Raw genomic sequence first — 72,089 nt, 5'->3', positions numbered from 1 at the left:
AGAAATAGTTGTGGGTAAGCTTAAGGCTAAGAAGGGAAACATAATTGTGATTGTTGAGCCCAAGGTGAAGGAAAGCTTAAAGAAAAAGATTGTTAAATCCAAGCATACTCCTCCAAGCCAAAATAGACCAAGAATTAGGGCAACAAGTCAAGTCACCTAAGAAGAATGTGTTGGAGACTATTGGATCGAGAAAAGGATCAAACTCATAAAATAGAAAGAAAATAGTAGAAAAGATTGAGCTGAGCCAATAAACTAAGAGACCTAAAAGGGGATTGGAACTTCAAAAGGAAAAATAACATGAAGAAAATATTGACAATGATGACATCAACCAATTGAAAATTTCAATGCACAGGCCTCCAACATGCAATGATGAAATATATGAGAACATAAGGAGCAGTGCAGGTTTGTCAAGTTTCAAGTTTATTAAGTATGATAACCTAGACAAGGTTGATAAGGTTAAGATAATGAAATGGTGATAGATATGAAGACAACTTTCAAAAGTATACCATTAGAAATAATAAATCATATTCCTATGATTTATACAATAAGATTGATGAAAGATGGAAATCCTCCATGATGACTAAAAGAGAAATCAGAGAGGCCAACCTAATCCAAAAAATGCCTGAATTAACAAAGAGGCAAATTACAAAAAAATTTAGAGAGTATAGGAATATATTTGTTGCTAAATATAGATATTTTTTGGTATTGAAGAACAAAATGGAGGATGTTTTTCAACATAGTAAAATGATTTGGAAAAATATAGTTGGCTTGATTCCTACTGGAGAAGAAAAGAAAGATGAAGACACATGTGTATAAGTAGAGTTAGATAATAAGGAATATATCAATGATGAATATGAGAATCTTGAAGAGGCCATAAGGAAAAAGTTGTAAGAAAGTGAGAAGAAATGGATATTTATAGTTAAGAATGTACTAGAAGAGACAAGAAAATAATATATATAGTTACAAGAGAGGAAGGAGGATTAAGACATCATGTAGATCTCTCTCGAAGTGATTATGACTACCTCCCCTCATCCTAAAGACATGCCAAGCAAAGAAAACACACACACACATATATAAGGCACAATGGGTTAGCTAGGTTAGCATGAAACCAAATAATCATATTATTATAAATAAGGTAGTAAAATCATAACAATGAATTTAAAATATTAGACAATTCAAATGTTTACCTAATCTCCTAAAGACATTGTATAGACCATGCAAAACAATATCTAACATCATAAGCAAGAAGGGATGTATATGAATAAGTATAGAAATGTTTCTAAACATATAATAACATAAGTTCCTAGTTGATTACCAATTTTAGACTATATAGATAGCATTCTTTTGTGTTAAGAACATTGGATGTATATCTTATAGTTTCACCTATGCATGCATTTGTCAAGTTGTTAAATCAAGGAGTACCAGAAGTAACCTTATCTCCCAACCTAGTCCAAGTGTACTTATACTATCTTCAAAACTCTACTAATGTTAGGATAAGAGGGTTATTACATTTCATTTGTATTAGATTGTACATTATACAATCAAAACTAATAATTTTTCTTGCATTTATCTATATTTTTTAAAGCATGCATGTGTATTAAAGTTTGTGTATTCTCTTCCTTATGATTATATCTTTATCAATCCCTCTTTATACAAACTTGATCTGCTATATAAGAATTAATTTCACTAAGAAAGATAAGTATTCTTGGCTCACTAGAAATTATGGAAATGTTTACTCCAATAATACCAAGTGATATATTTTTATTATTCATATCCAAATCATAAAGTGAGTTGGCTCTAATACCATGTTATAGTTTGATCAGATTTAGGTTTAGGAAACTTTAATTCTAATTGTTGTCTCCTAGATACATAATATTATGCTTTCCACTTAAGATGATGTGATATATCTCTGTTATAACTTGTAATAACACTTATTGATTTATATGTGTTTCAAGTTATTCTTTTAATGAATATTTATATGATATAAAAGACATGTTTCCCATAAAAAAAAGTCTCTTGTTAATATCTTAACTCACATTAGTTATTTCTTTAACATATGCCACAAATAATATTTTCTCAATTATTATCATGATTATAATATAAATATATATATACACACACACACAGACATACATACATACATTATATATTTATGTATTATATATGTTGGTGTAAATAAGTATTTACTATTTACACTTTACTTAAGTTTACTTAGGTTAATGCATATACATATTAGTTGTCATGTAGACACCTAGGAGTTTTCATATTCATATGAGTTGTCATGTAGACAACATAGTAGTTTGCAGTCCAATTGAACACATGTTGTCTACTACATCTCTTTACGAGATACACCTTTGTACTCTTATCCTCTCATTGTTGCACATACATTCATGCACAATGGAGGATAATCCACTCTTGGTGGACATGTGCTTAGTTGTTATGCTTTTCTCCTGTATGACTCCTAGACATATCAGTTGCCTTTATATACAAGGTACTTCTATGATGTAATCATATAATTATTTGATTAATCCATTCTCACTCAATCATTTCTTGGCTATCTTGTACTATCTCTTGAGCTTCTAAATCTTGGCATTTCATTCTTGCCTTCGGCCAATTCTTACATTGTATAAGAACTTGAAGCAGATTCTTACATGGTATCAGAGCTATACCAAATTCTTACATAGTATCAAAGTCATAGGAATTTCATTGCATAGCCATTGGAGAGTTTTTTTGGCAGATCAAAGTTTGGAGCTTGTTGGTGCAAATCAAATGTTGGCATCACATTCAGAAGGTCAAAAACCCCCCAAGTTGACTTTTGTCTCATCAAAATTAGACATCTAAGGCGAAATCTAGAGTCATTTGATTTTTGGAGGTGTGGTGGCGAAAATTTAGAAAAAATTATTATAGAGGTGATTTTCAAATAGCGATATCTCCCTCATATGGACTCCTTTTTTCGAGAGTTTTTTTGTTTTGGGGTATAATTTTGTGATCTACACATTGGTGCAAGTTGTTTGTGATCTTTGTTCCTAAAGTTTTTGGCAAATAGAAAATCCCAATTTTTACAACTTTAGAGGCTTCATTTGGGCTCATATGGACACATATTCAGGTGCTATGTTTTTTGAAATTGCATAATCTTTTCTCTACTTTCTAGATCTAGTGTTAGTTTGGAGTAATTTTGAGTAGACAGTACTTTCAACATTTGGTCATTTTTGGCCTATTCTGGCACTTGTAATTAATTAGATCCTTTAGAGATCTTGTGTCTTATCTTTATGAGTCATTTATAGCTTCATATTTGTTGTTGTAACCATCAAAATCAAAATTCTCCTTTGGTTTATTTTGAAAAGTGATCAATTGTACATGTACAAAATATAAAGTGCCAAAAGCATCTATTTTGTTGGGGTTGCATTGATTTGTACATCATGGATGAGGATAATTTGATTACCTTGACAACACAAAACTATAAGCAATGGAGTGACTTAGTTCTCACTTATCATAGTGAGCATAATGCATTGTCATATGTGAAAAGACTTTCATAGAATGGTGACACTATTACAATCATTTCGCGTGCACTCTATATACATATGGATATGGAGGTGATGGATTCACTTGATGACATGAAGTAAACTGACTTTTATGTTATTCGGATCTATCTTTGGGAGATGTATGGAGATCCACATGTTCCTCCATTCCCAAAAGATATTTTATCTCTAGTTGTAGCTACATCCTTTCTATTTGAGATCACTGCATCAATTGTTTCTATGGTGATGCTCGTATTCACACAATTGTGGATTCACATGATTTAGTGTAGCAAGATATTCATTGTCTTCTAGACTTAGTTCCTTGGGATGACTTCTTGACAGACATTGCAAGTTTGTTTGTGGAGTTCTACATTGAGGATATGGGAGACACTATTGATGATAGAAATCTTCTCTTTATTGAGGATGATCCTTCTATAGTTGTTGTGAGGGAACACTTTGACCCTCATGATTCTCCACTTAATCTTTCTTTCAAGTTTGACATGATTGTGGATACTTTCTTACAACATTTGCAGGAGTTCCCTTTCACTTTAGAGAAGACATGTGATTCTTTGGACATTGCTTTACATGAATCTCAAACTTTACTTGAGATGTCAGATTGCATGGTTGATCATACTCATGTGGTGTAGATTCCTATGCAGTTTCCAAAGAAAAATTACATTTTGAGAGTTCTTCCTATTGATTGGGGAGGATTCTTTTGTACAACCATGACATAATTTCTTCCTCAAGGGAGAAATTGATCTAGGTGCGTATTTCATGGGTGTAAATTTTACATTGAGGGAGGGCTTCTTTGTTTCTCTTCCTACTTATTTTGAGGAGGCATCTTGGTCTTTGGAGTTTGATCCACATTCCTATACAAAGAAATTGTCATTGATACCTTGTCTATCATTCTATTGGACTTGGTTTTGATTGGTTCATGACATAGTCATTATTTAAGGACATGGTGACACATCTTCAGACTTTAGAGACAATATACTTCATATAGATTCCCCTTCCATCTTCCTATCCACAATGGGAAGCCTTCTTGCATTTGTATTTGGTGTATCTTCTTCCTAAAGGGAGAAATGTTGTTTGTAGGCATTGGATTCTCTTTTTTCTTCAAGCACTCATCATTCTTGTAGGAGATCATTCACAATAGAGGGATTATCTATTGTATATGCATTATGTGTGCCATAATAGGGGGGTCCTAATTACTCATCCATACATGCATCTTACTTTATTTTTCTTCTCTCTTTTAGGGGGAGGATTTTTCCCATGTGGTTTTCCCTCTTTGTTCACTTTATGAGAGATTGCATTGCATATCTTTTGCACTTGCATTTTGTACATGGGTACCTAACATGGCCTAGTAGCCAAGACCCATCTTGCATTATTATCTAGCTTTTGTGAGCTTAAGTACATTTCCCTAAGTTGCACTTAAGGGGGGTATTGGTGTAAGTCACTATTTACTATTTACACTTTACTTAAGTTTACTTAGGTTAATGCATATTCATATTAGTTTTCATGTAGACACCTAGGAGTTTTCATATTCATATGAGTTGTCATGTAGACAACAAAATAGTTTGCACTCCAATTGAGCACATGTTGTCTACATCTCTTTAGGAGATACACCTTTGTATTCTTATCCTCTCATTGTTGCATGTACATTCATGCACAATAAAGGATAATTCACTCCTGGTGGACATGTGCTTAGTTGTTATGCATACCTATTTGTTAGTGAACAGATTGTCCTTCAAGAGAATATGTGCAAATCTGACCTTGAATGCCCAAGTGGAAGGACAAGCTAACACCAACAGTTGGATAGGTTATCATGGGATTGATAACCTTCCTCTGAATTTTTATCGGGTACAGCTCCCCGTGTGAAATATTCAATGAATCAAATGTGAATGCTTTTACCAAAAAGCATAAAAGGATAACAAACATCTACCTATAAATACAGTGTAGATGCGGGAAAAACTACACAACTACAAGAAATAAAATGGTAAATGACACAAAGTCCATTCACCTTGACATGCTACAAAAGACAGAATCAAGAAACACATTATCCATCTTCTTGAGAAAGTGCAGAAATGAAGATATGGAGATATAACAGCATATTTCAGAGAAAACCAAAGTGACACAAAGATCACAACTAGTGGAAAGTAGATTGCTCAAACTCAAAGTTTTGACAACAATTAACTCTCAAGTCTCCCTCCTCTGAAAGCATAAAATGCATCACTATTACAATCACCATTAATAAAATATTGAGGTCTTCTTTGCATTTCAAAATAAAACACAACTCTCTTACTCCTGACACACAGTTCAAAAAGAAAGAAAGAAAAACTCGTCTCTGCTCCTCATGACCTTCACAAGAAAAAGGGCTAATGCTGGAAATAATCTGAAAAAGTTTTCCCCTTTGCTGAAGCACAAAGTCTATAGTCTCAGAGAGAAAAATCTATGTAACCCCCTGGCTCAACTCTTCTGTTCTGCAGCATCAAAGTCTCTAGCACCGAAAGAAGTGGAACCCTTGCTTATTTTGTCGCTGGCTTATTTAACTCTTTTTTCTTGTGACTTTTCAGTTTCATAACTGATTCTTGAAACTGTTTCTCTTCACCTTCCTTGATAGATTTTGTTTGATTTTTATGACATTTAGCTTTTAAAGGTTTTTCACTAAATCAAATGTCATTTTAGCATATTTGGACAAGTGGCAAATGAATAAATCAGTCCAAAATAATAATAAAAATCAACTGCTGGGTGGATTTGTTTTGACAGTCAAATGGGTCTTAGTGTAGGGGCAATAACTAATTATTCCACTGTTAGATTTCCTTCATTTTCGGATATGTTGGAGAGATCCTAATTCTGCATAACTTGACTAAAGCGATTGAGAAAATTATGTCTGAGTAAAAAGTTATTGAAGACTGAGCGGAGGTATATAAAACTGCCAAAATAATTGAACCCGTTGAACTTGTTTGAACCATTCGAACTCATTTGAACCTGCAGGATGAACTCTTCTAAACTTGTGATTGCACAATTAGATCTTCTTCACTTTCGAATATGGTGGTGCTAGACTAGTCATTTATGTTCTCACCAGAGCGATTTGTGAAATTATGCTTGGGTGAAAAGTTACAAGTCATTGTTTATCGGTATACAAAACTGTGATTTTGAACTGTCATGCCATCGAACTTGACATTTGAACTTGATCTCTGAATCACTTTGGACCACTTTGAACTTCTGAACCAAGCCACTGAATCATACATGTGAACCTCTCAGAATAGATCATCAAACCTGCATGAGCACATTGAACTGTTTTGAACCGCTTTGAACTGCTTCGAACTTTAGTTCGAAGTGGTTCAAAAACTCTATACTTGAAGTTCAAACTGTTGAACCGTTGAAACATCAAACTCACTGAACCTTTGACTCACTTGAAGATTCACTATGATGTTATTTCATTCTTTGGCTGAGGAACATCTTCACACTATGACGTCTGAATTTCTGCTTTGACCATGAATCATGGGCTGGAGCTAAGCTTTGAACCTTCCTAGATTAACACTTCTGCATTTTGAACCCAAAATCTAAACTTCGCTTGCATTGAACCTGCAACATGAGTCAACTGAACAATTGAACCACTTTGAATTACTTTGAACTGAGGTTCAAAGTGGTTCGAAGCTATGAATTACAAGTTTTTAAAATCATGGTTGTATCGAGTACTAACACTATTGTATGACTCCTAGACATATCAGTTGTCTTTATATACAAGGCACTTCTATGATGTAATCATCCAATTGTTAGATCAATCCATTCCCATTTGATCATTTCTTGTCTCTCTTGTGCTATCTCTTGAGCTTTTAGATCTTGGCATTTCATTCGTGCCTTAGGCCAATTCTTACATTGTATAAGAGCTTGAGGTAGATTCTTACATGATATCAGAGTTATGCCAAATTTTTACAATATATCTCGTATATATAATATATACATTCATACATACATACACATATGTATATAGATAATATATTTATGGATAATATATCTCATATATATAACCCAGTCTTCGAGAGTTAATCCTCATCTAAATGTCATGGAAATGGTTCAATGAAAATCGTCAAATGCAGGTTGGATCAAAATCAGCTTCAATGGAACTTCATAAGGAAACATGCTACCTTTGGGAATAGGTGCAGTAACTAGAAGTGAAGATGGCTACATTTTGGCAATGGTAACAAAAATGGTTGTAGATGAAACCAACAACTAGGTTGAATGCTTAGCAACAGTAGAGTTGCATTATTAGGTCTGAAGCTTGGGGCATGCAAGATTCATCTAGAGGGGGGCTCCCAATTGGTTGTAAATGGTATAGCCAAAGGAGAGATATAAACTTGGTACTTGAATAAGCATATTAGGCAGATTTGATGTTTGTTGAAAGACTCGGATGATTTCAAAATTACACGTGTTGAGGGAGGCAAATGATGTAGTGCTAGGAGAAAATGAGGACAACTTTGTACTTGTTGAAGATTTCAAGGATATCACCCTATGTGATCTTGATCCACCAAGGCATAAGTTTCCTTCAGTACACACCCCATATACAAATGGAGGCGGGCTTGACGGGAAATGAATTTGATTCTGTATCTTTTGCATGTGTGAAATATTTACACTAGTTGGTGCAATGATGGAAGAGATTATTGGAAAATTATCCTTCTTGGGACTTTGGTGCATGGTTTTGAAAACTTCTTTAAACCATTTAACATGCATTATCAAACATAGAGTGATTTGGGTTTAGTACAGAGTGTAGGAGGTTGAAAGATGGAATCCAATTTTTTTGTTCAGTGTGACAAGTCAAATTACATTGTTTGAAGGTTTGATAACAGTGAAAAGGTTGTGAAACGGTTGTAGAAGGTTTTCAAGCTCAATAATGAGCTTTTATAGGAGGCTTTGAAGTTTCTATATGGTGAGGACTACTTGGTTTCAAATTGGAGACCTAGGTCCAATCTAAACATTTCCTCTTTGTTTATGGCACTTGCATTGATGGTAGTCAACTCTAAGTCAGAGGTTTTGAGTGTGGCTAAAGACTATGTAGAGTCAAAATGGGGTGTGGCTCTAGAAAAATGTTGTGAGTAGGGTTGAATTGGAGGTCAATATTCATATGAGGCAACATCCATGGAGGATGATTGGTGGTGGTATGGGTGAGTTACAATCCCTATTGATATGGTCATCCAATGCACCTACATAGGCTCACCTCCCAATAGCATGTATGGGGTGGTGCAAATTGGGTTTTTTCTTCTATCCCTTGGATAGGCATGTGCTTTGGCAAGTGAAGGACTGATGAGGAAGCAAAAAATGGCACCAGTAAAATCTTCAACTCTAGTTGGAGAGGATGGTTGCTCATTGGTTCATTTGTAGATTCCACTAAAATAAAACAAGATGGGTGTTAAAGGAGTCAACAAGTTAGGTTTGGGTAGTGTTGGCATAGCTGAGGGCGTGGGTTTCTCTTTGTAGGCTAAGCAAGGACATGGTGGTGGATTGTTGTGAGGATCTTCTTCTTTGGTTGGGTATGCAGTTATGACAAGGGTCAATATTTCTCTATTAGTTGATCGTGCAAAGGTAACGGGTGCTTTTGTTGAAAGAGATGGTGTGTCTACTTTGATTTTGGGTGGTGAATTCCCCAACTTTAATCTAGAGGTTCAAATGATATGTGGGTCTTGGTGGTTCTAAAATTTTGTGTTAGGGTTTTTGGGTTTTCTATCTATGATCACATTTTGAGTTTGTTTGGGTTGTGATCATGGTGATATATATTAATGAATCTTTCGTATATGGGTATTTTGGTAGGTCAAGGAATTTGATGGTGTGGGTGGGTTTTGTCTAGACTCTAATTAGCAATACAACTCTATATATTTAAAAAATCAATATTAATACAAATATTCATATTACCGATGAAAAAATACATCTCACATACACACACACACACATCTACATATATGTGTGTCTATGTGTGTGTGTGTGTGTGTGTGTATACACACATTTATACACACACACACACACACACATCTACATATATGTGTGTCTATGTGTGTGTGTGTGTGTGTGTGTGTGTGTGTGTGTGTGTGTGTGTGTATACACACATTTATACACACACACACACACACACACACACACATATATATATATATGTATAGGTGTGTATATATATGTATGTGTGTGTATATATATACATATATATACACACATATACATATATATGTATATAAATGTATGTACATATATATACACACATACATATACATATACATATCTATACATCTATATATATAGATACATGTATAGATATGTATATGTATATGTATATGTATATATATATATATGTATATATATATGTATGTATATGTATATATGTATATGTATATATGTATATGTATGTATATATATATGCATATATATCTATACATATACATATCTATACATGTATGTATATGTATATGTATATGTATATGTATATGTATTACAATTATAATTATATATATATATGTATGTATGTATGTATGTATGTATGTATGTATGTATGTACGTGTACGTGTACGTGTACGTGTACGTGTACGTGTATGTGTATGTGTATGTGTATGTATATGTATATGTATATGTGTGTGTGTGTATGTATGTATATGTGTGTACACACACACACACACAATAATTTATTGTCAATAATAATACTCTATGATAATAATAGTGAAGGATATATATCAAATGTTTTAAGGCCGATAAGTCATTCAAACATTTGATTTCATCAATTGGAATCATCTTATCAAAGCTACAATCATTAACACCCCCATCTCATACTGCGGATCTTGTTGAAAATATAGTATAGATGGTTATTTGTTGGTGAAGGAAAAATCACTCTACAATATTTCCATTGTTATGGGTGAGTTGTGCACCGATGTGTGTTACTAGTTCCATTGCTAATTTGTTGTCAATGATCTTCTGTTGACCTTTTTGTAAATATCTTTTGTTTTCTTTGCCTTCAGATTGTGATTTTGTAAGGGACAACACCCTTATTTTTTTTCCTCTATAATAAAAATGTTTAAGTGCAAGCATGTCATGGTTCTATCCTATAAGAGGCCATATAAAATAGTTAATTATGCAAACTAAATGGTATATCAACACAATCAATTAATGTTCCATATAAAGATGATAATAATGATCCAATTCTTAGAGGAGGTGAAGGTTGAAGAAGTGAATAAAATATTACAAGTACTAAGACCAAGTATGTGTACAAAAGAATCACTCTAAAAATCAAATTATAGAAAACAAGCATATTGGACTTTATACCTTGAAAATGTTAGGGAAACTCCAATTAAGAACAAGAACACTTGAATTCTAGTTCCAAGACCTAAAGAAGAGAATGTTATAGGATCCTAATGGGTCTTTAAAAATAATTTAAATAAAAAAGGAGACATGATTTGAAATATGATTGGACTATTGTATAAATGATATGATCAAGTTGAGGGGATTGATTTTGAGGAGACATTTCTTTTGGGGCAAGATGAGAGTAATCAAGATGGTATAACCTTCTCAACATTCAAGAACTTCAAAGTTTATTAGATGGATGTTAAGTCTATATTTTTAATTCAACGAGAAATCAATGATGAAGTTTGCATTGAACAACTGGTTGGGTCCAATGTCCAGAAAAACTTGATTTGAGTAAAAACTAAAGAAAATTCTTAATATAATCAATAAGACCCCTATAGCTTGGTATTCTATATTTTGATAGATATCAATAAAAACATGGTTATGGGAGAGACACTGTAGAAAACAATTTGTCTTTAAAACCAAACAGTTGGTGTTGATGACATTATCTTAGAAGGTATAGATAGGATTTGCAAAGAATTCCAAGAGTTTAAGCAAAAGGAGCTTGAGATGTCAATGCTTGATGAGTAGTCATGTTTCCTTGGTTTACATATATCCTAGTCCAAAGTGACATATTCATGTTTTAGACCAAGTACACCTAAGATATGTTGAGTAAGTTTAAGATGGAAGAATGCAAATTGGTAAGTAGACCTATGGCTACTAAGTGTTGGAAGAATGCAAATTGGTAAGTACACTTATGGCTACTAAGTGTAAACTGACTAAGGATGATGGGCTTGTTTTTCCAAACTCGATCCCATGCAAGTTTATGATTGACAATCTATTTTACATTTTTTTTCTATAATAGACATCTTGTAGGTAGTTGACATGGTTTCAAGAATATAATCGGGACCTAAAGGAACTTATATCAAAGTGATAAAGAGCATATGATGTGACTATATATTTTGGATCGTGTTATCCCAAGACTATAATATTCAAAATAATTACATACAAAGATGTATATTTGGTCAAAAGTATAGATTACCAAAAATCATCAGTGAAGGATCTTTCCTTCTTGGCGATAATCTTATATCTTGGTTAAGAAAAAATTGAAAAAATTGAGATTAAGTATCTTTTTCTTAAATAGAATCAATTGTGGCAGCTTCCAATTACACTTAGGTACTATCAATGAAGAAGAATTGGAAGGAGATGGGAGTAGAGTTGATGAGTCTATTTGCATTCAATGTGATAATGGAAAAGTACTATAAACATTTCAAAGAATTTTGGGGTGCATTCAAGAGAAAAACACATTGCGACTAAGTATCATTTTAAGTGAGAAAAGGTTGCAAACAAAAAAGAGAAGTTGGAATATTTTGAGACCAAGGAGAATCCATTGCAAACATTTTTTAGAAAACCTTTGCCCAAGGAGACCTTTGAGTATCTTAGATAGAAATTGAGAGCGGTTTTTCCTTCCCCTTGAATCAAGAAGTACAAGTTAAGGGAGAGTTGACTTTTTGCAACAAGTAGGCTTGGTGGTCTTGTAGATTGTTTCAAAGCAATACTTGGACAAAAGTAGAGAAATAAAGTGAATTAATGGTATATGAAGTGAAGATGATAGGGGAGCATATCCAGAATGTAAAAGGAAGAGAAAGGAACACAAAATGATGTTGTCATTTTCCATTGATGTCAAAGGGGGAGAAAGGACCTCAAACATATTCAAATTATTAGAAACCTTGTATGTATCAAACAAGGGGAGTTCCTAATGATTAGATTTTTTGTGGTGTGCTCGCAAAACTTCATTGTTTGTCATAAATGACAAATAAGGAGATCATTGAGAATATAATGTTGTTGATGTCAAAGGAGTATAAAACACTCATAATTAATTCAGTCTTGTCATGTCTTTCCTTGAGCATATGATTTCCCCAATTAGTGTGGCTAGCTATTATGTTGAAATCAACTAAATTATTTTGTATCATTATCTTTATATATTCTTGTTAGTGGAGGTGATCTAAAAGAGTGATCTTGGGTATTTGAGATAATTTACCCAAACAGTGAACTATATATGGCAAATTGTTATTGTTCGTACTCCTTCATAATTGATATCTATCACTTTAAGTTTGAAAGGATGGTACATCCACATATTGTATCAGATCCATAGTTTTTGCAATTGATCTTTAGAAAACATTATGTTAGAATTGACACAATGGTCATTATGTAAGTTGGTTGACTAGGTTGTTCTAAATTGATGCACTAAGGGCTTGTAATGTGTTCTCACCAAAGATAGTGCATGGATAACCATTTGGACTAGATAGCCCATCTTGGGCAATGCATCTTGTCCCTTCTTCTGGAATATTGTGTTGGCTATTGGGTGTGGCCAATTACATGTTTGATTGTGGGTGATGTTTTCTGCCAATATGTAGAATGAATAATATTTATATTAGGTTGACAAAGAAATGTAATTGTAATTTTAATATACACACAAATGCTTGCACAGGAGAGAGAGAGAGAGAGAGAGAGAGAGAGAGAGAGAGAGAGAGAGACCTACAACTTTGCAAAAGTAGCTTTTGTTGCCTGAAGAACATACCCTAGATCCATTATCAAATACGATGCATATAACCATTCATAAATTGTTTTCCTCTGAGCTTGTCGGCTCACAATTGAAATTTACCTTGGGAATTGTTCCATCTCATATGTTGTTTTGACTAAAAAGTAACTTCTTCAAGAATCATCCTCAAATGGATACCTTGATCAATGTGAAGCCAAAACATTTCCACAATTCACAAAAATACCCTCTTACTTCTCAAAAATCATCATCAATTTGAATCTCTTCACCACTCTACAAATCTTCATCTCTTGTTCAAGAACTTATTCCTATTTACATGCTCATCCTATCAACATCACTTCCATATCACTAAGATGTCTTTATTTGTACTCATTACCAACACATCATTGAGCATTATTGCCAATCATATCATATGATCCATCCAACTAATGTGTTACCGATCTTAAATAGCATTCAAATCACTTAAATTGTTTGCCAATGATTGTTTTAGCAATTACCCGATTTGATCCCATCAACAATAACTTATCCAATTCTTCACTCCAAAAGTTGTGATCACAAACATAACATCACAACACTTGGCATAACCTTTGTGTAGAATAGTAACTCTAGAATCATATTGCAACTCATCTTTTACTCAATCAATATCTGGTAATATACGAAAAACACTTAGTCAAATAGTTGGCATTAATGAAAATCAAATAACCAATTCACCTATTATCAAATATGTACCAATCTTTATCAACACATCATGTAACACCATTGCAACAATCTCATCATCAGTTATCATGACTACATTAGTTATACCAACAATGCTTAGATATGAGATGCATATGTCAAAATTATGTGAGTAAACGTTCATCATTATGAAAGGAATGAGTTGTAAGAAAAAAGGGAATCATGAAGATTGTCATCTAAGTAGGATACCTTGAGTGAATGTTTGTTGTCTGCCACCATGGCCCAAAAGGCCAAAGCTCCACTCTTGGGCTTATATAGAATAACTGAAGATCTCCCATTATAATATCTTGTCATATCTAACTCTATAATGATGTCTATTTATCTTAGGAGATGATGTATAGAGAAAGAAAGTAGGTTAAACACCATACTAGATAGGACACTATGGGTGGATAACGATGTTGTCTACCATTAAGGCCAAGAGGGTCAAAGTTCCATTCTTGGGATTCATGTGGGGTAGCTTCAGGAAAACCCATTGTGCTCCTTATGCTAGACCCCAATGTGTCTATGACAATGCTATAGATAATATATGAATACCATGTGTTATGGACTAACCCTAAAATGTATGTATGTGTGTGCATGCACATGTTTTCATGCATGTTATTGCAAGATTCAAATCTAAATTACATTATGTGAAGAGATAGTTCACTTGGTATTATTGCAAGATCCAAATCTAAACCACATTATGTGAAGTGATAGTTTACTTTGTAAAATGTAACTATAGCCGTAATTTGTTGCTACGTGATTTGTACAAAAAGTTGAGACATCAAAGGGCAAAATCTTAAATGTCATTATGATCTAAATAATAGATATAAATGATTTATTATTTTTTGTTAAAAGATTAGGGTAATTGTGCATATGTAAACATGCATGTATGATTGCAAGATTCAAATCCAAGATTACAACATATTAAGATATATTTTACTTGATAAAATGTAACCTAATTTGTTGCTATTGTGATTCATACAACAAATCAAGGAGAAACCACATTATGAATTTGGCTAAATGACAATCTCAAATATTGTTATGCACTAAATGGTAATATAAATGATTTATTATTTTTGTTATTGATTCCCACTTATTTGATTGTGTAAATCTTCCAAGAATTGATGTTAGTTGTCCAAGTTCCAATTTTTGCTTGTTTTCATCCTTTTTTAAAAATAAAAGCTTATTTCCTTCAAAATTAAATAGAAATGGAATTGCTAATTTCAAAAAATGACTACAATTTGGCAACTTAAACCTTATTTTCTTAAAAATTAAATAGAAATGGAATTGCTAAATTTCAAAAGATGATACTCCAATTTGGCAATTTGAATCTAAAACTAACACTTGACTTTTGGCTTGGTAAGTCCTACATTTCAAGTTGCCCATTACTCATAAGGTTGAGATGGATAACGATTCGACCAGTTAATTAGTTTGGATGTGTCAAACTAGTATTGGAATATAAATTTTGAATTCTCAAGTTGCCCATTACTCATAAGGTTGAGATGGATAACGATTCGACCAGTTAATTAGTTTGGATGTGTCAAACTAGTATTGGAATATAAATTTTGAATTCTCACTTTGGTCTGAAATGAGAATTTGCTAATTCCACCATTAAAATTGAAATTAGAATCCATCAAATTTTCATTTTCATTTTTCTTACTAAACAAAAACCAATTCCAATTAACAAATCCAGTATTTGATAAATTTAGATATAAAACAAATGTAACATTTGCTAGTGCCAACAGCCAAACAAACTAACTGAAAATTTGAAACTCAGTCTTTCAAGATTTTGAGAACCACATGAAAATGAGCAGTCACTTAGTTTTTATTTTTATCATTGTTCATGTTGGAAAGAAGTCATTTTACACTAAATCCTGCAAAATAATATCATCACTTACTCTACAAGACAAACTATTTGAAGTACTAAAAAAACTTAACAGTTTTTTAATAATCTAGAAGCAAAAATGTCTACTCTCAACGTCGGTTTTCCGAATTTGATTGTTTGTGCACTCGAACTCAAGAAGTTCGGAAAAAGGTGTGAATCAATTATATAACTAAAACAAAGTTAAAGGGCCAATTCTTCCGAATTGATTGTTTGTGCACTCGAACTCGAGAAGTTCGAAAAAATGTGTGAATCAATTATACGACCCAAACAAAGTTAAATGGCTAATTCTAGAGATGCGTGAAAACGATATGTTCCAAACACCTTTCTTTGTTGAACACCTACAATGTTAGTTGAACACCTAGTTTTGGCCTTTTGTAATTGTTTGCCTACAAAGATTAATGTGTAATTGATTATTCTTCAAAATGTAGTTTAACCTTTTGTCTTGCCTGGCTGGACTAAAGTGATCGTTTTCCCCCATTTTTCCCGTATTGATTCGTATTAGAAAACAAACAAAACACAATGCCAGAAATGACATAATATTAGAAGTCCCTTGGGTAGGTCAAAAGAAGAAAAGCCAGTCCAACATTTGATTCATTGCAAGTAACAGCACAAATCTTATTTAACCTCACTAAAAAAATATGCATGCATCCACAAATTTGAAATGAAAAATTGATTGATCTTACCATTAATGCATACCCATCAGTTTGACTGTCAAGCTAACCGGACTGAGAAATCTTCTCTCAACGCTCCATTTTTATTCACACTTGCCTTAGTGTCCTCAAGTTTCCTGTGGTTTTTTTATCAAGTTCTCTACACCGTTTCTTGACGAGTTCTTACATGAAAAAAAATATCAATGGAGAAAAGCATTCCTTCAGAAAGGGTTTGTGACTTGCTTTCTTCGTCCTTAAATATCTTTTAGGGCTTCCTACAGCATATTAAACACATCATCTTTTTCATCCCTATTTGCTTCCTACAGTAATACTATGTCTCTGCCATTATTTCTATCATTAGTATAGCCTGTTAGCTGATGCCTTCCAACCAACTTCTAATTTATAACTAAATAGAATGTGCATTTCCAACATATGCAGGCATTTGAAGCATGCATATTCAGACCCCGTAAAACAAGCCTCAAATTTTATATTGAGTGCAAATAGTAGGCATAAAATTTATCTGCTTTATTAAATTAAGGACCGCATTGAAAAGTTTCCATCACCAACCTCTGAATAGTTTAAAATGTGTCCATCAAGGTCACCTGGTAGTAGATTGTACCTACAATTGGTGAGCACATGAATTATCAAACAAACAACTCTGCATTCAAATACATCTAAGAGATGTCTTCCAAACTTCGACAAAAACAATCCAACTGATTAGTTGAAATGTTAGTTCCCAAACTATGCCCATCCAAGCTTTTTCATTGTAACATGTCCTTGTCCAATGCCCAATCCTTTGCTACTAATACAAGACACCGCTAAAAATATCCACTCCCCTCTGCTACTCTAATTGAACACTTCCAAGGAATCTGAATTTTTTATAAATGACATTTCTTCCTCCTGTAGTCCTAAATAAGCACTGCCAATTCCCATTCTTTAAATTACAAACCATATCTCCTCCACATCATTACTCTGTCTATTTAACCTGTTTATTAAAAATGCTCTTTTGCAGAGCTGCAAGAAATCCACAGGCAAAAGGCTACATCATCTACCTAATCCCAAAATTCATGCAACTGAGACTAGTTCCAGAAGAACTACAAAATCAAGCTTGAAGATTGACTTCTTTCTCTTCAGCCAAAGCCAGCCCAAGATGATAAAAAACCATTCAATCACTTATTTTCAACATCATATTAGATGCCACCAATATACATCAAAGCACAAGCTTACACCACATCAAATTCAATTCTAACTTTTATTTTTTATTAACAGCACATTTCTGAAACAACAGAAATATTTCATTTCGTACTGTATATTCTCATTAAAAAGTTGAATCAAAGAAAACTCCCATATGTAACTAAGTATATTTTCCTTTATGAACACTACAAAATCGAACACATAAAAACAAAATTAACATGATACTTTGTTTGTTGCCCTCCAGGGAAACAGCAATAACACACTACCAATATGCACAGAGCTTCAAAATATTCAAAATTATTTGCATCAGATGCTTTATAATGAGTTTCGTATAGCTTATCTACTCCTAGGCAACTGGAACTGTATGATTAGCTTCATGTACAAACTCCAAATTTTTCTTCTCAACTAGTGCATCTTCCAAAGCTTCACTTATTTCTGCTGGATCTTTTGTACCATCAATATCTTCTTTTGGTTCTACTCCATTTTCCTTTGGTTTAGCAGCTTCTTCACCATCCAATGTACCGTTTGCTACCTGTGTTTCATCATTTGTTGTCCCTTCAGCAACTTCCTTCGTAATGTTCACTGCCTCAGCTACATCACCAGATGATTCCTCATTGACTTGTACCTCCCTGGTGCTATGCTCAGCATCAGGTGCATTATCAGATCCACTGACTTCCACTTCCTTAACAGCAGGTTTCTTGATCTGCCCAACTTTAACATACTTTCCCATGAATTTGTACTCCCAGTCCTGAAGAGCATCTAATTCGAAGGGACCTAGGCCTTCAAGATCCCCAGTCAAATCTTTTTCCTCAAACGACATCTTTGCCAAGGCCCGGCTAGCATCTTTTCCAGCAAACAAGGCATATGGACCACCTGGGCCATAAAACATTCTAGAACACAAAACATGCATTAGACTGTAATTTTATCTATCACTAAGTGAACATCCATAAAAGGGAGAGGTCATTGTCTGCAAATCTAGGAAATCAAAATGCAAAGCAACTACGCTGCGAATGCTTTGTTGAATTCTTGTTGTAAATGAATTTAAATGCATATATATTCTATTCTAACCATCAGGACTGGCATATATGAAACAATAACATCCCACATATAAGAACATACAGATCGTTTTTGTTCCACAATTTATTTCAGAAAATGCAAGATAAAATATTTCTAGCCTAACTTAGCCAGCAATTACAAATTCTGTTAAAAAAAAAAAAACCATTCCAACCAAGCAAATAAGTCACAGCATCTGCATGGGCCCAAATTCTATCTCAAGCATAAAGCTACCATACAAGGCATTACAACAATTTACATAAACTCCACAACCTGCCATAATCCTGATATAGACTCTGGCTAACTCCAATCCATTCACCATTCAGCAATAGAGCCATTTAACAAAACAAAACCTAAATCTGTTTTCAAAGGTGCAGCCAAATCCTGCATCTTACATATCTGCAATAGACTTACCAAACGACAAGCTCAAATTATGTGAGCACAAGTCGCAGACAATTCATTGGTATATGTGCACAATTAAGATACCTACAGACTGCAAATGCCAATCAAAGACAACTACCGATGTATCAATACCCTTGCCCAGTAAATTCTAGTTCCACCACCCATTCCACTCGAAGGTGAAAACTGTATGTGCACAATTAAGATACCTACAGACTGCAAATGCCAATCAAAGACAACTACCGATGTATCAATACCCTTGCCCGGTAAATTCTAGTTCCACCACCCATTCCACTCGAAGGTGAAAACTGAACATGCTTAAATTAAGAATCGTATTGACCCGCATCCTTACACTGCAACCCCTGATGAGTCTCAGTCGTAAAACAGAGCCATGAACGATTAACTATGCTTGCACGCGTAAGTGCTATAAATTAAATGATGTAAATTCATATTCAGTTGATATATACATAAGCAAAAACATCATATGAAGATATGGCATACAGAAAGTAATATATCCCTCAAAGCAAAAACATCAGATGGATAAAGAAAATACAATCACAGAAAACAAATAAAAAAACACAAAAATCCATCTACGAGGTCCTCAACCTACTCTCGACAGATAATAGAATGAACTCCATCAAACCTACTTTTTGACCGATAGTAATCCATCTCCTGACCTTGCTCCCTGGAACACAAGGCAGATAGGATAGGGTATATTTCCACAATACATGCACCCAATGGAAGGGAAACCCGTCTCGTTTGTCTAGAAACGCGTTTAAAAACAAGGGTTCTTACTGTGATTTCAATTTCAATGGCCTTTACCGCTTGATTGAATCGATACAGTAAACCCTTGTTTTTTAAGCGATCATACACCGGTATGGGTTCTTGAAATAGCAGGCAACCAAGACAGAGAAAACTTCAACAAAACATGCATCTAATGTCAGGAAATATCTTCTCAAGTTACGAGAAACCCGCATCCATAAACCCCAAGATTCTTAAACAATTAGTTATGATCATATCAAAATTGAAGCGAGACGATTCTACGGAATCTTGAAAATTGTGTATATTCTGTAATAAAAAACATACCATCCTCTGAGAAATGCTCAATTTAAAACATTACAAAACACAGCAAACTTACAAAAATAACATGAAGATGGAGAAACAACATAAACCATGTAAGAAACGCAAAACCCAGATGAAAATTGATAAGACATGCACTGAAACAATCGCATCCTAGCAAGGCAGAGACCAAAAAACAACGGAGAATCTGCATCGCAACCCAGATAAGAAACAATCCGGGCGAATAGTAAAATCGGTAAACACTCCGAATTAGGGGAAGCAACAAAAAGATGCCCAAAATTAGAGAGGTTATGCGCGTAATTACAGAGAAAAATCTAGATTAGAGAAGAGAACATACCTGGACTGAGACACATCATAGATCTGGCCCTTGATTGCCATGAGCAAGGGCTTTTTAGGATCTGTTCCATCGTAGGATTTCAATTCCTCCTCTGTGACCTCACCAAGCTGAACCGACTGAGGGATAGGCTCCATGGGCACGAAGTCCCTGCCTCTAGCGGGCTCAGGCGCAGCAAACATGCCGCTTACAAGGTGATAAACTGCCACCAACACTGCCACCAGAGTAAAAAATGTAACAGGGGTTAGTCCTGTGTATGCAGGAATGGCTTCCATGAAAGTTGCCCATAAACCCATTTTGCCCCCAAATTGAAAGAACCCCCTACTCTCCTCGACTACCCAAACCCAAATATCAAAAGAGAGCAGACAGACACAAGCGAATCCTCTTGCCGGGTTTGTGTATATATAATGTGCCTATGTTGTCCGCCCGGCACATGGGTACAACAAAGTGTACAATCTTAACGGTGGCTTAGCCTATGGCTTTATCATGTGACCGCCGGCTTTAGGGGATGAAAGAATTCAAAGGTCAAATATCCCTTCCAACCAAATAAATTTATGTGTCCCTAAGTGGGTCACTGGGTTCAAATTCAAAGCATGCCCTATGAATGAGGGGATTTCGCCAAGTAATCGAAGCATTTAATAGCATTACCTAGAACTTCGCTGTTAGCTTCTAACATGAGTTTAGGTAGCTTTATCACAACTTTCTTTGATGTTATTATCATGTGTTTTTTTATCTCTTTGGTATTTTTTCTTTCCTGTTTCATTTTTGGAGTGCTTTATTTATTTATTTTATAAGTGAATTGAATTTAGAATTTGGTAGAGTTGAGATTGAAATAAATATTATTATTATTATTATAATTAAGATTCTACAAATTAGGTGACTTGAGAAGATAAAATAATTGAGTTTAAATCATAAGTAGGAAATATTTTTAACATCAAATTAAATTGTGGTATTGCTATGAAGTCAACTATGTAATTTCTTATTCAAATTTAAGATACATGAGTTCTTTTGCACTCCTACTCAAGAAATATGGGTCAATGACTTTGACTTCAAAACTACACAATTGTATATCGATAATAATGTTAAAAGAGTTTAATTGTTTTGGATTCAATTATATAAGTATTTTTTTGTATCAACATTTTGAATCACACTTTGTGTTCCTCATCCTTATGATGGATCAGAGGGTATCTATCATCCGAATGATGGATCACAAAGTGTATCATCTCGGTGAAGGATCGTAGTGTATGCTCTCTATCAAATCCTAATGATAGATCACATTGTGTCTATCATTTTGGTGATGGATCACAAAGTATTTACCATCCTAATGATGGATCACATAGTGTAATCCTTTATGCACTCTATCTTGAGGATAGTGGATCACAAAGTGTGATCTGAAACGTGATGCAAAAACAATGCTTGCACTATTGAATCTAGAAGTAGCATACATATAACTTTTGGAATGTGAAATCTACTTACTTTGGTTGTTAAGTGGTTTTATTAATGTTAGTCACAAAAATTAAAAATTGGAATTTCATCAAGAGTGTGTGTAAGAGATCTTCTAAACTTTTAAATGCCTTAGGATGGGTCATGTCCATAATTTAATCTTGTGATGCTTTGATTTCTTGCAAATTAAGCATATACTCATGTTGACTTTTAATCATAGTTCTCTGTCAATACGCATGTTTAAGAAAATAGTATTGGTGAAAAACATATTTGGGATCTTATTGTAAACAAAGGGAAGACTAGTTTGAATATAGTGATACAAATCAAGCTCTTTGGCTAATGTAGCAAGATGGAAAACTCACCAAACAAAGAATATAAATGTCGATGCAATTAAGATCAAGACTAGATTTCATGTGAATTTTATTATTAGATATTTGATTATGTGAGTCAAAAATTAAAATGGATTAGGATGATGTTCTTGAATACAAGTCCTAGACACACACATAGAGACCTCTGGTATACAAGTTGATGGATAGCAATCATATTCCCATAAATTTAGTTCAAGAAGATAGAGGTTTTATATTGAAATTGAAAGAAATAGATTGTACACAATATCATATCCAAGTGAAAAAATGATGCATATTGCTTTGTATTGGAAATCAAGACCCTCCAAATTTAACTAATCTTATTATATGGTGATGCATTAAGAAAATATTAACGATGAATTCAATCTTAGGGTTAGCTAATGTGTTGAACAAGCTAAATTGAGTGTTGGAACCATGCTTTTATGGGCTCCATACAAAGTGGTGTAAAAAAATTGTTAGATTGTGGTGAGTGATCAAGAAAGTACTGTACATACTTCATAAATAGTGGGGTTCGGGGCGATGCCCCGAAATTTTTTTTTTTGGAAGTAGCCGACATATTATGGCCGACATGTTATAACCCTAAAGCGGTTTAATACTTGTATAAAAAGGGCTTAGGGTTGGGTATTTTTTATGTGTGGTGATACGAAATTGGTTCTTGTGACGGTATTGAGCTGTAAGGGATTACGGATTGTAATCAGGTTGTAATCACTGGATTGTAATAAGATCGGACTTGCTGTTTGGTGGACGTAGCCCAGGGATTGGGTGAACCACGTTAAATCTTGGTGCCTTGTGTTCATTTATGTGTGTTCTATTATTTTCTGTTATTGGTTATATTTGCATGTAGTTTTTATTTCTGTCTGTGGTTTATCCTAACAAAAATGACTAGAATTGCAATGCATGCACTTGCATCCCTTGCATTCTACCCCGACTTTGAATTATTTATAAAAATATACAATCAAGCATGTCAAATGAAATGGTACTTTGGTAAACTCATAAATGGGGAATATAACTAGGAGATTTAATGGAGGGTGCTCCTCTTACTATCACAGACATCTAATAGAAATAGAAACACAACAACAAATTATAGGAACAAACTGTAGGCTTCTTATTGTCTCCTCAAGTGTGGAATTGCAAAATTTAGAAATACAACATGCAAAGCCACATGGGCACCCTCCTTCCAATATTCAACAAGACAAAGTTTTCAAACACGACCCAGAATTGCCCTAGATAACCTACAAGCCTTCCTTATATAAGCATTTTCCACCACTTGAGAAGGTTATAAACACTTAGCCTTCACTCTTGAGGCCAACCAACCTCATATTATATTGTTTATTACACTTTATTACATAGAATCGACTTGAGACAATTTACAAATTATACTTTTGGAAGGCCTGGCTTCTGGAGACCATAACTAACAAATCGTTGACCCGATTGGCTATTATAACCCTTTTTCAAAAATTATAGCTCCTATTCAACACTGGTTGATTGCATAAGCATCATCATTTGTGGTTTGACATCATTTTTGGGTCATTTAGGCCTTCATCGCTAAGCCTGAAAATTGATAACAAAAATTCGTACCAAAATTTTGCAATAACTTCACTAATACATATGATATGGAAATGGAACTCATCTAGTAGGGTGATATATCTAAGATGAACCTCCACCTATGAAAATAGTAAATTTTGCACTCACATGGCCAACTTACTAAAAATATAAATCTTTGACAAACAACAACTCTACACTAAAATAGCCCTCATTGAAAAAACAGAAATAGAAAAAAAAATAGTTTTGGGTGATGTGCATTACACCCAGGATGCTTTTGCATCAGAAACTTGAGGTAATTTGAGAAGTAACTTTATCACATCTCAATTGTTTAGAGGAAAACCAAGATGTTTAACCTCCCCCCTTGTCATCCACGATGAATCTTCTACTGGACACCCTCTCCATTTGACTAGATTTTTGGTCCTTAGATGGTTTTGACATTTGAGTGTCAACACACTTAACCACTTTCTACATTGAAGCCGAGTACACTATGTATGCCAAGCCACAGTGTGTGCTGAGTCAGAATTCCAACAGGTGTCGAGTGACTTCAAGCGTCGAGCTAATATATGTGCCAAGTGACATATAGGTGTCAAGTCACAATTGATGTCGAGTAAGTCAGAATGTTTCATATGCCAAGTAAGCCAGAATCATACATGTGTCAAGCAAGACAAAGCGTAATAGGTGTCGAGCAATCCAAGATAGTATATGTGCTGAGCACCAGTAGTCTAGTATGTGCCGAGTAACACAGAATTAGCATATCAGTTTGTGCCCTCACAAACTCAGATGTAAATCATTTTTGGAGCTGACATAGAGAAATTTCAAAGGAGAAAAAGGATAAGGACAAATCTTTTATGTTTCCTATGCAATTTGCATGCAGCCAATCAGAAAAATGGAGAAAGCATGGAACCAATGATAAAAATGCAAGGAATGAGCGAGATCTTAAGCTTCAATATGGATCATAGATCCATACCTAACCCTAAGTCTTCACAATCTTTAAAAGGAGGTCGAAAACCCCATTGTGTGTGTGGATGAGAACAGTGTATGGGGAGATTATAGCGAAATTTAGTGTGAAGTGAGTAAGACTTAGAGGAACAAAGTAGCAATTATACATCTAGTTGATCAGAACAGCACAAGGGACAAGAACAGAGATCAGATCAAGCAAAGGTCACATCAGAGAGAGTAGATCAAGTGCCTGAATCTAGCAATTAAAGATTGTGTACTGTCAGGTTCATTGTTCTAATACTTTCTTGCCATTGTATTAGAAGTTGGAAACCCTATATTGATAGGTTAGCTTAATAGCTAGGTAGGAGAACCTTTGGAGAAGGTGATTGAAAATCCTATTGTATTAGGTGGGTTTAACAGCCTATTGTAAATCCTTTAATAGGGTGACACTTCATGTAAAGTGTTTGAAAATCCTCTAATCAGGTCACTATTGATACAGTGTAAGGCCTTTAACAGGGCAGGCCTTTCATGGGGCAGACCATCAAAAGTGGTCAAATAATTATTGTTGCAATGATTTTGTGGGTATCGTCCCCACCCCAATTTTACCTTCTTATTCCTAGAGGGTTTCTGGGTTACCAAATCTGGTGTTATGTGTTATTGCATGTGTTTACTTTATGTTCATTTATATGTTTACATGCATGCAATCTACTTTTCAGTTATTTGATTTAAAGGATTACAAAAGGTTAAAAGTGTGGTACTTCTGATTCACCCCCCCTCTTAGAAATACTCTTCCCATTTTGAACATTCCAACAATTGGTATCAAAGCAAAGGTTCTCACAAGGAGAAGCCTAACAGCTTAGAGAAAAGATCTGAAGATGAAAGTCTTCAAATGTGGGAAGATCATAGACAATCAAGTGATTGATGTGCACCTAGCTCTACACAAAGTTGAAGAAGCCAAAGAAGAATTGATAAAATCCTTAAAAAGAATGAAGGAGATAGCCATAGCTGAAAATGACATACATTATAAGGTGATTGATACCACACAAGTGTTTTCCAATGGAGATTCCAAGGAATTTGATGTAGCAATAGCAGAATTGATGGAGAAAAATAGAGCACAAGCTGAAGAAATCAGATTACTCAAGCTTGAACAAGAATCATAAGCCATAATGCTTTGTGAAGTAACTAAACAAAAGAAGAGAGCCATTGAAGACAAGACCATGATAGAAAATGACAAGAGAAATCTTACCAATAGACTAGAGGAGAAGACAATTGAGTTTGAAAATATCTCAAACATACAACTAGACACCTTAAGCTAGATGATGAATGCTCATCATGAGCTAAACATGAAGGACGTCGAGATCTCCACCTTGAGAATGTAGAATGAACAATTGTAGAATGAATTAAAAAGAGAGAAAGAGATAGCAGAAAACTACAACAAACCCAATGAGGATATCAAGTATTTTGAGCAACTACTGAAATCACCAAGGGCTAGTAATGATACTTTAGATCTTGGTTACACCAGCACTAAACAAGGAGAATCATCCCAGACTGCAGAAGAAAGGAGTAACAAAGTTAAGAACACTAAACCTACTTGTCATTTCTGTGGTAAAAAGGGATATACCTCTAATGTGTGTAGAAACAAGAATAGTCATCAGCACGATAAGCCTACAAATACAAGCTTTTGTCACAAGTGTAAAAAGCAAGGACATCAAGCACATGAATGTAGAACCAAGACTATAAGGACACCAAGATTTGAAGGTCACTGCTACAACTACAAAAAGTATGGACATAGAGCATTTGAATGCAGATCAAAGCCTATGTGGGCACCTAATCAGCCTACAAGAGGAAACAACCATGGCCATCACTACAATTGGGATTACAATACCAAGTATAGCTGTCACTATTGTTAGGAGTATGGACACATTCCTAAAAATTGCATAAGGACACATTTTAGAGGAAGTTATAGCAGATGGCTAAGCCAAACTACATGTTTCAGTTACTTGAAAACTGGTCATATCCGCAGGAATTGCCCAACAAAGTCAAAAGCTCCCAAGGCAGAAGTCAACAAAGGAAAAGAGAAAGTTGATGTTGAACAAATAAGAGGGCAAATGAACAAGACTTGGAAAAAGAAAGATGAGTGCAGCATATCAAATGGAGGGATCACTTCACCTAAAAGGTCAAGTGATCACACTTCATCCAACTAAGCAAAAGAAAGATGTAGGGGACTGATATACAAAGTTATATCATACATCAGTTCCAAAACAAAGAAGTATTGCAAGGAAGAAATCCGCATAAGCAAAGATGCCAAGTCAAAATTTTGAAGAAGTTGCCAAGTTACACTTGGATGCCAAGTAAAGCTCCAATGGATGTCAAGTTTCTAATAGCAACCGAGCTGATAGTTGAAGCCGAGTGAAGTAGAAGCCTTCTGGAAGCCGAGTAAATGAAATACAATGGGAGCCGAGTCATGTTGAATCCTTCAAGTGTTGAGTTTATATCTGTATGCACAAAGCATTTAATACTAGGTCTTTGACAGGTATAAGGTCAAATTTCATCCATTTTCATGCCATTCGAACACAGAGCAAAGATAAGAAGAGAGAAGAAGCGATCAAGCAGAAACCTAACAACCATTTGTACAGATTTATATAGCAATTCAACACAAACTCATCAATTTAAAGGTATTTATCAAGTGTCAAGCTATGCAGAATTAAAGTTGTTAATACATTTAAAACCCTAGTCTGGTAAAATGGCCTCTAGTTCAAGAAACCCCAAGGCTAAGGAAGATCATGAGATTTAGTTAGTTAGCAATGAGGTCAAACAGCCCAAATTTAGGCCAATCCCTGAGGTTGCCTACAAAAATGACCTAGTTGGTGCGTTATCCATCATTCCATCTAAAGTTGTCATGGTTCAAGATGTAAGAAAGTGCTACAACTACAAAATTGGTGCCATAGGTGATCTTGAAATCTTCCATGCCTATGACAAGCTATGTGACAATGAGATATTGCAAGATGAATTCCAGATTGTTGAGAAGAAGGGTCTGACAAAAACCCTAGTTTTTCCTACAGTATTTAAGACAGAATGGATTCGCATTATTTTGAGTCGAATTCATGATGGTTGTATATGGTTGGAGACAAGACCTATTAAGATTACAAAAAGGATAGTGCATAGGGTTACTGGACTCCCAACCCTAGATTGGCCAAAGACCTTGAGAAGTGACAGAAAGAAGTTCATTGAGAAGAATACTAGAGCAAAATGGAACAATAAGGGAATGACCATAGACATTGTAACTAAACCTCTACTTGACTTTGGTGTGAGAATAATTTCACACAAATTCTACCAATCAAGTAGACTGAACAGTGCAACCTGCATAGTTGTTGATGTAGCTTACAAGTTGGTGAAGAAAGATCATACCTATGATCTGGTAGAACTAATGCTTCAGCAAATTAATGAAAATTTGGGAGCTATAAGAAGATGCAAGGGAGCACAATGTAAATTTGGATCAGTATTAGTCTGCATATTCTTTTATGTGATGGAAGAACTCCCTTCAATTGAGAAGGTAAACTGGAATTCCAACAAGTCTGCAATCACATAAATTAATGAATTCATTGATCAAATGGGAGACAACTTTGAGGCTTAGATGACTAGTTATTTTGAAGAGTTTAAGAAATCTATGAAGCAGAGAATGAGGATACCAATTTCATTAGTAGAGAAACATGTCAATAACATATGCTTCTTAGTTGACATTGACTACACCTACATCCAGGCAAAAATACCCAGAGTAAGATGGCTAAGGCCATTGGGATATGAGCTTGATGTAGATGAACCCTCAACAACAATCACATCATTGCTAGCAGAAGAGATAGACAAGAAGGCTCCTCACTTTGGAACATATGACATTGTCAAGTCCAACGTTGAGATTGAATTGAAAACAACTTCTGTTATAAAAAAGAAAGATAAAATGGTAAAGAAGATAAAGAAGACATTTGGAGCAAGCATTGAAGGAGAAGCAGGTGAAGAAGAAGAAGAAGAAGTAGAAGGAGAAAGTGAAGAAGAAGGAAAGCAAGGGCAAGGCCCAATAGAGCTAACACAAGGCTTAGGAGAAGACAAGGAGGAAGGTGTTGAGGGAGAAGAAGCTGAGGAAGCACCTACACCTATCGAGCAAAAGAAGAGAAAGGAAAAAACTCAGCCTATAGCTCAGCCCAAGCCTAAAAAGGTTACTAAACCAGCTCAAACCAAACCAGCTCTAGCAACAAGGGCCACTACAAGAACATCTACTCAAAAGGCTAAAGAGGCATCAAAAGAGAAGAAGAAAGTCACTGAACAGCCTATTGAAGAGCCCAAGAAAAGAAGAAGGTATGTGGCACGGCCAGATACAAATGATGAAGAGAAAATAGAGTCAGAGGACATCAACCAATTTAAAGTGGTAAGTCATCCTCCAAAATTTGCAATTGATAAACTTTGTGACAAGATTAAAAATGCAGATTTGAATGATTTAAAGTCTCTTAATTTCGATAAGCTTAGTAGGGAAGAGTAGAATAAAGTAGAGGAATTTGTGTATGCCATGATGATAGAATTTAAAAACACACCTCTAGAACTTGACAATACCATGCCTAAGGAACTATATGAGATAGTTGAGAATAAATGACATTATTGTCTTAAAATGGAAAGGGAGATCAGAGAATCTACCCTAGCTCAAGTGAAGCCTGACATGAAAAAGGCTCAAATAAGAAAGGCAAACAAGAAACATGGTGGCAAATTTGCACCAAAGTATAGAGCCTTCAACATCCTTCAAAACAAGATAGAGGATGTTGTGAATAAATCCACACAATTGTGGAAAACAATTTATAAGATTATTGATGATAAAGTAGAGGAAACAAATAAGGCAGAAACCAGTGCCAAAGAGAAAGAGGAAGAAAATAAAGATGAGGAAGAAAGAGGAGAGGAAGAGAACAAGGAGAAAGAAGAAGAGGAATTAGCTAAGGGAGAAGAAACTACGGCAAAAGTTGATTAGTAGCAAGAAAAAGAATAGAGTGTGCAAGACACACAAATGCCACCTCCCAGTCCACTTCATGTAACTACTACACCTACAGAGACAATAATTATTAAGGATGTTCCAAACCATTCAACTCAGAACATCAATCCACTTACTGCAAGGGATCTCTCCAAGATCCTTCACCAATCTACTCTACAGGCACAGTTATGTACAAGCCCTGTATTGGTGAGTGTTGATGAGTTACAAAAGGTAGTAGCAATGTTCACCACAAAAAGAAAAGGTGAAACCAAAGGAATCACCTTTCACATACACAGCTACTTGCACTAAGATTTTGATGCTTCCACCGCCAACTCCACCAAGTGCAACAAGTGACATTTTTCAGATGTCGAGTGCAGAGGAAAGGAAGTCAGATGAAATAGAGGATACCTCAAAAGAAAAGGAGTAGGCCACCATACAAACATTGGTAGAACTACCAAAGATTGGCACTCCTACAAAGACCATTTTAAAGCCGAGCACTGAAGACATTCCTTTGCAATTCTCAACTCCATGCTCGAGTTTAACTAGAGTGGCTAGGGTACTTCACTATGGAGACCCTGAATTAGATGAAGATATTATTATACCCTCCTATGATTCCAAGACCATTACAATGGCACAAATGAGTGAAATGCAAAATGCATTAGACAGAAGGATGAGGGAGGAAATACTGAGGAAGGAGTTCAAACATAAGCAAGAACTTCATGACATAAAGGACATCTTTTTGGATGCCTTCAGCTTACAGTCACCAAATGAAGCAAAGCCAATAGTAGAGCAACTATTAGATATAGTTAACCAGGTGACAAATGAAGACCAGGATACTAATGTTAAACTCATGGAATGGTCAGAGAGAAAATTTCAAGGAAAAGTGAATGAAAAGATATCAAGTGGAATAACACTTGAAAAGGTAGAGTTGGCCAAGAAAATAGATAAGGTCAAAGTTGTCCTTGAAAAAAAAAATTCATTATACAGGAAGCTGTGTGATTTTTCCAATTTTACACAAGAAACAAATCAAAGAATAATGAGCTTGGAAAGGAATTTGAAAATTTCTAGCATGCAACTGCCAAAAGGTCCAGCTCAAAGTGAGAAGCATTTTGCACAATCGCTTCACACTCAAAGGGAGTTAGCTGTACTAATAGCAGAGGAAGCCAACATAAAGGCTAAATTGATGCAAATTCAGTCCTCCATAACCATTCATTTAGAAGTCCTCCACAAGGAGTGAATGTATGCTGAAATAGTTTTAAAGAAAGATCCAAATCTTTCTATGCTTGATGGACTCGTACACCTTTCTGTAGAGATTTCCATCCAACACAAGTTACTTGAGATTACTTTGGAGAATTGGGAGGCAGCTCTGAAAACAATAATGGAGGTTAATAGTAATTTTTTTGCTAAGTATGGTATTACTCCTTAGAATAAATTTTGAATAACAATCAGCTTAGGAGGAGTAACAAGGTATTTTGAATAAATTTTGAACGAATTTTGAAATTTTGTGGATAAGGGTACTCATAAGGACAAATTAGTAATGATTCGTTAAGTGTTTTTGACACTCATGTCAAAGGGGGAGATTGTTGGTCCTTAGATGGTTTTGACATTTGAGTGTCAACACACTTGACCACTTTCTACATTGAAGCTAAGTACACTATGTATGCCTAGCCACAGCGTGTGCTGAGTCAGAATTCCAATAGGTGTCGAGTGACTTCAGGTGCCGAGCAGTATATAAGTGTCAAGTGACATATAGGTGCCAAGTCACAGTTGATGTTGACCAAGTCGGAATGTTGCATATGCCAAGTAAGCCAGAATCATACATGTGTCGAGCAAGACAAAGTGTAATAGGTGTTGAGCAATCCAGATAATAGATGTGCTAAGCACCAGTAGTCTAGTATGTGTCGAGTAACATAGAATCAACATATGTGTTTGTGCCCTCATAAACTCAGATGTAAACCATTTTTGGAGCTGACATAGAGAAATTTTGAAGGAGAAAAAGGATAAGGATGAATCTTTTATGTTTCCTATGTGATCTGCATGCAGCCAATTAGAAAAATAGAGAAGGCATGCAACCAATGATAAAAATGCAAGGAATGAGCAGGAACTTAAGATTCAATATGGATCGTAGATCCATACCTAACTCTAAGTCTTCACAATATTTAAAAGGAGGTCAAAAAACCCATTGTGTGTGTGGATGAGAACAGTGTATGGGGAGATTATAATGAAAGTCAGTGTGAAGTGAGTAAGACTTAGAGGAATAGAGCAACAATTATACATCTAGTTGATCAGAACAACACAAGGGACAAGAATAGAGATTAGATCAAGAAAAGGTCACATCAGAGAGAGCAGATCAAGTGCTTGAATCCAACAATTAAAGATTGCATACTATTAGGTTCATTGTTCTAATACTTTCTTACCATTGTATTGGAAGTTGGAAATCCTATATTGATAGGTTAGCTTAACAGCTAGGTAGGAGAACCTTTGGAGAAGGTGATTGAAAATCCTATTGTATTAGGTGGGTTTAACAACCTATTGTAAATCCTTTAACAGGGTGACACTTCATGTAAAGTGTTTGAAAATCCTCTAATCAGGTCACTATTAATACAATGTAAGGCCTTTAATAGGGCAGGCCTTTCATAGGGCAAACCATTAGAAGTGGTCAAATAATTATTGTTGTAGTATTTTTTGTGGGTATCATCCCCACCCTAGTTTTCCCTTCTTATTCCTAGAGGGTTTCTGGGTTACCAAATCTGGTGTTATGTGTTATTGCATGCGTTTACTTTATGTTCATTTATATGTTTACATGCATGCAATCTACTTTTCAATTATTTGATTTAAAGGATTAGAAAATGTTAAAAGTGTGGCACTTCTAATTCACCCCTCCTCTTAGAAGTACTCTTCCCATTTTAACATTCCAACATAGATCATGTTTTTCATATACCCAGTTCCTTGTGCTTCTACAACACGACTATCTAGTATCTCCTCAATTTCCTTGGTAGCTAAAGTAGTTGTTGGAATACTCCACTACACTTTCATGACCTCATCTCCAAAACCTCCTTCATGATACTCTATCAATTATGAAATATTAAATATTGGTGAAATATTTAGTTTATTAGGCAACTCAACTTCATAAGCATTTCCTAAATCGTGCTTCTTCACTATCTTACATGGCCCAAACTTCTTCATTTTCAGCTTGTTATATATACCTACTGGAAACCTCTCCTTCCTCAAATGAAAAATAACTTCATCTCCAACCTAAAATTCCTTATACCTCCTTTTCTCATCTACCTTAGACATGTATCATTTATTCATCTTGGCAATATGGTTCCTCGCCTCCTCATGGATATTCTTCAAGTATTCTGCAAAGTCCTCAACTTGAACACTACTTATCTCTCATTTATCCAACTTCCTCAATTCAATAGCATTTCTAGGACTATTCCCATATACAATTTATAATGGTGAATTATCAGTGCTTCTATTTTTATTAAGAAGATAGGTTTTGAAGGGCCTCTGAAACCTTGTACAAAGAGATCTTAAACGTAAGACATTAACCCTAAAAGAGAAAATAGGACAAAAAAGAGAGAAGAGCCAACAACTGAACATAAGCCAACTACAAAAGGACAAAACATCAAACACTAATAGAAGACACAAGAAAAATGGAGAGGAAAGGACACCAAGTGGGGAATCAACTTGTTTTCTTTATCAACTCTACTACCTGCTCCTCCAATTGGTCCATCTTTTCTACAACTTTCTTGATTTGGATGATGTCTAAAGAGGTTATTGCTATCATTTTCCTTGTACTTTCTCTTGTCCTCCTTCCAGTCCCTTCCTTGCTATCAGTTACAACACCTTGATCCTCAGGAAAAATGATGATAGTCTTCTCCCCAAGACTACCCTCCAACTTGCTAATGAGAATATTAACATGATCATTAGAGGATTTGAGAATATTATAGCTTTGATTGACAATACTTTTTAGAGTATACTTAATGTTATTAACCTTATTGTCTAGCTCTAGCACCTTGGCCTCCAACCTGTAGAAAGTTACCATGTTGGTCAAAGAGCTAACTATAGGATTCTCCCTCTCATCAAAATTAGGAGACTTGTGGGTATCAATCCTCCCCTCCAGAGATCTCATCTTATCTTTTGAGTCCATGACTTGATGAAACAACCTCTTAATGGATCTAAAGTTATCCAACAAATTCTTCCTATCATTATTAAGCACGTCTATATTCTCCTCCTTACTATAATCACTCATAATAATCATTGAGGGATCTAAAAGCTCCTAGAGATCCACTTTTCTTGGCTCCAACTCGCCTACCATGAGGTCAATTTTCTCCCTAGCAATCCCAAGCCTCACTGTGTTCATATTCATGTTTTTCCACACCATTTTAGAAGGGGTAGGGGAATCCTTAGTATTAATCTTGACCTAAGCAGCATGGGTGGAAACAACATCTTGGTCAGGCCCCTCAATGGGAGAGTCCTCCGCATACTGATTCTTATTAAGATTCAATTGGGAATTCAAACACCTATAGCCACCAACATCTCCTTTCCCAACTTTCTTCTTCTTCCTTGATGGATTTATGTTCTTACTATACCCTCTTCATCAATGTTAGTAACCATAGCATCACCCTCTTCTTCATACTCATCAGATGAGTTAACAACTTTGGCTTTTTCTTGGGCATAGGGGTCCTACCATGCTTCAAGGTTCGGATACTCTTCTTGTATTTCTTATCCACGCCCTTCCATTTCTTTCTCCTACTAGAAATGGCATCCTTAATATCAGTATCCATATCTTTGTCCTCCTCAAAGTAGTCCTCATCCAAATCCATTATTTTCTTAGTATGTTTCTTATTCAAAGAGGCTTTAATATTTTTATTAAGGGACTTTAGAGTAGCCTTCAATTTACTAGTGCTTATGTTGACATAATTATTGTATGTGAATTTTGCCTATGTTAAAATCAAATCCCATCCTTTTGGCTATCTCCAACCAAACATCTCAACAAGTTCCCCAAACTCCTATACACTGTCTTTGTCTGTCCATCAGTTTGTGGATGATGTGATGAGTTGAACTTCACATTTGTTTTCAACTTCTTCCATAATGTGTGCCAAAAATACCCAACAAACTTGGTATCTCAATTTGAAATTATACTCTTTAGTAGACCATGTTGCCTCACCACTTCTATGAAAAAAACTCTACTACATGATTAACGTTGCTATTTTTCTTACAAGGAATGGAATGTGTCATCTTTGAAAACTTGTGAACCACTACAAAAATTGACTTGTGCCCTAGATGAGTCCTTGGTGAACCAAGAATGAAATCCATGATGACATCCTCCCACAACTTCTTTGGTACATGGAATCATTTATATAACCCTATATTATGCTTCACTCCTTTGGTCATCTGATATAATCTATAACTCTGTAAAAATTTCTTAACATCTTACAACACCTATGGCCAATAATAATTCTCATTAACCAAATAAATAATTTTATATCTACCAAAATGTCCAACCAATCCTCCATTATGGTTCTCCTTGATGAGATTCTCCCTAATAGAGCTTCTTGGAGTGCACAACTCACTTCCTTTGAATAACATTCCCTCCTAGATGATAAAATTCAATAACTTTGTCATGTCAAGTGTAATAGGTTATGTACAAGCTTTCCAAGCTTCACTAAAATTGGGATCCTCTAGATACAAAGTCTTGAGTTCCTTAAACCCAACCACCTCAATCTACATCTCTACTAGCAAAAACTATCTCTTACTAAGAGCATTTGCAACCTTGTTAGACTTCGCATTCATGTGTTTCAAAATAGATCTATAACTTTGTAAAAACTCAACCCACTTCAAATGTCTCTAATTCAACTTTCATTGATTATTCAAATATTACAAAGCTTGATGATGAGTATAAAGAAAAAAAAAGCTCCTTAGGAAGAAGATAGCGTCTTCACTTCTTTAATGCCAAAACTATATCATTAAATTCTTGATCATAAACATAACTATTATTTTGGCATTATTCAACTTCTCAATGAAATAAGCAGTAGGTCTACTTTCCTAACTTAAAATTAATCCTATTGCAATACCACTACAATTACATTTTACTCTAAACACCTTGTTAAAATCTGGAAGTGCTAAAATAGGGTTTTTTATAAATTTCTATTTCAACAAATAGAAACTCTTATCTTCTCCTATAGTCGACTTAACCTCTTTCCTATCCCATCTCACTGTTCCAATCAAGCATGCAAAAATACTGCTAAAAATCCTAATAATTTTTTTGTGAAAGCTACCCAAACCATGAAAATATCTTACCTTCATGGCACTCCTTGGAGTAGGTCATTCAAGGATAGTATTCAATTTCTCAAAGGTCCATTTTTAGATCTTTTGTTGAAACTATAAATCACATATACACTAACTCTTTTTTTACAAAACTATATTTCTTTAAATTAATAAGCAACTTTTCTTCCCTTGATTTATCAAACACCCTATGAATGTGCATTATATGTTCCTCCAACATCTTACTAAAGATAAAAAAATTCATCGAGATAATAATTACAAGCTTACCCAGAAATTATTTTAGTACTTCATTCATGAGCTGCATAAAAGTGCTCAGTGCATTGGTTAACCCAAAAGGCATGAATAACCACTCATATAATCCTTCCCTTTTCTTGAAGGCATTAATCCCTTTCATCTGTTGATCTTTGAGACTATGTTGTTGATTAGTAGCCAAACACTTAGTCATTTTCTAGGCAAGATTACTAGGTCATCACTGCGACCAAGTTATCTAGTAAAGGTCAAGTATACGAAGCTTATACTGAGTAGGATAGTGATTTATGAGTATTCAGTAGCAACTAATAAGATAATTGAGCCAAGCAATATAGTTGGAGCCAAGAAATATAGTAGAGACCTAGCATGTTGACAAGTTACTAAGTGTTGAGTACGCAGTTATATAAAAGTCAAGTAACAACATGAAGATGTTTACATGACTGAGCTTTAGAGCACTCAAGTGCCAAGTAGTTTAGTTTTGGCATATAAGTTTGTAATGGCACAAACACATATGTAAATTATTTTGGCTGACTTTTCTATGACATTTAATTTTTGAAGAGCTAACTAAGATGTTGATCTCACATCATTACAGAAGGTAATGATCACAAGTTGTAGGATTCAACCAATCAAAAAATGAGATGTAAATGACAAAAGATGATGAAGTGTAAGTCATTGATCAAGATCTAAAACCTTCACATGACATCTATTAAGGAGGATTCTAACCCTAGAATCATAAGGTACGAGTGTATGAAGAAGGAAGAAGAGATAAGGACATGTATCCTTATGTGTAGGTGAAGGAGTAAAGATTAAGTCTAAAAGCAGAGAAGACAAAGAGAAATCAGTGCAGTGAAGGACTAAACAAAGTTATTAGATAAGGAGACCAGATTAGAGATATAGTAAAGAGGAAACCCAAGATCAGCTTGCAGGGCAAACCAAGGGTCAAGTACTGAATTGGTTATTGTTAATTGAGATAGGGAAAATCTCTTAATAGAGTGGTCTTAACATATCTATGAAGACCTCCTAACATAGTCCTTACTTCATTGTGAGTGTAAGATCCTTTAACAAGGTGAGACCTAATAGTCTCTTAATCTTTTAACATGGAAGACTCATCACAGGGTAGATCATATTTTATGATCAAACATTGTAACCCTAACAAGTTAAATTTATTGTTGCAACAGTGAAGATTTGTGGGTTTCATCCCCACCCCAGTTTTATCTTCATCTTGAAGTGTTTATGGGTTACCAAATCATTGTGTTATGTGTTGAGCTATGTGTGATGTGATGTATTTCGCTTATGTTACAACATTTCCATGTTAATGATAGATCTATGAGATGAATTAGGTATGAATGAATGAAATTGGTTTTGAAGCTAAAAGTTTAAGATCCTGATTCACCCACCCCCCCCTCTCAGTATCTTGTTTCCCATAAACTTATTCAAACAATTGGTATTAGAGCTTAGTTCTCTTGTTAGGAACCCTAATAGCTTGAGAGGATAAGATCATAGAGATGAAATTGTACAAGATGGGAAAGATCATTGGGAATCAGATGATTGAAATCTTGATTGTATTGCAACAATTATAAGTAGCAAAAGAGGAGTTAAGGAAAACCCTAAAGAGAAGAAGAGAGATAGCTATTCAACTAAATGACACTCAATACATAGAAGTTGACATTAAAGGACTTTTGGATAGTGGAAAGACTAATAATAATGATGAAGCAATGACATACTTGCTGGAGAAGAGTAGTGCCCTAGTGAAAGAAGTAAAAGATCTCAAGATAGAACAAGAAATTTAATCAGTTACATTGTGTGAAGCATTTGAAAAAAAATAAGAAAGGAATGGAAGGAAAGCTCATGGTTGAAGAAGACAAAAGGTAGATGACTAGCAGACTTGAAGAAAGATCATTTGAAGTACAAAAGCTTACAAACAACCAGGTGGACATGATAAATTAGTTAGTAATTACAAATCAGGAAGCAAATAGAAAAGATGTGGAGATCACAAATATAATACTATAGAATGAGAAATTGAAAGGTGAGTTAAGGCATGAAAAGGAACACATGGAAAGATTGAACAAACCTAATGAAGTAATCAAGCACTTTGAAGAAATGATGAAATCACCTAGAAAAAAGGACACCTTTGGACTTGGATTTAACAAGCAATCTTCATCGATTGAAGAAGGAGAATCATCCAAAAGTGGAAAAAAAAGGAATGCAAAATCAAAAGATAAACCTACATGTTATTACTATGGGAAAATGGTCATATAGCCCACATTTGCAGAAGCAAAAATGGTAAGCAAATTCCAAAACCTAAACCAAGTGGTAATTATTTTAATTGCAAGAAAGGAGGACACCAAGCACATGAATTTAAATCAAAGAACAATGACTGAACCAAGAAAACAACTAAATTCCAAGGTCATTGCTACAACTATCAAAAGTATGGACATAGAGCTCATGAGTGCAGACTCAAGAAAAATTCAAACTGGTTACCTAAAAAACAAAATCAGACAACAAATAAAGGTAATACCTATAATTGGAATTACAATACATGGTACAATTGTCACTATCGTGGAGAATATGGACACATTCCAGAGAATTGCATCAAAACACATTTCAAAGGAAATTACAAGAAATGGTTAAATGGAGAGATGGTATGTTTCAATTGTCTCAAATTTGGACATATCAGTAGAAACTGCAAAACCACAACACCAACACCAGCACCAACACCAACACCAACACCATGTAATGGAAATGAAAGACCTAAAGGAGAGAAAACATGGATAAAAATAGTAAGAGCTGGAAGCAGTAGAGCAAAGGAAACTATGATCACCTATCTGATGGATCAGGTGATCACACCACATCTCACTAAAGAAAGAAGGTATGTAGGAACTATATACTCAATATTATATTTTACATCAATTCCTAGCATAAAAGTGATAAAATTTCATATTTCCATAAATAAAGATGCAGTAAGAACTGTTAGAAAGAGAAAATCATAAAGTATTGAGCATCAATTTTATAGTCAATATAGACTGATCCTTGCAAAATAGACTGACTGATTAAGGAAGATAATACAAATTGAGTGAATTGGTTATGACTGAGTAAATAATCTTGACCAAGGTAAATGAAGACTAAGCTAGCTATCATACACCAACTAAGTACGAAGACATTAATTACATACCTAAAATGAAAGATTGAAGGTATTTATCGAATTTGGTGATTCATTTGCACTCACCAAGCGATCAAAGAGCTCACAAGAATATTTCTAGGTGATTGAAGTGATTTTATAAAATCGTACAAAATCATCTCAACAATCTATGAATTTTTTTTGGAATTAAGTAAGTATCATTGTCAATGCCGAGCTGGATATTTAGTGAAGATAATTGTGAAAAGTTTTGTTTAAAACCCTAGTTTGACATGGCTTCTAGAAGTGAAATGGTGAAGGATAACAATGCTCAAATCATAAGGAATGATCAAAGTTCCCCACCCAACTTCAAATTTTTAGTTAATGTTGATAACATAGTTGATGATATTGGAGCATTATCATCAATTCTACCCAAAGTCTTGACTATTCAAGACAAAAGATCATGCTATCAATGCAAGATTGGAGAAATTGGAGACTTTGAAATGAGAGTAGCTTATGAGAATCTATGTATTGATGGAAACCTAAAGGATGAATTCAAGATTGTTGCAGAGAAAGGGCTTACCCATGCCTTAGGATTTCCTAAGGTTTTCAAGGTCAAGTGGATCAAGATTGTGCTCAGCCGAGTTCATGACATGAAAATTGTTGAAAATATAAGACGGGTAATTGAGAGGGGAGGAATAAATTAGTTACCACAAAAATAAATCCCAAATCCCTTAGATGCCACTACAAAACATAAACTCTATTGAAACTGTTTTTACTTGGTTAACACATAGGCACTCAGTTAATACTAATAGTATGTTGTAACTCAACAAGCACAATAATATCAACTCTTACTCAAAAAATATTGAACAAGCAAATCTTAAGATATTAACTATGATTAACCTTAATTAACTTAGTTGCATACACAAAAAAATAAATAGCATGAACACAAGTGACACCAAGATTTAATGTGGAAACCCAATTCGGGAAAAACTAGCAATTGCAACTAGTTACTATTTTTCACTCTTCTGAAGTGAGCCTTATTAGGAGAAAAACCTATTAAAGGTTACAAAACACACTCTTAAGTATGATACTATTAGAGGATTTAATCACCCTATTAGGAGTGGCCTTGTTAGAGGTCTTTAGATACTTCAATCTAGAAATGGCACCCTATTAGAGGATTTGAAAATAGCTATTAAGCCAACTCGGTTAAGAGATTTGATACATTGCTACAATGGTTAGAGAGTAACAATCTTATAACTTGATTCCAAATGCAACTGTATTGTTGATTTTAGATTTCAATTCTTGCTTGAATACCTGATCCTTCCTGATCAGATTAATCTTTGTCGCCCAAAAAGGATATTTTTCTTATCCTTCCAATTTGCTTCCTCTAAGCATTTTCTTATCTTCCACACATTCTCACACATTTAATCCTCAACTTGACCTTATACTTATATCATAAACATTATCAAGTTGGCTTGAATACAACTTAGAATAATTAATATTCATCTCCTCAATCGGCTAAAACCAATAGAAAAATCTATTAAACTCAATATGTTAAAACAATAAAATCCTTTGTTAGTTGACCCTGCTCGGTAGACACTAGCACTAAAATGATTTTCATGTGTTAACAAGTGAATTCAGTTAACACTGCATCTTCGCAAACTTCCCTTGGTAACTGAGTGATCTTGGTTAACACTAGTTCCATCCAACTTTTCTTTGTTAACTAAGTAAGCTTAGTTAACACTCAACTTTTGTGAACTTCTCTTTGATGCTTGAGTAAACTTGATAGACACTGTATTCTAAATGTAGAAAACACTAGAATGCTTAGTAGACACAAGAAACTATCTTCATCACCCAAGTGATCTTGACATATACTGAATGGTAAAGATATGACATTTTGTGTAACATCAAAGATAATATACAATTGATCAATTATTTTCAACAATCATCCTCTTTGGCATTGATGGCAACACAACATGTCATAATACAACGAAATTTTAGAGAAAAATAAAGTAAGGAAACTATCCTTAGTTTCATTGTTATTCCCATCCATGAGAACTCCCTCTGTCAGTGTGAACTCCCTCTGACTTTAGTTTCTCCCTCTATAAGAAAACTTTGTCTTCAACATCTTCTTCTAATAGCAACATCTCCATCTTTGATATCAGACCAAGTTCCCCCTCTTTGACATCTTAAATTTTTGTGATATGGCACAACTCTCCCTCTTTGACATCTTATGCCAAAGACAATATTCAGTGAATATCAATGTACCTAATGTATATATTCATATGCAATATGCCCTTTCATTACTACATCAACTTGACTAATCTTCAACATGCTCTAGTTGATACATCACTAAACTCCATATAGTGAGCTTTAGATAGGGGAATAACACCTAACTTACCTTTTAGATACAAAAATTCATCTTTAGGTAATGGCTTTGTGAATATGTCTACAATTTGTTCTTGTATTCACATATTCCAATCTTACCTCTTTGTCTTGCACCAATTCTCTCAGAAAATGATATTTTATTGCAATGTGCTTGATCTTGGTATGCATCACAAGATTCTTTGATATATTAATTGCACTTGTGTTATCATAGAAGATAACCACTAGATCCTTGATTTCTACCTTCATACCTGTCAAAAGTTGCTTGAACCAAACAACATTGGAATAATTAACTGCTACTGCAACATACTCCACCTCTGCTGTAGACTAAGAAATGCAAGCTTTCTTCTTACTTGTCCAGGACACTAGTCTCTTACCAAGAAAGAACACTCCACCACTGGTGCTCTTCCTGTTATCAACACTTCCTACCCAATCTACATCAGTGAAGGCTTTCAAATATAAATTTCCTCCTTTCTTGTACCATAATCCATAGTCTTAAGTACCCTTCAGATACCTCATGATTCTCTTTATTGCCATCATAAGATTTTCTTTAGGATTATCTAAAAAACTTGCCACTATACCAACTACAAGAGTATGTACACCATACTGAATTTTGCTAAATCATTGATATGTATGTGGTTTGATATACCTCCTTGGAATCATCATTGTTGGAAAGCTTATGTCTAGTACACATAGGTGTTCCTATTAGTCTTGAATCCTCCATTCCAAATTTATTTAGTATCTCCTTGATATACTTAGATTGAGTAATGTAGATACCATCTTTCTTCTGTTGAATCTACAAGCCAACAAAGAATTTGATTTCACCAAGCATTGACATCTCAAATTCCTTACTCATTCCTCTTAAAAAGCTTTGCACAAATCATCATTTCTAGTAAAGAATGATATGACTTGATTCCTAATGTAACTTTATTGCTAATTTCAAATCTCAATTCTAGCTCAAATACCTAATCCTTCTTGATCAGATTAATCTTTGTCACCCAACAAGGATATTATGCTTATCCTTCCAATTCACTTCCTCTAAGCATCTTCTTATCTTTCATAAATTCTCATAGATTCAGTCCTCAACCTAACCTTATACTTATATCATAAACATTATCAAGTTGTCTTAAATACAACTTAGAATAATTAATATTCATCTGCTCAGTCGACTAGAACCAACAAACAAATCTATTAAACTCAATATGACAAAATAAGAAAATCAATTTTTAGCCGACCCTACTTGGCAGACATTAACACTAAAATGGGTTTCCTATGTCAACCAAGTGAACTTGGTTAACCCTTCATCTTCACAAAATTCCTTTAGTAACTAAGTGAGCTCAATTAACACTGGTTCCATCCAACTTTTCTTTGTTAACTAAGTGAGCTTGGTTAACACTCAACTTATGCAAACTTCTCTTTGAACCCAAGTGAATTTGGTAGACACTATCTTCTAAACTTAGCAAACACTAGAATGCTTATAAGACACAAGAAACTGTCTTCATCACCCAAGTGAGCTCGACATACATTGAATGGTAAAGATATGTCATTTTGTGTAACATCAAAGACAATATACAATTGCTCAATTGTATTCAACATAAAATATGCTTATAAGGTGGGCTAATCAAGATTAACAAGAAAATCATTCACAAGGTAACTAGGTACCCTACATTGGATTGACCAAAGAGCATAAAGAGAAAAACAAAGAATGAAATTGAAAATATAACCAAAGTAAAGTGGATTGATTGTGGTATGTCAATTACGGTATCAAGGATCCATTAATTGAAATTTGGTGTTCATGTGATTGCACACAAATTCTATCAATCAAGCAGATTGAACAATGTGCCATGTGTAGCAGTAGATTTAGGCTACAAAATTATGAAGAAAGATCATTCATATGATCTTGTCGAGCTACAATTGCACCAATTTATAGAGAATCTAGATGCAGTAAGAAAGCAATGAGCACCTCTTGTAAGTTTGGTTCCCTATTAGTTTGCATATTTTTTTATGTACATAACTATTTTCCCACCATTGGTACAGTTATGTGGGTAGGAATAGAACTACTATGGAGTACTTAAGTGATTTAATAAGAAGATTGAGAGATAATTTTGAATCAGTAATCGATAACTTCTTTGAAGAATTAAAAGTTAAAATGAATGACATAATGAGAACTCCAAAATTAGTTGTAGATAAAAATTATTATGAATTACATTTCATTGTGGACAAAAATTTTGTGTATGCACAAGCAGTATTACCAAGGGTAGCATGGCTAAGACCAATGCCCTATGAAGTAAATCTAGATGATGTAATGACAAACATTACTGCACTCTTAGTAGTAGAAATAGATGGTAGTGCCAAGTAGTTTGGCACATGTGAAACTGTTATTTCCAAGCTGATTACTGAGACCAACACACCTAAGGCAGGGAAGTAGAGAAAGGGAAAGATTTTTGAGGTTGGTAAGAAGGAACAAGGAGAAGGGTCAAGACAACCTACAGAGGCCAAGGAAGGCAAACGTAAAGAAATTGCAATGGTCAAGCCAAGGGCCACCAGACATAAAATTTTTGTTGTTATAAAACCTAAGGTATAGGAAGACCAAAAGAAGGACATGCAAGAAATGGTGGCACCTCAGACGCCAAAGGGCAACGTGATCATCACCATACAAAGGTCAACACAATCTCCTATTGAGCTATTAACTAGAAGTCCATCAAAGAAGTGGAAATTGATAGAAGCTCAAGTAAAGCAGAGGAGAAAGTTGATCATTGCATAAGAGGAGGAGGGCAATGATGAAAAGATGGAGTCTAATGAACCACAAAAATTACAAATTGTGAAGAGACTCCCTCCAATGACAATGGACCACATATGTGAAAATTTGGTAAAATTAGAAAGCATAATGGGATTCAAAGACATTTAGTATGATTCTTTGAATATTGATGATCAAGTTAAGCTTGAAGGCACAATGATTGACATGATGATCAAGTTCAAGCACACACCCCTTAAATTAGGAACTAGTTTTCTAGTGGGTTTATACAAAAGAGTGGATGCTAACTAGAAATGGGCATTGTCCACTGAAAAGAAAATAAGAGAAACAACATTGGCATAAGTTATGCCAAATTTAGGGAAGACACACATGTTTATAGACCTTAAGGATTTTGTTAAGAAGATTATGCCAAGGGGTAGGGAATATAAAGTTTTGAAAAATAAAGCTCACAAAGTTGAGAAAGATAGCATTAGAGTATGGAAGGAAGAATTTGGAGTGCTCACTCCATCTGTGGAAGTGAGGGAAGGTCGAGACACTATTGAATTTGAAGATGAATATACGCAAGAAATGGCCAAGTTGATTGAGGAGATTTAGTAACTTGTCAAAAGGTGTGAATAGAAAGAGACACTCACAATTTAAGACGACAATGGAACCCCTCCACCTAATCCAAATATACTGATAGAAGAAGAAATTCAAGGTTTAATGAATGACTCAAGAAAACTTTGTACTAATCCAATTTTGTTATAGATAGTTGAATATCTAATGCTTGAAGTCAAGAAGACTAATGACGTTAATGTCACATCAGCTGAAGAGGATACAAGTGCCAAGAAACTTGGCAAGGCATTAATTATATATACACCACCAAAATTTATGCAAATTTTGAGGATTCTTGCACTAAATTGGTAGAGGATGAAGTCACACAGAAAGAGAAAGAGGCTACTCAAGCTCTTATTCAATTGTAGAGTGCAAAGACTATAGAACTTACAAGTGTGACACCTATGCAACATGTGATTTCTACACAAGTGTAGCAGCAAAAGTCTAGATTGAGTGAAAAGGGGAAACAATTGCAACTATCACTACCAAGTGATACACCCTCACAATCTTAAGATATGACTCGTGTAGGAGAGGAAGGTGATGATTTTGTGAGCCTTGATGTGTAATTACATTACCTAAGTATAATTTGAATAATCTTACATTATAACATATGCAAGAATTGCAAACCTTGTTAATCCAGAAGGCAAAACAAGAACAACTAAGAAGAGAGCAAAAGAGAAGATGGGTACTTCATAATGTAGACACTTAAATCTAATTACATTACTAGGTAATCTAATTTAGTCATCATCTAGGACATTATTGATTACATATTTTATATTTAATTAATTAATTGTCATCCCCTAGTTAATTAATTAATTAAATTAACTATAGTCCAATTGATAAAATCAAACAATAACCCAAAACCAATTTATCAATTAAATCCTAATTCCTCTTTTAAATTAAATAAATGCAAAACTCTACTTAATTTAATCCCACGTCCCCATTTGTTAAATAAAACATTTAATAAATCAATCATAAAACCCTAACCAATTTTAAAACTCTATCATTGCCCTAATCCAACCAATTTACTCATACTAACCTCACTTAGCCAACTAACTAACTCATCCCATCAATGCTAAACTACTTACCTCCTAACCCCTCTCCTAAGCTAAGCCTAATCCTGCTCCTAAACATCTACACAACTTTAAGCAAGGGTTAAGACTTTCTAATCCAAGCCAAAGTCAAAAGTCTCCCTATCCTCTCACATTCCTATCCAAGAGCATTAATGGCTCTTACATGCCATAAAGGCCCTTAAATGCATCTTACATCCTCTTCCACACTCCTCCTTCCTCATAATTCCCTTTGACCCCCCATTTTGACCACCTAATCCCCTTGTGACACTTGTCACAAGGCTAGGGCTTTGAAGAAGCACAATCCATATTGAACAATATAGCCTAGCCATTTTACACCCTTGCCATGTTAAAATACATCCACACAACCATTTTTGAGTTCTTCATCCACGTCTACGCTTAATCATTTACCACTTGAAGCTTGAGCACATGTGAGAAAATATCCCCCATCACTGGACATATCAACATCATCATGGATTACACTTGAAGAATTTACCATTTTTGGTTTGCCTTCCTCCATGGTATTTTTCCTTTGTCTTATCATAAGTGTTGATTTAATTTAGTTTGTGAATGTTAATTTAACTCTTGATGTTTGTAGCATACTAGTTTTCATAGCATTACATTTTGACACGCCTTGTGGGACCCTGCATTCAGGTCATTTTTATCATTTCTTATGCTTGTATTTACTAATCAAACCAACTAACATGGTGTAATTTTTGTTGTGCATTTTAGGTTTTTGACTTTGTTTGCAAGTATATCACTCTCAAATCCTAGCAATGTGCTCCTAGCCACATATTCAATTTCCTTATAAACAAGGTTCATAAAACTTAAATTTCATGAACCTGTGACTGTGAGTTTGTGAGAAACAAACCCATGAGACTGCAAACTTGTGAAGGCAAGAACACGTTCATCATGAAGAATAACTACCATGTGGTAGTCAAACCTCTCCCATCATTCTTGCTTCTCTATCTTTCCATGAGAATGCACATTTTTACTGGTAGGTTTGCTTGAAAAACCTATGAAAATGCCTAACCAAAACAACCATCCCCAAAAAACTTGTTCATAACTTTCACCATCAAATCCACAGATACAATGATCAGTAGGAACACCTTCCACAAACTTGCAGGATCGCATTGTCGCGAGATCGCTCTGTAAGTATTTCTCCCATGACCTACTTTTCTTTGTTTTTCACCAGTCTTTGGACCATGATCCTGCATTGTTTGACTGCATTTCCACACTACGAGATCGTAGGTTGACTCCTATGGGTTTTTTGGTTTAATTAACTAGCTCAGTTTTCTAATTTTTTTTTTACAAGGGGTAGCTCACAAGTACCTTGCTGGAATTATAACATTTTGGTTTTGCAAGATTAATTAGTTTGGTTGTCTAAAAACTCAATATTGAATGCTTAAGGACAAAATTTTCAATATTTTAATGGAATGAATGTTTGCATAACTAAACATGTTTTTCATTAGACTAAATGCTTAAGTAATTAGAAAACCAAATCTTGAATGTCGAGTACTAAAAATGAACCAATGCGATAAACATTCAATTTTTGGTGTTAATGAACATTGTGGATAAACACCTCAACTTTTGGGCTTAAAATGAACAAAACTCAATCTTGAATGCATTAAAGAAAAATCATCCTTATTCCCATCTCTATCAAAGTTTTCACTTGCTTAATTTCTTTTGTTGACACAATTTCTTATGTTGACCATTGTTGTAAGTTGGAAATGAATCTTTTATGTTAATCATGAGTGTTTTGAAAAGTAGTCACTAGGATACAATAAAAGCATCCAAAATAGAATGAATCATGTTCCTTATGTGTTTTGAGATTGTGCCTTTTAGCACATCTCTGACTTCTCTACTTTTTGCAAATTGGGACCATTTAAATATGTAACGCATGTACCAAAAATTGTTAGCAAGATCATTCACAACAACCTAGGAGTGCTTTTTGCGAGTTCATTCTCCTCTGGGAAGCACATCCCCTTTAGTGAGAAGCTGAAACTGGTAAATAATCTAGCCAGTATATAAATGAGGGGAGAGGTAAACCTTCTCACTCCATCAGGCAAGTTTGGGAGGTGTTTTTCTGGGGGTAGCCTGAGGTGGGAAAAATTTCCCAAGATTTTAGCATGTCCAGAATAGATTCTTAAGTGGACCAAATATCTAACAACCAAGTGGCTAACTCCACAAACCTAAATATGAACCAATTTAGTAACTACCCTTTTATCCTTGAGGTATTACTCATGGGGCAAGATGATATAAGGCTTCTCTGAAGTTACCTAACATATGTGTTTTCCCTAGTAGAGGCATAAGGCTACTTGGGTTTCATCTCCAAGAGTCATTGTCCCCATAGAAGGGGGGTTTCTATTTTGTATACCTTGAAGGATCATTGGCGTGTAATTTTTTTGATCGAATCTTGTATCAACTCACCTCTTTAATTAGAGGGAAATATCACATTAGATCCATAAAACATCAAGATGGGCACCTCTTGGTACGCCTAATGAGTAATACATTAATACCAAAGTGACCCTAGGGATAAAAAGTGTGTTTGAGTTATCTTATTTGTGCAAAAGACCTGTGACAAACATTTGTAGAACATGGACATTTTTATGGTTACTATCAAAATCCTTCTGCTACAGAGATCACATGTCTATCTCTCTCAAAGTTTCTTTGTCCTTTGAGAAGTTGTTTGCTCACAAAACATCATATCTAGTTATCAAAATGAGTCTCATCCTTGGTATTTCAGAAAAGAGTTGTTAGCAAGTCTATTCGCAACAACTTTAGTCTAGTTGGTTTTACTTCAAATTTTCCAAAAACAAAAGATTCTTGTTGTGTCAAAACAATTATTAGCAAGTTTATTCACAACAACTTTAGTCGTTGGTCTTACCTCACCTATTCTAAAACAATTGTTGTTATGTCATCCTTTGGTAAAGATCACTTTATCCACACTCAAAACCATCTACCTTTACATCAAATTTACCTTCACTATCTCAAGGAAGATTTTTAGCAAGTCTATTCACAACAATCCTAGGCCTAGTTTTTCCCATTTTACTCCTTATAGTTAAACTCAAGTCATTTTGTCCTTTGAATAAACACCATTTCTTAGACCTATTTTTTATCTAAAAGATCTATGTTTTCTAGCCTAAAGTAAAAGGTATACTTATCGTAGTCATTACCTTAACCCACAGTTGTAGTAAACCTATTAAGAATACCTTATGTCAGACCAATCCAAACTAAGTTCAAAAAGGTCAAGCTTACACAAACAATAATTTATAGAGAGATAGAAGCAAAATGAAAAAAAGTATACACCTAACCCAAGACTTGCCAATTCAGATCAAAATTAATAAAGGTGTTGAAGTTTCTCTACAAACCAAGTAGGATCAAAAAATTTAGAACTTAACCCTATGACATGGAGTCAATCAAAGCCTTATCAACTATACTAGCTATACCCATTTTGATTAGGATCATCTTCTTCCACACACACTTCACACTTATCATATCATAGATTAGGCATCTATCATAGATTTAGGTCTCCATATAGATCTTTATCCTACTCAAGCATTTTGTAGATTCATTATCTTTAGGTCATGCTTTGAGAATCCAATCCCATCCAAAATCAAAGATCATCACAATCCTACATCTTCTCCATTATACTTAAGCATTTGATGTCACATTGTTGAGAATTATCTACCCTACATCCTACATCCACCACATAATCTTGATTAGCCCTCAAATTAAGTATTATTTAGGGTAAACTATATTTGTCTCATGTGCCCCTCATTACCTTGAACAAAATCTTGGGCTCCACACTTGATTATCATTTATCTTCCAAAAGGTCACAAGTATACCTTAGAGTTGACATCACCATCATATCTCGAGCATATACATAGGGAAAAACATCCTCTCTCTTACTTTGGTATCACATCACTCATCCTTAGGCTTCCTAGGTACCATATCATTAGACATAAGGTCCTTCCTACACATCTATCATAACTCTTTGTGCATCTTAGAAAATCCTTACATCATAGTAGTTGTATCCCTAGAGCATTTTTTCTAAAAAATCATTCACCCACTATCATTGCATTCATTGTTCTACTATCTTTCACTTCATCCTTAGGAAAATCATCATTTCATGCCACCTACCACACCTCTCACTAAGAACAAAAGGAAGAAGAAAGACATGGATCCCAATCCTAGCGGTAGTTTAGCTAGTGCACAACCATACCCACCAATATCTACAATCACACATGATCCACCACCACAAAATCCCAAGGAATTTGGTCCTTCACTAGACATAGAAGCTTTTATGAATCAACTTAGACATGTAACTATCGTCAATGCTATCATAGATTAGAATATGAAAACCATTATGGTCAACTTCTTAAGAGATAATGTTGGTGCCTTTGATTTTGGAAGACCACCACCTTTTGACATAACTAATCCTAGACATCCTTTGTTAGGGAAACTGCCACCACCTATTGATCCATCTAATCCTAATGACACCCTTTCTTATACCAAACAAAGGATATTAGTCAACACAAACAAAACTCACAGATCCAAATATACTGTTAACCCAACTCGGTGCTCCAATCCCATAGAACAATCAACCCACCATAGCACAATCTTTAGTCCACACCACATCCCAACATACCACCACTGCACCTATCTTTTCTATGAACACCATTGCCTCCACTACTCCATCTACTTCTATCCCATTCAACAATACTCCATCCTCCACTTCCACTTCATATGCATCTAGTAGTGCTACAATCTATCCCTCTCAACAACATAGCCAATCAAAATCTCATCATACCCTAGGAATAACATCTTTAGGGTGTAGAAATCCACCTTTCATCCTACCCACTATTAGTAGCAACCCATTTTCTACTAGTCATAACGCTGCCACCTTTTTTCCACTAGGTCCTTGGAATTGCATGCAATCACAAGGTCCACCTATCAACCTTTTAACTAGTAATGCATTCATGCCTAATTTCCAACCATCACCACTATTTTCTATCACCCCCCCACCTACCATCATGAATTATTTTTCTATGTCACCTCTAGGAAGCAACCAAACCATACCACAATAGTCAGTTGCAACTCTACGTGCACTTCTTTACACTAATTATTTGGCTCCATATAGATCCCAGTTGCCACCTCCGCTAAACACTCAATCCCAAAATATAGCACCACTCCATCCACAACCTCCACCTTTCCAAAAAATCTCATTGCAATCATCACATGTTCAAACTTCCATACAATATCCTCTAGCTGGACAATAGTCCCACACTTATGCTCTGCTACAACTACCACTCTATCAAAGCTACATCCAACAAACACCATAGTATGTCCAGCCACCATTCCAACAGCTCATCACTCTCATCCCAATAGTAACGCAATTTGCATTTAATCCAATGCAATATACCAACCAAAGCTGCCTACCTTCATCTGCAGAATCAAATACATACCCTCCACTAAGGGCACTGGGATTGGGAGCACTAGTCATAACTCCTATTAACCTTGAATGGGAAGAGAAAGTGCCTTAAAAGAACTCAAGGATGGAATAGAGTCCAAGACCTTCAATTTTGAAAATGATTGTCCATATCCGTTTGACAAGAATATAACAATGACACCTTTCCAAAATACTTTGAAATCCCAAAATTTGATAAATTTAAGGGGAAAGGTGATCCAGTCACCCATGTCAAATATTTTTATATGCATTTTTAGGAGGTGGCCTATAATGACATATTCCTCATGTGGACTTTTCCAAAAATTCTAGGAGGCCCCATTCTTGAATGGTTCTATCGCATACCCCAAGGTATAATTAGCACATTTGTTGATCTGTTGGAAGCCTTTATGGCCCAATATTCTCATTTAGTTGAGATTGAGTTATCTATAGTGGACCTAGTTCATACCAAGAAAAAAGGAGGGGAAAGCCTTGCATATTACTTACAATGATGGAAACTCTCGTGACTCGGATCTCATGCACCATAACCAAGCACCACCTTGTTATGATGTTCATTAACAACACACATCTTAGACTTGCATACCATATGGTTATGAAATACTTTCAAACATACAAAGACATCAAGGAAAAGGGAATGAGCCTAGAGAAAGGGCTCATTAAGGATGGTGTCATCAAAATTTACAAATAAAACACCCAAGACTAAGGGTAATACAATGATAAACCTTGATATTGGAACACAAATAAAAATGGAGTCACTAATGGTGCCACTGATACATGACAAGTTCATGTTGTAGGGGCAACACCTAGTGCATCTAATCCCCCTTATAAAAAACAACCACAACCACAACAATCTACTTATCAATAGAGTGTGTACCAACGATCATATCAACAACCCCCATCAAAACAAACTAAACACAATCCACAGGAAAAAATCCTCTAAATCAAAGAAACACCATTACTATCATAGCTAGCTCTAGGCCATGCATATAGAGGCAACCCATAGTATACACCCCTTTTGGGGAACCACTTGATGCCATATTTGAAAAGTTTGCTAGAAACAATCTTATTCAAAACCCAATAACTCAACTATTAGAAAATAATCAGTCAACGGCATCCTTTATAAGGAAAACGAGTTCTACAAATTCCATTGCATTAAAGGGCATCCCATCCTTAAATGCAAGATTACATGCAAGATCTCATTGATCAAAAGGAAATCATAGTGGGGGCACAAACTTTCCCAAATGTAGGATTATTGATATATCAAAATGCATTTCCTCCACATAAAAAAAATGTGGGCAAAGCCCCTATGAATGATACTACCACTAACAATACTAACAAACCAAAAAATGATCAAACCAAACAAGGTGATAACTACAAAAAATTATAGAACTATACCTTGACCTACTTAGACTATGGAAATCTAATTGGTTGTATGAAATATATGTTGTCACACATAGTACTCATGGGCCACCTAGCCAAATGGGTCATGTTGCTTAGTGAATTCTACATTTAGTATGTTGATAGAAAAGCCATCAAAGGTCAAGCTATAGTAGATCACTTGGTCCATGCATCCTTGGTTGTTGATTAACCCCTTACTATGAATCTCCCAGATGAGCATCTTTGTTTGATAGAGGAACAACCATCATGGAAGCTATACTTTTATGGATCTTACACATCCCATAGTTTTGGAGATGACATATCGTTGGTCGCTCCTCAAGGTGACTACTTTCCTAAGTCTTTCAAACTCCAGTTCTAGTGTACAAACAACATCTCAGAGTATGAAGTTCTTATTGCAGGGCTCAAAATAGTAGCTGAGTGGAACATCTTAGAGCTATAGGTATTTGGAGATTCACAACTAATTATCAAGAAAGCACTTGATGAGTATCAAACAAAGGATGATAAATTTCAACCTTACAAGTAATTGGTAGATCAGTTGAAGCAACACTTTACTTGATCCAATTCACACAAGTGTCCAGATTACAACACAAGGTTGTAGATGCCATGGCTACTATTGGTTCACTCTTGGAGATCCCTTGAGAAGCTACACAATATGAATTCTTAGTCAAGTAGCTACACAAATCCGCATATGAGAATGATGAATCAACTCAGGTATGTGTCTTGGTTGGTCCCCAATCCTCATGGTAGCACAAAATTCATGCTTACCTACTAAGTGGTATCATATCTCCCCATCTCACGTAAACCCAATGCCAGAACCTTATTCATAGAGCATCTTGATACACTTCGTAGCTAACACCCTATATCATCGTGGTTATCACAAAACTCTCTCTTGGTGTTTAGAACAAAATGAGGCTATAATGACTCTCAAAGAGGTACAAACCATAATTTATGGCGCGCACATGAGAAATATGGTCCTAGCTAAGAAAATACTTCGAGATGGATATTATTGGCCTACTCTAGAGCATGATGCATGTAACTTTGTCAAATGGTGCCTACCTTGTCAACAACATGCAAATTTAATATGAGCTCTAGCTCAAGATCTTTAACCCATTACATCACCATGGCCATTTGCATGTTGGAGGTTCAACCTTGTTGGTGGTATAACAACTCTCTCTTTAGAAGGACACAAGTGGAAAATCACTATGATTGATTATTTTACTAAGTGGGTAGAAGTAGTCCCACTTGTCACCACCACAGAAGTTCAAGTTTCCAAGTTCATCCTTTATCATATCATATGTCACTTTGACATCCCAGCTACCATTTTCATAGACCATGGAGGTAACTTTGAAAACCTCAATATGGAAGAGTTGTGCACTTCCCTTCACATCCATCACCATTTTTCAACTTCCCACAAGGTAATAGTTAGGCTGAGGCAACTAACAAAACCTTAGTCAACATCCTAAAGAAACTTGTCAATAATTTTGACAGTGATTGGAATTTGCAAATCAACCCTACTCTATAGGCCTACGACACTTTATTTTGTATGTCCATAGGCACAACTCCATACTCCCTGGTCTATGGTGCCAAAGTAGTTTACCTATTGAAGTTGAACTCCCATCCTTGCATATTTATTTTTGAGGATAAATATCAGATGAAGATTACATAGTAGCCAAACTAACCCAACTAGATCTACTTGATGAGAAAAGGCAATAGACCTATGACCATCTCATAGTCTATCTAAATTGCCTCAAGCAAAGCTTTAACAAAATGGTTCACTCACAAAAATTTCAAGAAGGTGACTTAGTCCTCAAAGAAAACATGAAAGTCTAGGTAGATTGAGAAAAGAAGGGAAAGTTTGAGCCCACGTGGCTTGGTCCATATGTGGTTACAAAATCTTTTGGCTTAGGGGCATATTAGCTATCAACACTTGAGGGAGAAACATTGAATGATCCCACCAACATCATTCACCTCAAGAAATTATATGCCTAGGCTCCTTAGTGTATCTCGTAATCATACGAAAAAAACCAAAAATATCAAAAAAGGTCCTAAAAAGAAAAAAAAAGCAATTGATAAAAAAAAAAAAGTGTCCAATGGTGAAAACTTGGCAATTCAAGTGCCTTGGATAGGTACCTTGGTGAAAACCTAGCAAATAGGTGCCATGTGTACTTAGCTTGTTCATTATGTATTAGTGATCTATACATCCCACATTACCCTCCACATCTGATCACACATCTTCCCATTTCCCAAGGTGTTCTAAAAATTCCATTGCTACACTATCACTAATCATAACATATACTATCCCTATCCTTTAGCTTGGAAATCCTATCAAAACAATATATTATACCATGGTTAGCACATCTATCATACCCCTGTACCTTACCACCTATATTATATCAATTATTTTAATCTCTTTTACCATATCCGTGTATCATACCACTTATAAATCTAGCAACATTGTACTATATCAGATCATTCACGCTACATCCTCATTTTGAGGTTCTTCCATTATATTAAAAACCACTCACGTCTTGTACCAAATGTCCAAAATATCGTAAAAATTTGTATAGTAGTCCTTGTGCATTCTTGATCCTTCTTAGTCTTGTCTCTTTAAACATACCTTGTATCCCCTTTTAGGTAGTGAGTCACGTTTCTCCTAAAGGCAAGTCATTTTTTGAACCCTATAACAAAATCCCTTATCATCAAAGAGTTGTCCTAAGAAAGGTTTTAGTTGCCAAACTTGTCTTAAAGTCCCAAATGCTACCAAAAGGTCCTTGTAGGATGCATCCTTCCTCATGTATGATCTTGGTCCATTAGTATCTAGTCTATTGGTGAACAAATTGTCCTTTCATTTTAACTCTTAAACTCCCAAATTTGTGAACAACATCTAGTTACAATAGTTGAAAAGTTGTTATGAAATGACTAACTTCTCTCTGAATTCTTAGGTATATCTCTCTATTGCATAGTGATTTGCCATGAATTATGTTTGCTTCTAAATCTAAAATGGGGTGTGTTCTTAACCCTAGAATAGGAAAGGTAAACCAAGCTAGACCTAAACAAGAACTAAATTAGGCAAGAGTTGGTATTTTAAGATTAGTTAAGTCTATGGATTCACACATCTTATGAACCTGTAAAGCTTAATGATTTAGCAATGTATGCTAAGTAAAACTAGATTGACTATAGAGATGAAAAGATTGACTTGAAGGAAAACACAAAAAGGGAATTCTCTTGAACCTATGATAACAATACTATTATCTTTAGTTTACTATTTTGAAACATGGGAATAAAACTCCATTTATTCCTTTGTTCAAGTCAAACAAGAGAGAAAACATAAAACCAACATGAACAGAATGGAATAGAAAATAATTGACACAAAATAGCATTCAATTGTCTCTGCAACATCTAGTATTTAACACTAAAAATTAGCCAACCTTATATTAATCGTTCAATTTAGTACATATAGGATTTCGAGGTGACCATACAAAAAGGAATTCAAACCAGTTCATCTCCTCAAAATTGAAAAATGGCAAGGAGCCAATTTTTTCATTATAATCATTACATAAAAATATGAAAAGGTAGGATATGAATCACTTTGTCTTCTTTCTCTTTTCTAGCTTTGCTTTATAGGCCTTGGTGGCAACAATGATTGGAATCAATTCTTCATGTCTATAAATATGGACATTTGTGTATCTCAGGAGCCACTTGGAATGCTCTTTGGCTAAATATTTGATGGCATTTAACCACTCTTGTCTCTCCTCCATAGACACATGTACACACCCTCCAAGTTTTTGGAGCTTGAAAACTCTATTCTGGTGGTTAGAAGATATCTCTATCAAGCCATCTATATAACTAGAGAATTTATTTAGCATGACAACCACTCCAATGATCCCTTTCCTTGTCCACTAGTTTGGGAATCTATATGTAGACCTCTTAAGAGTTCATAGTCTCTATCTTGATCCTTTTTCACTTTGGCTTCTATTTCTTTATGTCCTTCCTCTGTCGCTAGGATCATCTTACACTTGAATTGCATGCTCTAGAGCCACTCTCAAATAGAGGCTCATCTCCCTTAGGAAAAATCTTTGCTTCCATGACCTCCTTAGTCTTCATATGGATAATCATCTTCAACAAAGAAACATAATCTTCACTCTTAACTTTCTTTGTTGCCAAGGTAGCTCAATTTTTTGAAATATTGTCCTCTATTTTGTTAGAATTAGTAATCTTTCCTTGGTTGTATTTATTTATTATATGGGATAGACCAAGGTATCTTTATATTTTTTTTCCTCTAGTCCACATGTGGAGGACATGTCATTTTCTTGTCCTACTGTCCATGTGAAAGGACAACTCATTTTTTGTAATTCCTATATTAAGAAAAATAGTTATTCCCCCTCAAGAGGATCTTAACACTTTGCACACACTTATTATGAATGGTGGCATTCATAGAAATGGGAGTTACACATGCAACTCCTTTCTCATCTCTATAAAAGAGATGCCTCTCTCATTCTTCCATACTTCTTCTTGATGTTATTGTAATGAGCTAATTTGCTCCACAATCCTTCCTCCTCCTCTCTCCTTCCTTAGGCTTCTTTGCCACATTCTTAATATTACACAAGGGGTTTTATTTGCTTTCCCCTTTCAAAATCTCTTGTCTCCATTCTTGTTAATTCATTGAGAAACTCATTTGGTTTATGGTAATATTCTTCACATTAAGCTCTCTTAGATTGTTTTATTAGTTTTTATTTTCTCAATTTCTTACATGGTATCAGAGCTTTCTAATCCTTGTTTTGAGCTTTTGTCAAGGTTACCATATTGGAGAACTTTGTTGAGAGGAGAAGTGAAGAAAAAAATTCATTCTTATTTTTTTAATAGATTTTTTATTCAATCTTCAAGTTTTTTTTTCTAACCCTCTTTGGAAGGTTTATTGCCAAAAAGTTTTTTTTTTATCATCTAACCCATTTTTTTCTTGCTTTGGAAGGCTTGCCGCCAAAACAAAGAAAAAATAGCTATACTTTTATTACTCTTAACACCTTCTTTCATAGACTTTTTAAAAATATTAATCAGTTCATTTTTTTAAACAAAAAATACTTTACTCTTTACAAGTCATTAAAAGCTTCATTAATAATATTTTTAACTATCTTGTTTCTCTTTATTCTATATTTCTTTCAAATAAATTTATATCCATCATTGGATAGTTATAATTTCAAAGCTATAAGGGTTTCTAATTCAAATCTCAAAAAACTAATAATTCATAACTATTCTTCTTTTCTATTTATGACACTTCTTTCTTATTATTAGCTTATTGCGAGTTTTATAATCATAACTATGTGTCTTATTCTCTCCTTCTAACTTTAGCCATGTGGTTCCTTTTGTCTAATCATTTATGAGATTTTTTTTTTTTTTTTTTTTCAAACTACTTGAATTTCTTCTCCACTTCTTTCCTATTATTAGCTTATTCTAAGTTTTACAATCATAACTATGGGTCTTATTCCCTCCTAACTTTATCCATGTGGTTTGTTCCTTTTGTCTAATCATTTATGAGATTTTTTTTTTTCAAACTACTTGAATTTCTTCTCCACCATTTCAATCAATTATTAATTTTAAAAAGGATTGCTCTCATAAATAAATTGCATTGAAATATACAAAAATTTTCAATCATATTTTTTTCCTCTCATGTGTTTTAAAAAAAATAATTATTTAATATTATTATTCATAATGTTTTTAATTAAATCTTAATTCAAACTTGAGATTTTTTTTAAAAAGAAGTAAAGTACGTGATTTTTTTTAGGAAGGAAGTTTTTTTTTTTTAATAAAGAAACAAAAAACATATACTTTAAATATATATATTATATTTAGTTTTTTAAGAAAATAGAATCTAGATTTAATTTTAAAATTTAAAATTTAAATTATTAAAATATTTTTTAAAAAATTAAAAAGGGGTTTAATTATTATTATTATTTTTCTCTCTCAAATAATTTCAAAAAAAAATTTAATTTTTTTTTTCAAATTTATTTAGTAAAGAAGGTATTTTTTTCATCTTATAATCATGTTGACTCTCATTCCTAAAATTAAGTTGAATAACTCCAATTATCATGCTTGGAAAACACATCTCTCCTTTATTTTTCGATTTAAGCATATTTTAGATGTTGCTACTGACCCTTCTATAGTTCCTAGTACCTTGGCTACACAAGATGAAAAAAATGCATGGAATACTAAAAACGAGGAAGCCCTTGGCCTCATTGGTATATCTCTTAACCCAGATTTATATGTTTTGATTGCTCATTGCACTATTGCCCACGAAGCTTGGGATATTTTGAAGCAAACGTATGACAGACCATCTAAATCACGCAAGATTCAATTGCAAGACAATTTGGAAGACTTAAGGTATATTGCTTTCAAATCTATGGATGAATTTTTACTTAAATTTGATTATATTAAAAGTCAACTAATTGGATTAGGCGTTACTCTCACTGATATTAGATTAGTTACCATTATTTTAAAGAAATGTCTTCATAGACAATTTCAACAATTTATCACTAATGTTCATTCTCAAATTGCTATTCCTACTTTGTCTACTCAATTAACTTATATTATTTTTCAAAATTTTTTACGTCAAGAGGAAGCTAAGTTGTTACAATTTGGTACTCCTAGACCTAATGAACATGCCTTTGTGTCTAAAAGTCAAAATCAAAATTTCAAATCTTCTAATAATGATTCTTCCAATACTCATAATAATAATAACCACAATAATAATAATTTTAATAATAATTATCCAAACACACATCGTAATAATACTCATCCTAATCAATCTAATAAAAAACCCCACTATACTTATTGTGGGAAAGATGATCATGTAACTAATAATTGTTTTAAAAAACAAAACGATAAGCAACCTATCAATAACAATAATCAAAATTCTCATCCATCTCGTCATGCTTTTACTATTGGTTACGATGTTCCTAAATATTTAGAATGGATTATTGATACTGGTGCGTCTCAACATGTTACTTTTCATAAAGAAGTGTTTGATTCTTTAAAACCCGATCCTTTTAATACTCTAATTCAATTAGCTAATAATCATAGTTGCAAAGTTGAAGGATTCGGTAATGTTAGTGTTCCAAATGGAAAGTTGCATAATGTTCCTGATTTGAAATACAATCTTCTTTCCATTGTTAAATTATGTCAAGATTATAAAATTGAATTTTATAAGGAGATGTGTTATGTTATTGATCCTAACACTAACAAAGTTGTTGCTAATGCTAAGTTAGGCCATGATAACTTATTTAAATTTTCTAGGTTCACCTCTTCTAGACACTCTTTGCACAAAGATATTTCTTTTAATATGGAGTATGAAAGGCTTGCTCATTTGAAAACTGAGCATATCTCATTTAATACAATTAAAAATTTACCTCCTATTGCTTCATCTATGATTGCATGTATTGGGTGCATGACTGAAAACATGCAAAATACCAAAGGTTATCAAGCTTATAATCTCATTACTAACAAAGTGCACATAGCACGAAATGTTTGTCTTGTAGAAAATGATGTGCATGATTCTTTTAATGCTCAAAATGAACAATTTAGTGGAAGTAGAATTGTGCTAGTGGAGGACCAACCTCCTTCTCTAAACCCTACTCCTTATATATCTACCTTTATTCCTCCTATTCTTTCTTATAGTGGTAATGGTAATGATGCTTTTATAGATCATGGTAATAATGCTAATATTGATAATGGTAATAATGCTAATGTCGATACAAATGGTACATTCATACATCATGACTCTTCCTCTAGTGATAAATCTGTTAAGAAAAAAACTAAATGGTTTAAGAAATTACTTAGTAAAATAGATCAGTTTCTAGAATGGGTGGACATCAACCTAGGAGGATTAATTACTGCAAATACGGTTTGATGTTAATGATCTTCATTCATCATCTTTGATATTTCTCTTTAGTATGTTGTAAGACCTCAAAATTATGTTCTATTAACTATTGACTTTATGATCTTAATTCTATTTACATGATTTCATACCATGATATTTTAGGTATATTTATTTGTGTGTATATATGAGGGCCCACATATATATCCCAATAAATATACAAATTATTGTGTCTTTTGTGACTTGACAATTATGATTGCATTCTTATATATTTCACATATGCAATTTTTTTTCCTTGGGATTATGAGTTATTATAAACTATTGCCTTCAACATTTATCTTATTCTATTGATTGGCACATAAGTGCAGTTTATGCTTTTCTAGCATCATTCTATTGCCATATTGGCAATTTATGGTAAAACCATTTATTCTTGGAGTTTCCCTCCGAAATTTAGTCAATCTGACCCATCTTGAAGGCATTTTACTCTTATTTGAAGGCAATCTATTGTTAACTTTCATACTTCTTCCCTTTCCTATCTTTGAAAAAATGTCATATAATATTCTGTATACTTCATTTCTTAAATCGTGAGTCATGCAGGTTATGGATTGATCACCCATTAACATGTTGTGAATGACTTATTAGTGGACTGTCTATATCCACATGATTGATGGATTGTTGATGTTGGATTCATTAGCTAGCCTTAAATTCTATGGTCCTTCTTGAGAGTTTTGATAACATATTCATTCTTTGCAAAATATGATTTATCTTGATTTCTTTGTGGTACCAAGTTGCACTTATATTTATCACTCTATTTCAATTTACCCTACGAGAGTTTACTTATACTTAAAAAGTTTCTAACTTGAATATAAGATGAAATTATCCTTGTGGATAGTTGCCTTGTTTCTTGTTTCAATGTTTTAGGTAATCCATCAAGAAACATACAAGACATCATTATTTGTTGTACAGATCCTATGCCACATGAATCCACTTGAAGATGTAACACACTTAAAGGACTATCCACTTCTCTTAGCTCTCCATTAATGTACCCATGCTAATAAGAGACCTCTTGCACAATGAAAAAAATCAAGTTGTAAATTGGGTTTGACACCCTTTGATAAAATCTCCCCAAGTAAAGATTAAAGTGGGATGTTAGAATTAGTAATCTTTCCTTGGTTGTATTTATTTATTACATGGAATAAACCAAGGTATCCTTATATTGTTTGTCCTCTAGTCCACATGTGGAGGACATGTCATTTTCTTATCCTATTGTCCATGTGTAAGGACAACTCATTATTTGTAATTCTTTTATTAATAAAAATAGTTATTCCTCCTTAAGAGGATCTTAACACTTTGCACACACTTATTATGAATGGTGGCATTCATAGAAATGAGAGTTACACATGCAACTCCTTTCTCATCTCTATAAAAGAGAGTTACACATGCATTCATAGAAATGAGAGTTACACATGCAACTCCTCTTCATCCTCATCCATTGCATCCTCACCATGAGACTCATAAGGGTCCCTCTCTACACTCTACATCATTGGTGGTGGTAGTGGTGGTGGCCTCATCCTCTCTCTGCCAGTGCCTAAGCTCTCTACCTCATCCCTCCTCCCACCAATCCCCCTATCTCATCTCTAGCTCTTCCCTATCTTGTGGCTCTTCCCTATGTGCTGAGATCCACCAATCCTTTAAGAGCCCCTAGTGCTCCATCCACTCTCTCCCCCTGCTTGCATGCCTGTATGCATGCCAGCTATACCCGACCATGATGGTCGCTTGTAGTGCTCAATCTGATCCAGTAGCACTGCTGCATGATACCTCCCTCTATAAAATCTCACTCTTACCTAAAGGTACTCCACTTCCCCCCTTAGGCGCCTCATCTACTCCAACCCTCCCCTCACTGCCATCTATGCCCTCAGTATGGCCACCTCCCCACCAACCTATCCCTCTCATCTTGGACTATATCCATCCTCCCTTGCAATCTCTACCTCTGCAATGCCATCACCTCTAATCTCCCTTCTAACTACCTAGACTCCATTCACAATGTCCCCAACTTGACCTCTACTTAGTCTACCTACCCTTGAGCTATATCACGCTCATGTCAAAACCAATTTCACTCTAGTTTGAGCTGGTCTCTCTCCTATTACGTATCCCACAAAAGTTGGCTAATGGCATCATGTACCTACTGCAGGGATGTGTACCTTCCTACTAGTCCATCATCTCCTACCCCTAATGATAATCCTCCTCTCCTCCAACAACTAGCCCATATGGCCCCTGTCTAGCTTCCTGCTATGGCCTCCTCTCTCCCTATGGTCTCACCTTTGGTTACAGCCTTTCCTCCTCCTTTCTCAACCCCTCATCCCCTTCCCTCTGCCTTTGCCTCTATGGTGCCTCCCCCTGGACCATGGCCTTTTCTTGCTACATCAAACCTCTAGGCTCATACCTCCCCCTCCTCTCTACTCAGGAAATCTCCCATACCACCACTGCTTCTTTGGTCACCTATGCTTGACCTATAGGCCTAAGACACTTAAACCAAATTTTTTACTCCTAGGTAGAGCTTGCATCTGCTACCCCATCAAATCAATCCCATTCTTTTGGTGCTAAGTCTCACCATGCCTTCAACAACCCCTACATTTGTAATGCTAGCCCAAAAGGAGTCACTGACTCTCTCATCACTTGCTAATACTAGTTTTCCTCTCCTAACATGACTTGTGGCCATCCAAATTACTACAACACCTTGTCTAGTCAATACCACTCAATAATGTACTCTCATCACCTAAAAATGAAAGATGGTGAAATAGTGTAAGACAATTGTTGCATCTCCTTAACCCATGGCCCAAGACCCATATGTGGCCTCCATATAATAGTTTGTATCTCATCTAACTAGACTTTCTAGTAGTCAACCTCCTTTGTATGGTGATAGGTGAGAGGACCACCCCAGCTATAAACCCTAGGCTCCTCTAGCTGCTTGTCCCCCTACTTGATGAGCCTAAAAGCCATAATATGCTCCTAGGCCCACACTTGTAGTAGAGTGGGGAAGCCCAAAATCCTCCCTTGATGATACCCTATGCCCTAGTATACAATTTGATGTATATCCTAATATAGCTTGGCCAACATCAGTGAGCCCCATGCCACCGAGACTCCATCATCCATGATCTGCATGATCACAAGTATTAATGCCAGAGTCACACCTGTCCCGCCTTTGTCTGGGGCAATATACCTTGACACTAATCCACACATATAGAAGTATATCCTCTACTCTACTAAAACTTGATCCAAGTGCTCATCTAGGGCAAACTAGCCTCTTTGAATGTGGAACTCAACTCCAAGCCCCACTAGGCATCACACAACCACTTCTCTTGTGGTCTCCCTAGTCACCATCACTAGCGTACCTTGCACTGGTAGATGAAAGATACTATACACATCCTCTAATATCACCATCAACTCCCCTGTTGATAGATGAAATTTTTTAGTCTCACTATGCTAGTGCTTACATAATGATGTCACCATCACCATGTAGGTTAGTGTGTGCAGTAGTCTAGCCAATTAACTAAGTCTGATGGCATCAATCCTCACCAAGTCTACTACTATGAACTACTCTTTAGTACAAAGCATGATAAAACATTATTTTTGTGATGCCAATGCATCTAATGACCACTGTATCTACACAATAACATGATGTCAGATATACTTCCTCTTACCAAAATTTTCTACCTATGTTTCATACCCCCCTTTGTTTTCCCACCAACTTAGAACCTTAACTTTTCATAGTGTTCTCACAAGTGGGTTTGTATTTTTGTAAACCATCTTTTCCTCCTGTGTTCCCACTGCTACATTTTTTAGTGAGAAAGCTCCTTAGTTCTTTTATAATCCCATCCAATCCTAACTCGTGTTCCCACTACCCAACCTACACCCTTGCATTCCTGTACCTATAGATCACTGTAGGAATGCGTCCTATACTTTGCCCCTCCCAATCAATTTTTCCTTGTTCCCACATTAACATTCTCCTAAATTACCTATCCTTATGAGACCACATTCTCGCTAAGGGGAATGTATTCCCATTGATGAGATCATTAACCTATAGAAAATTCCAAGTGAATTCACATTCTCATGATAACTACCAACCAAATTTGTGTTCTTGTGAAAATGGCTTTTGACCCCTTTTTTTAAAACCTTACCCTCTAGAATTTGTTGCAGAATCATTGTCCCACTGATCCTTACTAAAATCCTACTAGACCTATGCTTCCTAGAACACACTTTCAATTTTTTGGGAATGCTATAAAATTAAATGAAAAAATGAAAAAGCAGAGTTTTTTGTGCCTACCGATTGGTCTGGTGTTTGCCATGTCTACACGCACCATACCACATTTGCCTAATGCTCTGGTCTTCCTTGTGTAGCAATCACATCAACCAAATTAGAGTTCAAAAAAGCAATATATCATCATTGGTATGAGAGAAAATAATCCTTTCTAGTCCTCCTAAACCCCCTTATAGGCTCCCTATGGTGCCCTGTTTTCCTCTATGACTCCTCCAATGACCCTCTTTTCCTCCAACCTTGTTATTTTTGCAATTTAATTGCCATTTTAACACCTTTTACATCCTTTTGCATTGTCCTACTCACCCTAACTTATTCTAAGTTTTCAAGAATTTGTCAATCCTTAATTTCTCTGTCTGCCACCTTCTTGAGGGGGCATCACCTTTTAGTGCTTCTACATCCTTTTGCATTGTCCTGCTCACCCTAACTTATTCTAACTTTTCAAGAAGTCATCAAGCCTTAATTTTTCTCTCTGCCACCTTCTTGAGGGGGCATCACAAAGTCCATTCTCTCCTCTTCTAGTCGAGATTGGGGTGACCATGTTGCTTTAAAAACATTCTTTGCATTGTTTATATTCAAACTTCTTTGAAATAGTGTTGTCCGAACACTATGTCAAAGAGGGGCAAAATGTAGACACCTAAATTTGATTACGTTACTAGGTAATTTAAATTAGTCATCTTCTAGGACATTATTGATTAAATATTTCATATTTAATTAATTAATTGACATCCCCTAGTTAATTAATTAATTAAATTAACTATAGTCCAATTGATAAAATCAAATGATAACCCAAAAATAAATTTATCAATTAAATCCCCATTCCTCTATTAAATTAAATAAATGCAAAATATATTTAATTTAATCCCACATCCCCATTTATTAAATAAACATTTAATAAGTCAATCCTAAAACCCTAACCAATCTTAAAACCCTATGATTACCCTAATCCAACCCATTGACACATACTAACCTCACTTAGCCAACTAACTAACCCATCCCATCAATGCTAAACCACTTACCTCCTAACCCACCTCCTAAGCTAAGCATAATCCCCCTCCTAAATATGTGCACAACTTTAAGAAAAGATTAAGACTTTCTACCCCAAGCCAAAGTCAAAGTTCTCCCCTATCCTCTCACATTCCTATCCAAGAGCATTAATGGCTCTTACATGCCATGAATGCCCTTAAATGCCTTTTACATCCCTCTTCCACACTCCTCCCTCATAATTCCCTTTGACCCCCCATTTTGACCACCCAATCCCCTTGTGACACTTGTCACAAGGCTAGGGCTTTGAAGAAGCACAATCCATGTGCTTTCCCTTCCTTGCATCCTAGCCCTCCCTCACCATTCTTCATCCTTGCATCCTAACTCTCCATCTCATCACCCCTTAGCCTATAAATGAAACCCTCTCCCTTCATAATTCATATTATCTTTTTATGCAAAATTATAATGCCATATTGACCACTATAGCCCAACCATTTTATACCCTTACCATGTTGGAATTCATCCACACATCCATTGTTGAGTTCTTCATCCACCTCCATGCTTAATCACTTACCAATTGAAGCTTGAGCACACATGAGCACACAACCCCCATCGTTGGACATATCAACGTCATCATAGGTTACACTTGAGGAGTTTCCCATTTTTGGTCTACCTTCCTCCATGGTGTTTTGCCTTTGTCTTATCATAAGTCTTGCTTTAATTTAGTCTATGAATGTTAATTTAACTCTTAATGTTCATAGCTCATCCTCTTACAATGAACTAACATTTAGTCAAAAGAGGTTAGCCGAGCTCATGACTAGAGATACAGAGATTAGACACAATTTAACACTGATTCAACTTCAATTATTACCCCATATAGAGATAGTTTAGAAGGTAATCTCTGTTGCTAGAGATATTTTGAAGAAAGAGACAATTTTTTCACACATTGCAAGATTAATTGATCTAGTCACCGGACTAGAAATTTAAATTTAAATTTTGGAATAGGTACAAGAGATATGGAATAAAGGCTATTCCAATATTGTGGCAAGTCATCACACATTATTTGATAAATATCAACTTACCCCAATAGCACCAACTTCCATCGGTGACAAAAATAAAGGGGGAATGAGAATGAAAACAAGGAGGAATGAGAATAAATATGATACATGAGGATATGAAAGAATAAGACAAGGAGAGTCAATATACAGATCAAAGATCATAATTCATAGTTTACATGATCACATTATGGTCTAAGGGGGAGTACTCATTTTTGAGTAATATATGATTTCATTACAAAGTGTTTTTGCCACTAATGTCAAAGGGGGAGATTGTTGATCTCTAAGCCTATGTTGCCAATTAGTGTCCAAATACTTAGTCATTTACTAGGCAAGATTACAAGGTCATCACTATGACTGGGTTATCTAGTAAAGACTAAGCATACAAAGCTTATACCAAGCAAGATAGTGATTGTTGAGTATTCAGTAGCAATTGAGTAGATGGACAAGTTGAGCAATATAGCTGGAGTTGAGAAATATAGTAGAAACTAAGCATGTTGACAAGTTATTAAATTCCAAGTAAACAGTTATATAGAAGCCAAGTAACAACATGAAGATGTTTACATGACCAAGCATTAGAGTATTCAAGTGCTAAGTAGTTCAGTTTTGACATATAAGTTTGTAATGGCACAAACATATATGAAAACCATTTTGGTTGACTTTTCTATGATACTTAATATTTGAAGAGCTAGCTAAGATCTTGATCACGAGTCATTACATAAGTTAATGATCACAAGGCATGCAGTTCAACCAATCAAAAAATGGGATGTAAATGAAAAAATATGATGAAGTGTAAGTTGTCGATCAAGATATAGAACCTTTACATAACATCTATTTAAGGAGGATTCTAACCCTAGAATCATAAGCCATGAGTGTGTGAAGAAGGAAGAAGAGATAAGGATAAGTATCCTTATGCGTAGGTGAAGGAGTAAAGATGAAGTTTGAAAGCATAACAGATAGAGAGAAACTAGAGTAGTGAAGGAGTGAATAGAGTTATCAGATAAGGAGATCATATCAGAGATACCGTAAAGAGGAGACCCAAGATTAGCTTGCAAAGTAAACTAAGAGTCATGTACTAAATCGGTTATTGTTAATTGAGATAGGAAAAATCTCTTAATAGAGTGGTCTTAACAGATCTATGTAAACCTACTAATAGACTCCTTGCTTTAATGTGAGTGTAGGATCCTTTTAAAAGGTGAGACCTAATAGTCTCTTAATATTTTAACATGATAGACCCCTCACTGGGTAGATCATATTTTATGATCAAATATTGTAACCCTAACAGGTTAACTTTATTGTTACAAAAGTGAAGTTTTGTGAGTTTCATCTCCACCCCAATTTTACCTTCATCTTGAAGTGTTTTTGGGTTACCAAATCATTATATTATGTGTTGAAGTATTTGTAATGTGATGTATTTCATTTATGTTACAACATTTTAGTTTTAATAATAGATTTATGAGATGAATTAGGTATGAATGAATATAATTGGTTTTGAAGCTAAATGTTCAAGATCCTAATTCACCCCCCTCTCAGTATCTTGTTTCCCATATACTTATTCCAACATCATCTCCTTCTCTCATCTAGATCTAATAATATCCACTCTTCATATCTATCCTTGTGAAATACATAGCTTTGCTCAAACCATCCATATTATCATCTATTATTGGCAATGGAAGTTTGTACTTGACTGTGATCTTGTTGATAGCTTTGAAATATATACACATCTACCTTTCTTCATTCTTCTTTGGTGCTAATACTACTGGTACAACACATGGTATTCAGACTCTCTTGAATGAATCCCTTTTGTAACAACTTGTATACTTGTCTGTTCAATTCTTCCCTTTCTGCTAGTGTCATTTTGTACACTGCCTTATTTTGAAAATTGGCTCCTAGAATCAAGTCCAAATGGTTTATTATCCTCCTCATTGGTGGTAATCCATCAGGCACATTATTGGACCCAATATCTAGAAAAGCATCCAACAAATCTGCAACTTCTATAGGTACATCTTTTACTTCTTCTTTACCATCTTTTGGAATTGTAGCAAAACACATATGTGTTAGATAACTCAGAGGGGGGTGAGTTAGTTATGCCCAACTATTATATAGTCCCTTCAAACTATTTTAGTATAAAAAAAAAATCAAAATAATTAACAAAAATCACTTAGTATGACCATTCAACTTATCATTTAACTATTTCAACCAATTTATTCCAAATTGTTAACTTATTATTCTTTGCATTACCGAGCATTAGTAAAATTACTTAATTATAACTGACCAAAAACTTAGTTATTACTGAGTTGCATTAAACTATAAAATATGTAAAAAAACTTGCAACACAAATGACATTCACAAATTTGACACCATGTTTTTAACATGGAAACCTGGTGAAGGGGAAAATCACCTGGGACTAACAACCCAAAAATATTCACTCTTCTGAAGTGAGTTCTACTAGGAGCCAACCTTGTTAAAGGTTACATACACATTGTTAATGTGACCTTGTTAGAGGATTTTACCAAAAGATCATCTAGACCTTATCACTCCTTGTTCTTTACTAAAGAGTGGCCTAATTTAAAGGCCTTATGAAAATCACTAATCAATGTTATCATATAGGATTTCACATACTTTTTAGGTCTAGATGAGATCTTCTGTTATAATGATTAACAAGTAACAATAGAAATGATATGTTAAGAATATCAACTACCTTTTCTTGTTGAGATATCTATTTTGTTCTTGTCTTTGTCTAATCTATCTCTTAGATCTCCTTTCACACTATACTTATGACCTGGCTAATTAATACTTTCTCTTTCTCCAACTTTGCTCGGTTCATCTAGATTAACTATTGTTACTCACCTTCAAAAACTTTGCATTCATAGAAACTTAACACTCTAGCAATATGATTATCAATTAAATCAACTTCAAACCAACAACCTAATGAAATCAACATTGAACCAACAACCTAAAACTATCTTAACTTCCTTCTTACATAGTGTTCTCAATGCTTCCAGATTCTTCCATCTTTTTTCACTTAATCATAATCGTTGATCTTAGGTTCATACCAAATTTCCAAATTTACAAACTTCGTACAACATATCTAAACACTTGGAAAATATAAATCTCATAAAATGTTGTGTCCATCCTTATCCTTCTTCAATCTCCATCATCATATCCTCATTGAATTTTCTCAATCATTGATCTTGTAAAAAATTGACTTATGTCTAATACCATCTCAAACTTTCCAAATTTCCATCAAAAGTTAGCCTTAAATTCCAATTCTCAAAACATGTTCATCCAACTTTTACTTTGTAAAATTAACATTTACTTGGGTAATATAGAACTTAGTTATTACTAGACTTTCTCAGACAATACTGTGTTTCCCTTTTTCTTTGCCAATCACTTAGGCAATATTATAGTTACTCGGTGAATATAGTCTCCATTCATTAACATTGTCAATCAATTAAGCTTGTGTTTTTCAATATATTGCAATAATAGATGATTGTAAAATAATCAAACCAATATTGCATTATCAATTTCCAACTCATTCAAGTACCCATTGAATACTTTACTTATCAATATTGTCTTCATCATACTTTCTTCAAATCCTCTTCATCAATTAAATGATATGTCACTTTACTGAGTTAGCATAATGTCTAGTCAATTAAGACTTTAACATCAATGACAATGTAACAACTAATATGACTCTTTTACATACATTCATAACATTACCTATTACATTATCATTTGGTGCTAACAATCTCCCCCTTTGGAATTGATGGCAACACACAACATAAGATTTTACATTACACAATATTACATAAGATAATCAAATGTATGTATTAACAACAATATAATTTTTCATCTATTTTCCTACAAATATAGAAACTCTGTAACTTGGTGTGTATCTTCAAAAAAAATAATCTTCAACATTTCTCCCTTTGCAAATTCTCTCCCTCTTTGGGTATACTTCAACTTTTGATAATCTCTCGTACTTATACTTCTCCTTGTTTTGTACACTTCTCTCATTCAATTACTCTCTCACCCCTTTTTACTATTTCTCTCCCACTTTGACAAAAATACCAAAGGTCATTATACATTTTATCATGAAACTTATAAAACCTTGTAGTTATCATTGTACCTTTCATGTACTGATTACATCAGTTTTTTTGTTGTCAACTTCACAATTTTAGGAATATTCCTAGAGTGTGAACACTCAGGCATCAACTCCACAAAGAAATTATAATTCATCCATGAATTAATACAACAAGCCTCTTCACATACTGAATCTTGAATACGGGTAGGACCACCAGTTTACCTCTTAGGTACTCAAAAACATCCTTAGGTAATGGTTTAGTAAATATATCAACAATTTGTTCCTTAGACTTCACATACTCAAGCATCACTTATTTATCTTAAACTTTCTCTCTCATATAATGATATTTTATTGATATATACTTTTTTTTGCATGCATCACCAGATTCTTTAAAATATATATGGCACTAGTATTATCATAGTAGATAATAACATGCCCAGTTAC

At 34.7% G+C, this 72,089-nt stretch overlaps 1 protein-coding gene across 1 annotated transcript; it reads right to left on the bottom strand.

Annotated features, from left to right (window-relative positions):
• Nucleotides 1–18,125: 18,125 nt before the first annotated feature.
• On the bottom strand, nt 18,126–21,083 carry LOC149537176 (membrane steroid-binding protein 1-like). The gene is made up of 2 exons (XM_089807311.1): nt 20,714–21,083; nt 18,126–18,734 (listed from the first exon to the last, which is right to left on the bottom strand). Exons 1-2 carry the CDS (start codon nt 21,004–21,006, stop codon nt 18,191–18,193), a joined length of 837 nt encoding a protein of 278 aa, XP_089663437.1. The 5' UTR covers nt 21,007–21,083; the 3' UTR covers nt 18,126–18,190.
• Between the last annotated feature and the right edge of the window lie 51,006 nt (nt 21,084–72,089).

The sequence above is a fragment of the Cupressus sempervirens genome, chromosome 10 (assembly GCF_028749045.1).
Source record: "Cupressus sempervirens isolate cs-2001-9-10 chromosome 10, ASM2874904v1, whole genome shotgun sequence".
NCBI classification, from domain to species: domain Eukaryota; kingdom Viridiplantae; phylum Streptophyta; class Pinopsida; order Cupressales; family Cupressaceae; genus Cupressus; species Cupressus sempervirens.
Note: the sequence above shows the minus strand (reverse complement) of the source record. Positions and strands in the feature narration are given on the sequence as shown.

What these genes read in the sequence shown, in the direction of transcription:
- LOC149537176 (XM_089807311.1), bottom strand. Translation starts at nt 21,006, where the DNA reads ATGGGTTTATGGGCAACTTTCATGGAAGCCATTCCTGCATACACAGGA. An exon ending in TATGATGTGTCTCAGTCCAG is followed by an intron (nt 18,735 to 20,713) that starts GTATGTTCTCTT and finishes TTTGTGTTCTAG; the next exon opens with AATGTTTTATGGCCCAGGTG.